General features: G+C 41.2%; 1 long non-coding RNA gene across 1 annotated transcript; it reads right to left on the bottom strand.

The window, feature by feature from the left end:
• Positions 1–49,258: 49,258 nt before the first annotated feature.
• Positions 49,259–56,401, bottom strand: LOC142475667 (uncharacterized). Its single transcript, XR_012791076.1, has 4 exons — positions 56,310–56,401; positions 54,631–54,741; positions 51,200–51,309; positions 49,259–49,466 (listed from the first exon to the last, which is right to left on the bottom strand). It is a non-coding gene; the product is annotated as an uncharacterized LOC142475667 (long non-coding RNA).
• Positions 56,402–72,089: the final 15,688 nt, after the last annotated feature.

Here is a 72,089-nt window from a genome sequence, read left to right as displayed (position 1 = left end):
CCCTAACCCTAACCCTAACCCTAACTTTCAACCCTAACTTTCAACCCTAACTTTCAACCCTAACTCTTCTCTGATTGGTTAGTACCCAAATGAGTCACATACCTAAATTTTCGTATTCCCCTATAACCCTGGGCCAAACAAAAATAGAAAAATTATCCTAACTTTCAACCCTAACTTTCAACCCTAACTTTCAACCCTAACTTTCAACCCTAACTTTCAACCCTAACTCTTCTCTGATTGGTTAGTACCCAAATGAGTCACATACCTAAATTTTCGTATTCCCCTATAACCCTGGGCCAAACAAAAATAGAAAAATAATCCTAACTTTCAACCCTAACTTTCAACCCTAACTTTCAACCCTAACTTTCAACCCTAACTTTCAACCCTAACTTTCAACCCTAACTTTCAACCCTAACTTTCAACCCTAACTCTTCTCTGATTGGTTAGTACCCAAATGAGTCACATACCTAAATTTTCGTATTCCCCTATAACCCTGGGCCAAACAAAAATAGAAAAATAATCCTAAGTGTCAACCCTAACTTTCAACCCTAACTTTCAACCCTAACTTTCAACCCTAACTTTCAACCCTAACTTTCAACCCTAACTCTTCTCTGATTGGTTAGTACCCAAATGAGTCACATACCTAAATTTTCGTATTCCCCTATAACCCTGGGCCAAACAAAAATAGAAAAATAATCCTAACTTTCAACCCTAACTTTCAACCCTAACTTTCAACCCTAACTTTCAACCCTAACTTTCAACCCTAACTCTTCTCTGATTGGTTAGTACCCAAATGAGTCACATACCTAAATTTTCGTATTCCCCTATAACCCTAACCCTAACCCTAACCCTAACCCTAACTTTCAACCCTAACTTTCAACCCTAACTCTTCTCTGATTGGTTAGTACCCAAATGAGTCACATACCTAAATTTTCGTATTCCCCTATAACCCTGGGCCAAACAAAAATAGAAAAATAATCCTAAGTGTCAACCCTAACTTTCAACCCTAACTTTCAACCCTAACTTTCAACCCTAACTTTCAACCCTAACTCTTCTCTGATTGGTTAGTACCCAAATGAGTCACATACCTAAATTTTCGTATTCCCCTATAACCCTGGGCCAAACAAAAATAGAAAAATAATCCTAACTTTCAACCCTAACTTTCAACCCTAACTTTCAACCCTAACTTTCAACCCTAACTTTCAACCCTAACTCTTCTCTGATTGGTTAGTACCCAAATGAGTCACATACCTAAATTTTCGTATTCCCCTATAACCCTGGGCCAAACAAAAATAGAAAAATAATCCTAAGTGTCAACCCTAACTTTCAACCCTAACTTTCAACCCTAACTCTTCTCTGATTGGTTAGTACCCAAATGAGTCACATACCTAAATTTTCGTATTCCCCTATAACCCTGGGCCAAACAAAAATAGAAAAATAATCCTAAGTGTCAACCCTAACTTTCAACCCTAACTTTCAACCCTAACTTTCAACCCTAACTCTTCTCTGATTGGTTAGTACCCAAATGAGTCACATACCTAAATTTTCGTATTCCCCTATAACCCTGGGCCAAACAAAAATAGAAAAATAATCCTAAGTGTCAACCCTAACTTTCAACCCTAACTTTCAACCCTAACTCTTCTCTGATTGGTTAGTACCCAAATGAGTCACATACCTAAATTTTCGTATTCCCCTATAACCCTGGGCCAAACAAAAATAGAAAAATAATCCTAACTTTCAACCCTAACTTTCAACCCTAACTTTCAACCCTAACTTTCAACCCTAACTTTCAACCCTAACTCTTCTCTGATTGGTTAGTACCCAAATGAGTCACATACCTAAATTTTCGTATTCCCCTATAACCCTGGGCCAAACAAAAATAGAAAAATAATCCTAAGTGTCAACCCTAACTTTCAACCCTAACTTTCAACCCTAACTTTCAACCCTAACTTTCAACCCTAACTTTCAACCCTAACTTTCAACCCTAACTTTCAACCCTAACTCTTCTCTGATTGGTTAGTACCCAAATGAGTCACATACCTAAATTTTCGTATTCCCCTATAACCCTGGGCCAAACAAAAATAGAAAAATAATTCTAAGTGTCAACCCTAACTTTCAACCCTAACTTTCAACCCTAACTTTCAACCCTAACTTTCAACCCTAACTTTCAACCCTAACTCTTCTCTGATTGGTTAGTACCCAAATGAGTCACATACCTAAATTTTCGTATTCCCCTATAACCCTGGGCCAAACAAAAATAGAAAAATAATCCTAAGTGTCAACCCTAACTTTCAACCCTAACTTTCAACCCTAACTTTCAACCCTAACTTTCAACCCTAACTTTCAACCCTAACTTTCAACCCTAACTCTTCTCTGATTGGTTAGTACCCAAATGAGTCACATACCTAAATTTTCGTATTCCCCTATAACCCTGGGCCAAACAAAAATAGAAAAATAATCCTAAGTGTCAACCCTAACTTTCAACCCTAACTTTCAACCCTAACTTTCAACCCTAACTTTCAACCCTAACTCTTCTCTGATTGGTTAGTACCCAAATGAGTCACATACCTAAATTTTCGTATTCCCCTATAACCCTGGGCCAAACAAAAATAGAAAAATAATCCTAAGTGTCAACCCTAACTTTCAACCCTAACTTTCAACCCTAACTTTCAACCCTAACTTTCAACCCTAACTTTCAACCCTAACTTTCAACCCTAACTCTTCTCTGATTGGTTAGTACCCAAATGAGTCACATACCTAAATTTTCGTATTCCCCTATAACCCTGGGCCAAACAAAAATAGAAAAATAATCCTAAGTGTCAACCCTAACTTTCAACCCTAACTTTCAACCCTAACTTTCAACCCTAACTTTCAACCCTAACTTTCAACCCTAACTTTCAACCCTAACTCTTCTCTGATTGGTTAGTACCCAAATGAGTCACATACCTAAATTTTCGTATTCCCCTATAACCCTGGGCCAAACAAAAATAGAAAAATAATCCTAAGTGTCAACCCTAACTTTCAACCCTAACTTTCAACCCTAACTTTCAACCCTAACTTTCAACCCTAACTTTCAACCCTAACTCTTCTCTGATTGGTTAGTACCCAAATGAGTCACATACCTAAATTTTCGTATTCCCCTATAACCCTGGGCCAAACAAAAATAGAAAAATAATCCTAAGTGTCAACCCTAACTTTCAACCCTAACTTTCAACCCTAACTTTCAACCCTAACTTTCAACCCTAACTTTCAACCCTAACTTTCAACCCTAACTCTTCTCTGATTGGTTAGTACCCAAATGAGTCACATACCTAAATTTTCGTATTCCCCTATAACCCTGGGCCAAACAAAAATAGAAAAATAATCCTAAGTGTCAACCCTAACTTTCAACCCTAACTTTCAACCCTAACTTTCAACCCTAACTTTCAACCCTAACTTTCAACCCTAACTCTTCTCTGATTGGTTAGTACCCAAATGAGTCACATACCTAAATTTTCGTATTCCCCTATAACCCTGGGCCAAACAAAAATAGAAAAATAATCCTAAGTGTCAACCCTAACTTTCAACCCTAACTTTCAACCCTAACTTTCAACCCTAACTTTCAACCCTAACTTTCAACCCTAACTTTCAACCCTAACTCTTCTCTGATTGGTTAGTACCCAAATGAGTCACATACCTAAATTTTCGTATTCCCCTATAACCCTGGGCCAAACAAAAATAGAAAAATAATCCTAAGTGTCAACCCTAACTTTCAACCCTAACTTTCAACCCTAACTTTCAACCCTAACTTTCAACCCTAACTTTCAACCCTAACTCTTCTCTGATTGGTTAGTACCCAAATGAGTCACATACCTAAATTTTCGTATTCCCCTATAACCCTGGGCCAAACAAAAATAGAAAAATAATCCTAAGTGTCAACCCTAACTTTCAACCCTAACTTTCAACCCTAACTTTCAACCCTAACTTTCAACCCTAACTCTTCTCTGATTGGTTAGTACCCAAATGAGTCACATACCTAAATTTTCGTATTCCCCTATAACCCTGGGCCAAACAAAAATAGAAAAATAATCCTAACTTTCAACCCTAACTTTCAACCCTAACTTTCAACCCTAACTTTCAACCCTAACTTTCAACCCTAACTCTTCTCTGATTGGTTAGTACCCAAATGAGTCACATACCTAAATTTTCGTATTCCCCTATAACCCTGGGCCAAACAAAAATAGAAAAATAATCCTAACTTTCAACCCTAACTTTCAACCCTAACTTTCAACCCTAACTTTCAACCCTAACTTTCAACCCTAACTCTTCTCTGATTGGTTAGTACCCAAATGAGTCACATACCTAAATTTTCGTATTCCCCTATAACCCTGGGCCAAACAAAAATAGAAAAATAATCCTAAGTGTCAACCCTAACTTTCAACCCTAACTTTCAACCCTAACTTTCAACCCTAACTTTCAACCCTAACTCTTCTCTGATTGGTTAGTACCCAAATGAGTCACATACCTAAATTTTCGTATTCCCCTATAACCCTGGGCCAAACAAAAATAGAAAAATTATCCTAACTTTCAACCCTAACTTTCAACCCTAACTTTCAACCCTAACTTTCAACCCTAACTTTCAACCCTAACTCTTCTCTGATTGGTTAGTACCCAAATGAGTCACATACCTAAATTTTCGTATTCCCCTATAACCCTGGGCCAAACAAAAATAGAAAAATAATCCTAACTTTCAACCCTAACTTTCAACCCTAACTTTCAACCCTAACTTTCAACCCTAACTTTCAACCCTAACTTTCAACCCTAACTCTTCTCTGATTGGTTAGTACCCAAATGAGTCACATACCTAAATTTTCGTATTCCCCTATAACCCTGGGCCAAACAAAAATAGAAAAATAATCCTAAGTGTCAACCCTAACTTTCAACCCTAACTTTCAACCCTAACTTTCAACCCTAACTTTCAACCCTAACTTTCAACCCTAACTCTTCTCTGATTGGTTAGTACCCAAATGAGTCACATACCTAAATTTTCGTATTCCCCTATAACCCTAACCCTAACCCTAACCCTAACCCTAACTTTCAACCCTAACTTTCAACCCTAACTCTTCTCTGATTGGTTAGTACCCAAATGAGTCACATACCTAAATTTTCGTATTCCCCTATAACCCTGGGCCCAATAAAAATAGAAAAATAATCCTAAGTGTCAACCCTAACTTTCAACCCTAACTTTCAACCCTAACTCTTCTCTGATTGGTTAGTACCCAAATGAGTCACATACCTAAATTTTCGTATTCCCCTATAACCCTGGGCCAAACAAAAATAGAAAAATAATCCTAAGTGTCAACCCTAACTTTCAACCCTAACTTTCAACCCTAACTTTCAACCCTAACTCTTCTCTGATTGGTTAGTACCCAAATGAGTCACATACCTAAATTTTCGTATTCCCCTATAACCCTAACCCTAACCCTAACCCTAACTTTCAACCCTAACTTTCAACCCTAACTCTTCTCTGATTGGTTAGTACCCAAATGAGTCACATACCTAAATTTTCGTATTCCCCTATAACCCTGGGCCAAACAAAAATAGAAAAATAATCCTAACTTTCAACCCTAACTTTCAACCCTAACTTTCAACCCTAACTTTCAACCCTAACTTTCAACCCTAACTCTTCTCTGATTGGTTAGTACCCAAATGAGTCACATACCTAAATTTTCGTATTCCCCTATAACCCTGGGCCAAACAAAAATAGAAAAATAATCCTAAGTGTCAACCCTAACTTTCAACCCTAACTTTCAACCCTAACTTTCAACCCTAACTTTCAACCCTAACTCTTCTCTGATTGGTTAGTACCCAAATGAGTCACATACCTAAATTTTCGTATTCCCCTATAACCCTAACCCTAACCCTAACCCTAACCCTAACCCTAACCCTAACCCTAATAATCCTAAGTGTCAACCCTAACTTTCAACCCTAACTTTCAACCCTAACTTTCAACCCTAACTTTCAACCCTAACTCTTCTCTGATTGGTTAGTACCCAAATGAGTCACATACCTAAATTTTCGTATTCCCCTATAACCCTGGGCCAAACAAAAATAGAAAAATAATCCTAAGTGTCAACCCTAACTTTCAACCCTAACTTTCAACCCTAACTTTCAACCCTAACTTTCAACCCTAACTCTTCTCTGATTGGTTAGTACCCAAATGAGTCACATACCTAAATTTTCGTATTCCCCTATAACCCTGGGCCAAACAAAAATAGAAAAATAATCCTAAGTGTCAACCCTAACTTTCAACCCTAACTTTCAACCCTAACTTTCAACCCTAACTTTCAACCCTAACTCTTCTCTGATTGGTTAGTACCCAAATGAGTCACATACCTAAATTTTCGTATTCCCCTATAACCCTGGGCCAAACAAAAATAGAAAAATAATCCTAAGTGTCAACCCTAACTTTCAACCCTAACTTTCAACCCTAACTTTCAACCCTAACTCTTCTCTGATTGGTTAGTACCCAAATGAGTCACATACCTAAATTTTCGTATTCCCCTATAACCCTGGGCCAAACAAAAATAGAAAAATAATCCTAAGTGTCAACCCTAACTTTCAACCCTAACTTTCAACCCTAACTTTCAACCCTAACTTTCAACCCTAACTTTCAACCCTAACTCTTCTCTGATTGGTTAGTACCCAAATGAGTCACATACCTAAATTTTCGTATTCCCCTATAACCCTGGGCCAAACAAAAATAGAAAAATAATCCTAAGTGTCAACCCTAACTTTCAACCCTAACTTTCAACCCTAACTTTCAACCCTAACTCTTCTCTGATTGGTTAGTACCCAAATGAGTCACATACCTAAATTTTCGTATTCCCCTATAACCCTGGGCCAAACAAAAATAGAAAAATAATCCTAAGTGTCAACCCTAACTTTCAACCCTAACTTTCAACCCTAACTTTCAACCCTAACTCTTCTCTGATTGGTTAGTACCCAAATGAGTCACATACCTAAATTTTCGTATTCCCCTATAACCCTGGGCCAAACAAAAATAGAAAAATAATCCTAAGTGTCAACCCTAACTTTCAACCCTAACTTTCAACCCTAACTTTCAACCCTAACTTTCAACCCTAACTTTCAACCCTAACTCTTCTCTGATTGGTTAGTACCCAAATGAGTCACATACCTAAATTTTCGTATTCCCCTATAACCCTGGGCCAAACAAAAATAGAAAAATAATCCTAAGTGTCAACCCTAACTTTCAACCCTAACTTTCAACCCTAACTTTCAACCCTAACTCTTCTCTGATTGGTTAGTACCCAAATGAGTCACATACCTAAATTTTCGTATTCCCCTATAACCCTGGGCCAAACAAAAATAGAAAAATAATCTTAAGTGTCAACCCTAACTTTCAACCCTAACTTTCAACCCTAACTTTCAACCCTAACTTTCAACCCTAACTTTCAACCCTAACTCTTCTCTGATTGGTTAGTACCCAAATGAGTCACATACCTAAATTTTCGTATTCCCCTATAACCCTGGGCCAAACAAAAATAGAAAAATAATCCTAAGTGTCAACCCTAACTTTCAACCCTAACTTTCAACCCTAACTTTCAACCCTAACTTTCAACCCTAACTTTCAACCCTAACTTTCAACCCTAACTCTTCTCTGATTGGTTAGTACCCAAATGAGTCACATACCTAAATTTTCGTATTCCCCTATAACCCTGGGCCAAACAAAAATAGAAAAATAATCCTAACTTTCAACCCTAACTTTCAACCCTAACTTTCAACCCTAACTTTCAACCCTAACTCTTCTCTGATTGGTTAGTACCCAAATGAGTCACATACCTAAATTTTCGTATTCCCCTATAACCCTGGGCCAAACAAAAATAGAAAAATAATCCTAAGTGTCAACCCTAACTTTCAACCCTAACTTTCAACCCTAACTTTCAACCCTAACTTTCAACCCTAACTTTCAACCCTAACTCTTCTTTGATTGGTTAGTACCCAAATGAGTCACATACCTAAATTTTCGTATTCCCCTATAACCCTGGGCCAAACAAAAATAGAAAAATAATCCTAAGTGTCAACCCTAACTTTCAACCCTAACTTTCAACCCTAACTTTCAACCCTAACTCTTCTCTGATTGGTTAGTACCCAAATGAGTCACATACCTAAATTTTCGTATTCCCCTATAACCCTGGGCCAAACAAAAATAGAAAAATAATCCTAAGTGTCAACCCTAACTTTCAACCCTAACTTTCAACCCTAACTTTCAACCCTAACTCTTCTCTGATTGGTTAGTACCCAAATGAGTCACATACCTAAATTTTCGTATTCCCCTATAACCCTGGGCCAAACAAAAATAGAAAAATAATCCTAAGTGTCAACCCTAACTTTCAACCCTAACTTTCAACCCTAACTTTCAACCCTAACTCTTCTCTGATTGGTTAGTACCCAAATGAGTCACATACCTAAATTTTCGTATTCCCCTATAACCCTGGGCCAAACAAAAATAGAAAAATAATCCTAAGTGTCAACCCTAACTTTCAACCCTAACTTTCAACCCTAACTCTTCTCTGATTGGTTAGTACCCAAATGAGTCACATACCTAAATTTTCGTATTCCCCTATAACCCTGGGCCAAACAAAAATAGAAAAATAATCCTAAGTGTCAACCCTAACTTTCAACCCTAACTTTCAACCCTAACTTTCAACCCTAACTTTCAACCCTAACTCTTCTCTGATTGGTTAGTACCCAAATGAGTCACATACCTAAATTTTCGTATTCCCCTATAACCCTGGGCCAAACAAAAATAGAAAAATAATCCTAACTTTCAACCCTAACTTTCAACCCTAACTTTCAACCCTAACTTTCAACCCTAACTCTTCTCTGATTGGTTAGTACCCAAATGAGTCACATACCTAAATTTTCGTATTCCCCTATAACCCTGGGCCAAACAAAAATAGAAAAATAATCCTAAGTGTCAACCCTAACTTTCAACCCTAACTTTCAACCCTAACTTTCAACCCTAACTTTCAACCCTAACTCTTCTTTGATTGGTTAGTACCCAAATGAGTCACATACCTAAATTTTCGTATTCCCCTATAACCCTGGGCCAAACAAAAATAGAAAAATAATCCTAAGTGTCAACCCTAACTTTCAACCCTAACTTTCAACCCTAACTTTCAACCCTAACTCTTCTCTGATTGGTTAGTATCAAATGAGTCACATACCTAAATTTTCGTATTCCCCTATAACCCTAACCCTAACCCTAACCCTAACCCTAACCCTAACCCTAACCCTAACCCTAACCCTAACCCTAACCCCAAAACCCCAAAACCCTAACCCTAACCCTAACCCTAACCCTAACCCTAACCCTAACCCTAACCCCAAAACCCTAACCCTAACCCTAACCCTAACCCTAACCCTAACCCTAACCCTAAATTTTCGTATTCCCCTATAACCCTAACCCTAACCCTAACCCTAACCCTAACCCTAACCCTAACCCTAACCCTAATGAGTCACATACCTAAATTTTCGTATTCCCCTATAACCCTGGGCCAAACAAAAATAGAAAAATAATCCTAAGTGTCAACCCTAACTTTCAACCCTAACTTTCAACCCTAACTTTAAACCCTAACTTTCAACCCTAACTCTTCTCTGATTGGTTAGTACCCAAATGAGTCACATACCTAAATTTTCGTATTCCCCTATAACCCTGGGCCAAACAAAAATAGAAAAATAATCCTAAGTGTCAACCCTAACTTTCAACCCTAACTTTCAACCCTAACTTTCAACCCTAACTTTCAACCCTAACTCTTCTCTGATTGGTTAGTACCCAAATGAGTCACATACCTAAATTTTCGTATTCCCCTATAACCCTGGGCCAAACAAAAATAGAAAAATAATCCTAAGTGTCAACCCTAACTTTCAACCCTAACTTTCAACCCTAACTTTCAACCCTAACTTTCAACCCTAACTCTTCTCTGATTGGTTAGTACCCAAATGAGTCACATACCTAAATTTTCGTATTCCCCTATAACCCTGGGCCAAACAAAAATAGAAAAATAATCCTAAGTGTCAACCCTAACTTTCAACCCTAACTTTCAACCCTAACTTTCAACCCTAACTTTCAACCCTAACTCTTCTCTGATTGGTTAGTACCCAAATGAGTCACATACCTAAATTTTCGTATTCCCCTATAACCCTAACCCTAACCCTAACCCTAACCCTAACCCTAACTCTTCTCTGATTGGTTAGTACCCAAATGAGTCACATACCTAAATTTTCGTATTCCCCTATAACCCTGGGCCAAACAAAAATAGAAAAATAATCCTAAGTGTCAACCCTAACTTTCAACCCTAACTTTCAACCCTAACTTTCAACCCTAACTCTTCTCTGATTGGTTAGTACCCAAATGAGTCACATACCTAAATTTTCGTATTCCCCTATAACCCTGGGCCAAACAAAAATAGAAAAATAATCCTAAGTGTCAACCCTAACTTTCAACCCTAACTTTCAACCCTAACTTTCAACCCTAACTTTCAACCCTAACTTTCAACCCTAACTCTTCTTTGATTGGTTAGTACCCAAATGAGTCACATACCTAAATTTTCGTATTCCCCTATAACCCTGGGCCAAACAAAAATAGAAAAATAATCCTAAGTGTCAACCCTAACTTTCAACCCTAACTTTCAACCCTAACTTTCAACCCTAACTCTTCTCTGATTGGTTAGTACCCAAATGAGTCACATACCTAAATTTTCGTATTCCCCTATAACCCTGGGCCAAACAAAAATAGAAAAATAATCCTAAGTGTCAACCCTAACTTTCAACCCTAACTTTCAACCCTAACTTTCAACCCTAACTCTTCTCTGATTGGTTAGTACCCAAATGAGTCACATACCTAAATTTTCGTATTCCCCTATAACCCTGGGCCAAACAAAAATAGAAAAATAATCCTAAGTGTCAACCCTAACTTTCAACCCTAACTTTCAACCCTAACTTTCAACCCTAACTCTTCTCTGATTGGTTAGTACCCAAATGAGTCACATACCTAAATTTTCGTATTCCCCTATAACCCTGGGCCAAACAAAAATAGAAAAATAATCCTAAGTGTCAACCCTAACTTTCAACCCTAACTTTCAACCCTAACTCTTCTCTGATTGGTTAGTACCCAAATGAGTCACATACCTAAATTTTCGTATTCCCCTATAACCCTAACCCTAACCCTAACCCTAACCCTAACCCTAACTTTCAACCCTAACTTTCAACCCTAACTCTTCTCTGAGTGGTTAGTACCCAAATGAGTCACATACCTAAATTTTCGTATTCCCCTATAACCCTGGGCCAAACAAAAATAGAAAAATAATCCTAACTTTCAACCCTAACTTTCAACCCTAACTTTCAACCCTAACTTTCAACCCTAACTTTCAACCCTAACTTTCAACCCTAACTCTTCTCTGATTGGTTAGTACCCAAATGAGTCACATACCTAAATTTTCGTATTCCCCTATAACCCTGGGCCAAACAAAAATAGAAAAATAATCCTAAGTGTCAACCCTAACTTTCAACCCTAACTTTCAACCCTAACTTTCAACCCTAACTTTCAACCCTAACTTTCAACCCTAACTTTCAACCCTAACTCTTCTTTGATTGGTTAGTACCCAAATGAGTCACATACCTAAATTTTCGTATTCCCCTATAACCCTGGGCCAAACAAAAATAGAAAAATAATCCTAAGTGTCAACCCTAACTTTCAACCCTAACTTTCAACCCTAACTTTCAACCCTAACTCTTCTCTGATTGGTTAGTACCCAAATGAGTCACATACCTAAATTTTCGTATTCCCCTATAACCCTGGGCCAAACAAAAATAGAAAAATAATCCTAAGTGTCAACCCTAACTTTCAACCCTAACTTTCAACCCTAACTTTCAACCCTAACTCTTCTCTGATTGGTTAGTACCCAAATGAGTCACATACCTAAATTTTCGTATTCCCCTATAACCCTGGGCCAAACAAAAATAGAAAAATAATCCTAAGTGTCAACCCTAACTTTCAACCCTAACTTTCAACCCTAACTTTCAACCCTAACTCTTCTCTGATTGGTTAGTACCCAAATGAGTCACATACCTAAATTTTCGTATTCCCCTATAACCCTGGGCCAAACAAAAATAGAAAAATAATCCTAAGTGTCAACCCTAACTTTCAACCCTAACTTTCAACCCTAACTTTCAACCCTAACTCTTCTCTGATTGGTTAGTACCCAAATGAGTCACATACCTAAATTTTCGTATTCCCCTATAACCCTGGGCCAAACAAAAATAGAAAAATAATCCTAAGTGTCAACCCTAACTTTCAACCCTAACTTTCAACCCTAACTTTCAACCCTAACTCTTCTCTGATTGGTTAGTACCCAAATGAGTCACATACCTAAATTTTCGTATTCCCCTATAACCCTGGGCCAAACAAAAATAGAAAAATAATCCTAAGTGTCAACCCTAACTTTCAACCCTAACTTTCAACCCTAACTTTCAACCCTAACTCTTCTCTGATTGGTTAGTACCCAAATGAGTCACATACCTAAATTTTCGTATTCCCCTATAACCCTGGGCCAAACAAAAATAGAAAAATAATCCTAAGTGTCAACCCTAACTTTCAACCCTAACTTTCAACCCTAACTTTCAACCCTAACTCTTCTCTGATTGGTTAGTACCCAAATGAGTCACATACCTAAATTTTCGTATTCCCCTATAACCCTAACCCTAACCCTAACCCTAACCCTAACCCTAACCCTAACCCTAACCCTAACCCTAACCCCAAAACCCCAAAACCCTAACCCTAACCCTAACCCTAACCCTAACCCTAACCCTAACCCTAACCCCAAAACCCTAACCCTAACCCTAACCCTAACCCTAACCCTAACCCTAACCCTAAATTTTCGTATTCCCCTATAACCCTAACCCTAACCCTAACCCTAACCCTAACCCTAACCCTAACCCTAACCCTAATGAGTCACATACCTAAATTTTCGTATTCCCCTATAACCCTGGGCCAAACAAAAATAGAAAAATAATCCTAAGTGTCAACCCTAACTTTCAACCCTAACTTTCAACCCTAACTTTAAACCCTAACTTTCAACCCTAACTCTTCTCTGATTGGTTAGTACCCAAATGAGTCACATACCTAAATTTTCGTATTCCCCTATAACCCTGGGCCAAACAAAAATAGAAAAATAATCCTAAGTGTCAACCCTAACTTTCAACCCTAACTTTCAACCCTAACTTTCAACCCTAACTTTCAACCCTAACTCTTCTCTGATTGGTTAGTACCCAAATGAGTCACATACCTAAATTTTCGTATTCCCCTATAACCCTGGGCCAAACAAAAATAGAAAAATAATCCTAAGTGTCAACCCTAACTTTCAACCCTAACTTTCAACCCTAACTTTCAACCCTAACTTTCAACCCTAACTCTTCTCTGATTGGTTAGTACCCAAATGAGTCACATACCTAAATTTTCGTATTCCCCTATAACCCTGGGCCAAACAAAAATAGAAAAATAATCCTAAGTGTCAACCCTAACTTTCAACCCTAACTTTCAACCCTAACTTTCAACCCTAACTTTCAACCCTAACTCTTCTCTGATTGGTTAGTACCCAAATGAGTCACATACCTAAATTTTCGTATTCCCCTATAACCCTAACCCTAACCCTAACCCTAACCCTAACCCTAACTCTTCTCTGATTGGTTAGTACCCAAATGAGTCACATACCTAAATTTTCGTATTCCCCTATAACCCTGGGCCAAACAAAAATAGAAAAATAATCCTAAGTGTCAACCCTAACTTTCAACCCTAACTTTCAACCCTAACTTTCAACCCTAACTCTTCTCTGATTGGTTAGTACCCAAATGAGTCACATACCTAAATTTTCGTATTCCCCTATAACCCTGGGCCAAACAAAAATAGAAAAATAATCCTAAGTGTCAACCCTAACTTTCAACCCTAACTTTCAACCCTAACTTTCAACCCTAACTCTTCTCTGATTGGTTAGTACCCAAATGAGTCACATACCTAAATTTTCGTATTCCCCTATAACCCTAACCCTAACCCTAACCCTAACCCTAACCGTCAACCCTAACTTTCAACCCTAACTTTCAACCCTAACTTTCAACCCTAACTCTTCTCTGATTGGTTAGTACCCAAATGAGTCACATACCTAAATTTTCGTATTCCCCTATAACCCTGGGCCAAACAAAAATAGAAAAATAATCCTAAGTGTCAACCCTAACTTTCAACCCTAACTTTCAACCCTAACTTTCAACCCTAACTTTCAACCCTAACTTTCAACCCTAACTCTTCTCTGATTGGTTAGTACCCAAATGAGTCACATACCTAAATTTTCGTATTCCCCTATAACCCTAACCCTAACCCTAACCCTAACCCTAACCCTAACTTTCAACCCTAACTTTCAACCCTAACTCTTCTCTGAGTGGTTAGTACCCAAATGAGTCACATACCTAAATTTTCGTATTCCCCTATAACCCTGGGCCAAACAAAAATAGAAAAATAATCCTAACTTTCAACCCTAACTTTCAACCCTAACTTTCAACCCTAACTTTCAACCCTAACTTTCAACCCTAACTTTCAACCCTAACTCTTCTCTGATTGGTTAGTACCCAAATGAGTCACATACCTAAATTTTCGTATTCCCCTATAACCCTGGGCCAAACAAAAATAGAAAAATAATCCTAAGTGTCAACCCTAACTTTCAACCCTAACTTTCAACCCTAACTTTCAACCCTAACTTTCAACCCTAACTTTCAACCCTAACTTTCAACCCTAACTCTTCTCTGATTGGTTAGTACCCAAATGAGTCACATACCTAAATTTTCGTATTCCCCTATAACCCTGGGCCAAACAAAAATAGAAAAATAATCCTAACTTTCAACCCTAACTTTCAACCCTAACTTTCAACCCTAACTTTCAACCCTAACTCTTCTCTGATTGGTTAGTACCCAAATGAGTCACATACCTAAATTTTCGTATTCCCCTATAACCCTGGGCCAAACAAAAATAGAAAAATAATCCTAAGTGTCAACCCTAACTTTCAACCCTAACTTTCAACCCTAACTTTCAACCCTAACTTTCAACCCTAACTTTCAACCCTAACTCTTCTTTGATTGGTTAGTACCCAAATGAGTCACATACCTAAATTTTCGTATTCCCCTATAACCCTGGGCCAAACAAAAATAGAAAAATAATCCTAAGTGTCAACCCTAACTTTCAACCCTAACTTTCAACCCTAACTTTCAACCCTAACTCTTCTCTGATTGGTTAGTACCCAAATGAGTCACATACCTAAATTTTCGTATTCCCCTATAACCCTGGGCCAAACAAAAATAGAAAAATAATCCTAAGTGTCAACCCTAACTTTCAACCCTAACTTTCAACCCTAACTTTCAACCCTAACTCTTCTCTGATTGGTTAGTACCCAAATGAGTCACATACCTAAATTTTCGTATTCCCCTATAACCCTGGGCCAAACAAAAATAGAAAAATAATCCTAAGTGTCAACCCTAACTTTCAACCCTAACTTTCAACCCTAACTTTCAACCCTAACTCTTCTCTGATTGGTTAGTACCCAAATGAGTCACATACCTAAATTTTCGTATTCCCCTATAACCCTGGGCCAAACAAAAATAGAAAAATAATCCTAAGTGTCAACCCTAACTTTCAACCCTAACTTTCAACCCTAACTCTTCTCTGATTGGTTAGTACCCAAATGAGTCACATACCTAAATTTTCGTATTCCCCTATAACCCTAACCCTAACCCTAACCCTAACCCTAACCCTAACTTTCAACCCTAACTTTCAACCCTAACTCTTCTCTGAGTGGTTAGTACCCAAATGAGTCACATACCTAAATTTTCGTATTCCCCTATAACCCTGGGCCAAACAAAAATAGAAAAATAATCCTAACTTTCAACCCTAACTTTCAACCCTAACTTTCAACCCTAACTTTCAACCCTAACTTTCAACCCTAACTTTCAACCCTAACTCTTCTCTGATTGGTTAGTACCCAAATGAGTCACATACCTAAATTTTCGTATTCCCCTATAACCCTGGGCCAAACAAAAATAGAAAAATAATCCTAAGTGTCAACCCTAACTTTCAACCCTAACTTTCAACCCTAACTTTCAACCCTAACTTTCAACCCTAACTTTCAACCCTAACTTTCAACCCTAACTCTTCTTTGATTGGTTAGTACCCAAATGAGTCACATACCTAAATTTTCGTATTCCCCTATAACCCTGGGCCAAACAAAAATAGAAAAATAATCCTAAGTGTCAACCCTAACTTTCAACCCTAACTTTCAACCCTAACTTTCAACCCTAACTCTTCTCTGATTGGTTAGTACCCAAATGAGTCACATACCTAAATTTTCGTATTCCCCTATAACCCTGGGCCAAACAAAAATAGAAAAATAATCCTAAGTGTCAACCCTAACTTTCAACCCTAACTTTCAACCCTAACTTTCAACCCTAACTCTTCTCTGATTGGTTAGTACCCAAATGAGTCACATACCTAAATTTTCGTATTCCCCTATAACCCTGGGCCAAACAAAAATAGAAAAATAATCCTAAGTGTCAACCCTAACTTTCAACCCTAACTTTCAACCCTAACTTTCAACCCTAACTCTTCTCTGATTGGTTAGTACCCAAATGAGTCACATACCTAAATTTTCGTATTCCCCTATAACCCTGGGCCAAACAAAAATAGAAAAATAATCCTAAGTGTCAACCCTAACTTTCAACCCTAACTTTCAACCCTAACTTTCAACCCTAACTCTTCTCTGATTGGTTAGTACCCAAATGAGTCACATACCTAAATTTTCGTATTCCCCTATAACCCTGGGCCAAACAAAAATAGAAAAATAATCCTAAGTGTCAACCCTAACTTTCAACCCTAACTTTCAACCCTAACTTTCAACCCTAACTCTTCTCTGATTGGTTAGTACCCAAATGAGTCACATACCTAAATTTTCGTATTCCCCTATAACCCTGGGCCAAACAAAAATAGAAAAATAATCCTAAGTGTCAACCCTAACTTTCAACCCTAACTTTCAACCCTAACTTTCAACCCTAACTCTTCTCTGATTGGTTAGTACCCAAATGAGTCACATACCTAAATTTTCGTATTCCCCTATAACCCTGGGCCAAACAAAAATAGAAAAATAATCCTAAGTGTCAACCCTAACTTTCAACCCTAACTTTCAACCCTAACTTTCAACCCTAACTCTTCTCTGATTGGTTAGTACCCAAATGAGTCACATACCTAAATTTTCGTATTCCCCTATAACCCTAACCCTAACCCTAACCCTAACCCTAACCCTAACCCTAACCCTAACCCTAACCCTAACCCCAAAACCCCAAAACCCTAACCCTAACCCTAACCCTAACCCTAACCCTAACCCTAACCCTAACCCTAACCCCAAAACCCTAACCCTAACCCTAACCCTAACCCTAACCCTAACCCTAACCCTAAATTTTCGTATTCCCCTATAACCCTAACCCTAACCCTAACCCTAACCCTAACCCTAACCCTAACCCTAATGAGTCACATACCTAAATTTTCGTATTCCCCTATAACCCTGGGCCAAACAAAAATAGAAAAATAATCCTAAGTGTCAACCCTAACTTTCAACCCTAACTTTCAACCCTAACTTTAAACCCTAACTTTCAACCCTAACTCTTCTCTGATTGGTTAGTACCCAAATGAGTCACATACCTAAATTTTCGTATTCCCCTATAACCCTGGGCCAAACAAAAATAGAAAAATAATCCTAAGTGTCAACCCTAACTTTCAACCCTAACTTTCAACCCTAACTTTCAACCCTAACTTTCAACCCTAACTCTTCTCTGATTGGTTAGTACCCAAATGAGTCACATACCTAAATTTTCGTATTCCCCTATAACCCTGGGCCAAACAAAAATAGAAAAATAATCCTAAGTGTCAACCCTAACTTTCAACCCTAACTTTCAACCCTAACTTTCAACCCTAACTTTCAACCCTAACTCTTCTCTGATTGGTTAGTACCCAAATGAGTCACATACCTAAATTTTCGTATTCCCCTATAACCCTGGGCCAAACAAAAATAGAAAAATAATCCTAAGTGTCAACCCTAACTTTCAACCCTAACTTTCAACCCTAACTTTCAACCCTAACTTTCAACCCTAACTCTTCTCTGATTGGTTAGTACCCAAATGAGTCACATACCTAAATTTTCGTATTCCCCTATAACCCTAACCCTAACCCTAACCCTAACCCTAACCCTAACTCTTCTCTGATTGGTTAGTACCCAAATGAGTCACATACCTAAATTTTCGTATTCCCCTATAACCCTGGGCCAAACAAAAATAGAAAAATAATCCTAAGTGTCAACCCTAACTTTCAACCCTAACTTTCAACCCTAACTTTCAACCCTAACTCTTCTCTGATTGGTTAGTACCCAAATGAGTCACATACCTAAATTTTCGTATTCCCCTATAACCCTGGGCCAAACAAAAATAGAAAAATAATCCTAAGTGTCAACCCTAACTTTCAACCCTAACTTTCAACCCTAACTTTCAACCCTAACTCTTCTCTGATTGGTTAGTACCCAAATGAGTCACATACCTAAATTTTCGTATTCCCCTATAACCCTAACCCTAACCCTAACCCTAACCCTAACCGTCAACCCTAACTTTCAACCCTAACTTTCAACCCTAACTTTCAACCCTAACTCTTCTCTGATTGGTTAGTACCCAAATGAGTCACATACCTAAATTTTCGTATTCCCCTATAACCCTGGGCCAAACAAAAATAGAAAAATAATCCTAAGTGTCAACCCTAACTTTCAACCCTAACTTTCAACCCTAACTTTCAACCCTAACTTTCAACCCTAACTTTCAACCCTAACTCTTCTCTGATTGGTTAGTACCCAAATGAGTCACATACCTAAATTTTCGTATTCCCCTATAACCCTAACCCTAACCCTAACCCTAACCCTAACCCTAACTTTCAACCCTAACTTTCAACCCTAACTCTTCTCTGAGTGGTTAGTACCCAAATGAGTCACATACCTAAATTTTCGTATTCCCCTATAACCCTGGGCCAAACAAAAATAGAAAAATAATCCTAACTTTCAACCCTAACTTTCAACCCTAACTTTCAACCCTAACTTTCAACCCTAACTTTCAACCCTAACTTTCAACCCTAACTCTTCTCTGATTGGTTAGTACCCAAATGAGTCACATACCTAAATTTTCGTATTCCCCTATAACCCTGGGCCAAACAAAAATAGAAAAATAATCCTAAGTGTCAACCCTAACTTTCAACCCTAACTTTCAACCCTAACTTTCAACCCTAACTTTCAACCCTAACTTTCAACCCTAACTTTCAACCCTAACTCTTCTCTGATTGGTTAGTACCCAAATGAGTCACATACCTAAATTTTCGTATTCCCCTATAACCCTGGGCCAAACAAAAATAGAAAAATAATCCTAACTTTCAACCCTAACTTTCAACCCTAACTTTCAACCCTAACTTTCAACCCTAACTCTTCTCTGATTGGTTAGTACCCAAATGAGTCACATACCTAAATTTTCGTATTCCCCTATAACCCTGGGCCAAACAAAAATAGAAAAATAATCCTAAGTGTCAACCCTAACTTTCAACCCTAACTTTCAACCCTAACTTTCAACCCTAACTTTCAACCCTAACTTTCAACCCTAACTCTTCTTTGATTGGTTAGTACCCAAATGAGTCACATACCTAAATTTTCGTATTCCCCTATAACCCTGGGCCAAACAAAAATAGAAAAATAATCCTAAGTGTCAACCCTAACTTTCAACCCTAACTTTCAACCCTAACTTTCAACCCTAACTCTTCTCTGATTGGTTAGTACCCAAATGAGTCACATACCTAAATTTTCGTATTCCCCTATAACCCTGGGCCAAACAAAAATAGAAAAATAATCCTAAGTGTCAACCCTAACTTTCAACCCTAACTTTCAACCCTAACTTTCAACCCTAACTCTTCTCTGATTGGTTAGTACCCAAATGAGTCACATACCTAAATTTTCGTATTCCCCTATAACCCTGGGCCAAACAAAAATAGAAAAATAATCCTAAGTGTCAACCCTAACTTTCAACCCTAACTTTCAACCCTAACTTTCAACCCTAACTCTTCTCTGATTGGTTAGTACCCAAATGAGTCACATACCTAAATTTTCGTATTCCCCTATAACCCTGGGCCAAACAAAAATAGAAAAATAATCCTAAGTGTCAACCCTAACTTTCAACCCTAACTTTCAACCCTAACTTTCAACCCTAACTCTTCTCTGATTGGTTAGTACCCAAATGAGTCACATACCTAAATTTTCGTATTCCCCTATAACCCTGGGCCAAACAAAAATAGAAAAATAATCCTAAGTGTCAACCCTAACTTTCAACCCTAACTTTCAACCCTAACTCTTCTCTGATTGGTTAGTACCCAAATGAGTCACATACCTAAATTTTCGTATTCCCCTATAACCCTGGGCCAAACAAAAATAGAAAAATAATCCTAAGTGTCAACCCTAACTTTCAACCCTAACTTTCAACCCTAACTTTCAACCCTAACTTTCAACCCTAACTCTTCTCTGATTGGTTAGTACCCAAATGAGTCACATACCTAAATTTTCGTATTCCCCTATAACCCTGGGCCAAACAAAAATAGAAAAATAATCCTAACTTTCAACCCTAACTTTCAACCCTAACTTTCAACCCTAACTTTCAACCCTAACTCTTCTCTGATTGGTTAGTACCCAAATGAGTCACATACCTAAATTTTCGTATTCCCCTATAACCCTGGGCCAAACAAAAATAGAAAAATAATCCTAAGTGTCAACCCTAACTTTCAACCCTAACTTTCAACCCTAACTTTCAACCCTAACTTTCAACCCTAACTCTTCTTTGATTGGTTAGTACCCAAATGAGTCACATACCTAAATTTTCGTATTCCCCTATAACCCTGGGCCAAACAAAAATAGAAAAATAATCCTAAGTGTCAACCCTAACTTTCAACCCTAACTTTCAACCCTAACTTTCAACCCTAACTCTTCTCTGATTGGTTAGTACCCAAATGAGTCACATACCTAAATTTTCGTATTCCCCTATAACCCTAACCCTAACCCTAACCCTAACCCTAACCCTAACCCTAACCCTAACCCTAACCCTAACCCTAACCCCAAAACCCCAAAACCCTAACCCTAACCCTAACCCTAACCCTAACCCTAACCCTAACCCTAACCCTAACCCCAAAACCCTAACCCTAACCCTAACCCTAACCCTAACCCTAACCCTAACCCTAAATTTTCGTATTCCCCTATAACCCTAACCCTAACCCTAACCCTAACCCTAACCCTAACCCTAACCCTAACCCTAATGAGTCACATACCTAAATTTTCGTATTCCCCTATAACCCTGGGCCAAACAAAAATAGAAAAATAATCCTAAGTGTCAACCCTAACTTTCAACCCTAACTTTCAACCCTAACTTTAAACCCTAACTTTCAACCCTAACTCTTCTCTGATTGGTTAGTACCCAAATGAGTCACATACCTAAATTTTCGTATTCCCCTATAACCCTGGGCCAAACAAAAATAGAAAAATAATCCTAAGTGTCAACCCTAACTTTCAACCCTAACTTTCAACCCTAACTTTCAACCCTAACTTTCAACCCTAACTCTTCTCTGATTGGTTAGTACCCAAATGAGTCACATACCTAAATTTTCGTATTCCCCTATAACCCTGGGCCAAACAAAAATAGAAAAATAATCCTAAGTGTCAACCCTAACTTTCAACCCTAACTTTCAACCCTAACTTTCAACCCTAACTTTCAACCCTAACTCTTCTCTGATTGGTTAGTACCCAAATGAGTCACATACCTAAATTTTCGTATTCCCCTATAACCCTGGGCCAAACAAAAATAGAAAAATAATCCTAAGTGTCAACCCTAACTTTCAACCCTAACTTTCAACCCTAACTTTCAACCCTAACTTTCAACCCTAACTCTTCTCTGATTGGTTAGTACCCAAATGAGTCACATACCTAAATTTTCGTATTCCCCTATAACCCTAACCCTAACCCTAACCCTAACCCTAACCCTAACTCTTCTCTGATTGGTTAGTACCCAAATGAGTCACATACCTAAATTTTCGTATTCCCCTATAACCCTGGGCCAAACAAAAATAGAAAAATAATCCTAAGTGTCAACCCTAACTTTCAACCCTAACTTTCAACCCTAACTTTCAACCCTAACTCTTCTCTGATTGGTTAGTACCCAAATGAGTCACATACCTAAATTTTCGTATTCCCCTATAACCCTGGGCCAAACAAAAATAGAAAAATAATCCTAAGTGTCAACCCTAACTTTCAACCCTAACTTTCAACCCTAACTTTCAACCCTAACTCTTCTCTGATTGGTTAGTACCCAAATGAGTCACATACCTAAATTTTCGTATTCCCCTATAACCCTAACCCTAACCCTAACCCTAACCCTAACCGTCAACCCTAACTTTCAACCCTAACTTTCAACCCTAACTTTCAACCCTAACTCTTCTCTGATTGGTTAGTACCCAAATGAGTCACATACCTAAATTTTCGTATTCCCCTATAACCCTGGGCCAAACAAAAATAGAAAAATAATCCTAAGTGTCAACCCTAACTTTCAACCCTAACTTTCAACCCTAACTTTCAACCCTAACTTTCAACCCTAACTTTCAACCCTAACTCTTCTCTGATTGGTTAGTACCCAAATGAGTCACATACCTAAATTTTCGTATTCCCCTATAACCCTAACCCTAACCCTAACCCTAACCCTAACTTTCAACCCTAACTTTCAACCCTAACTCTTCTCTGAGTGGTTAGTACCCAAATGAGTCACATACCTAAATTTTCGTATTCCCCTATAACCCTGGGCCAAACAAAAATAGAAAAATAATCCTAACTTTCAACCCTAACTTTCAACCCTAACTTTCAACCCTAACTTTCAACCCTAACTTTCAACCCTAACTTTCAACCCTAACTCTTCTCTGATTGGTTAGTACCCAAATGAGTCACATACCTAAATTTTCGTATTCCCCTATAACCCTGGGCCAAACAAAAATAGAAAAATAATCCTAAGTGTCAACCCTAACTTTCAACCCTAACTTTCAACCCTAACTTTCAACCCTAACTTTCAACCCTAACTTTCAACCCTAACTTTCAACCCTAACTCTTCTCTGATTGGTTAGTACCCAAATGAGTCACATACCTAAATTTTCGTATTCCCCTATAACCCTGGGCCAAACAAAAATAGAAAAATAATCCTAACTTTCAACCCTAACTTTCAACCCTAACTTTCAACCCTAACTTTCAACCCTAACTCTTCTCTGATTGGTTAGTACCCAAATGAGTCACATACCTAAATTTTCGTATTCCCCTATAACCCTGGGCCAAACAAAAATAGAAAAATAATCCTAAGTGTCAACCCTAACTTTCAACCCTAACTTTCAACCCTAACTTTCAACCCTAACTTTCAACCCTAACTTTCAACCCTAACTCTTCTTTGATTGGTTAGTACCCAAATGAGTCACATACCTAAATTTTCGTATTCCCCTATAACCCTGGGCCAAACAAAAATAGAAAAATAATCCTAAGTGTCAACCCTAACTTTCAACCCTAACTTTCAACCCTAACTTTCAACCCTAACTCTTCTCTGATTGGTTAGTACCCAAATGAGTCACATACCTAAATTTTCGTATTCCCCTATAACCCTGGGCCAAACAAAAATAGAAAAATAATCCTAAGTGTCAACCCTAACTTTCAACCCTAACTTTCAACCCTAACTTTCAACCCTAACTCTTCTCTGATTGGTTAGTACCCAAATGAGTCACATACCTAAATTTTCGTATTCCCCTATAACCCTGGGCCAAACAAAAATAGAAAAATAATCCTAAGTGTCAACCCTAACTTTCAACCCTAACTTTCAACCCTAACTTTCAACCCTAACTCTTCTCTGATTGGTTAGTACCCAAATGAGTCACATACCTAAATTTTCGTATTCCCCTATAACCCTGGGCCAAACAAAAATAGAAAAATAATCCTAAGTGTCAACCCTAACTTTCAACCCTAACTTTCAACCCTAACTCTTCTCTGATTGGTTAGTACCCAAATGAGTCACATACCTAAATTTTCGTATTCCCCTATAACCCTGGGCCAAACAAAAATAGAAAAATAATCCTAAGTGTCAACCCTAACTTTCAACCCTAACTTTCAACCCTAACTTTCAACCCTAACTTTCAACCCTAACTCTTCTCTGATTGGTTAGTACCCAAATGAGTCACATACCTAAATTTTCGTATTCCCCTATAACCCTGGGCCAAACAAAAATAGAAAAATAATCCTAACTTTCAACCCTAACTTTCAACCCTAACTTTCAACCCTAACTTTCAACCCTAACTCTTCTCTGATTGGTTAGTACCCAAATGAGTCACATACCTAAATTTTCGTATTCCCCTATAACCCTGGGCCAAACAAAAATAGAAAAATAATCCTAAGTGTCAACCCTAACTTTCAACCCTAACTTTCAACCCTAACTTTCAACCCTAACTTTCAACCCTAACTCTTCTTTGATTGGTTAGTACCCAAATGAGTCACATACCTAAATTTTCGTATTCCCCTATAACCCTGGGCCAAACAAAAATAGAAAAATAATCCTAAGTGTCAACCCTAACTTTCAACCCTAACTTTCAACCCTAACTTTCAACCCTAACTCTTCTCTGATTGGTTAGTACCCAAATGAGTCACATACCTAAATTTTCGTATTCCCCTATAACCCTAACCCTAACCCTAACCCTAACCCTAACCCTAACCCTAACCCTAACCCTAACCCTAACCCTAACCCTAACCCCAAAACCCCAAAACCCTAACCCTAACCCTAACCCTAACCCTAACCCTAACCCTAACCCCAAAACCCTAACCCTAACCCTAACCCTAACCCTAACCCTAACCCTAACCCTAAATTTTCGTATTCCCCTATAACCCTAACCCTAACCCTAACCCTAACCCTAACCCTAACCCTAACCCTAACCCTAATGAGTCACATACCTAAATTTTCGTATTCCCCTATAACCCTGGGCCAAACAAAAATAGAAAAATAATCCTAAGTGTCAACCCTAACTTTCAACCCTAACTTTCAACCCTAACTTTAAACCCTAACTTTCAACCCTAACTCTTCTCTGATTGGTTAGTACCCAAATGAGTCACATACCTAAATTTTCGTATTCCCCTATAACCCTGGGCCAAACAAAAATAGAAAAATAATCCTAAGTGTCAACCCTAACTTTCAACCCTAACTTTCAACCCTAACTTTCAACCCTAACTTTCAACCCTAACTCTTCTCTGATTGGTTAGTACCCAAATGAGTCACATACCTAAATTTTCGTATTCCCCTATAACCCTGGGCCAAACAAAAATAGAAAAATAATCCTAAGTGTCAACCCTAACTTTCAACCCTAACTTTCAACCCTAACTTTCAACCCTAACTTTCAACCCTAACTCTTCTCTGATTGGTTAGTACCCAAATGAGTCACATACCTAAATTTTCGTATTCCCCTATAACCCTGGGCCAAACAAAAATAGAAAAATAATCCTAAGTGTCAACCCTAACTTTCAACCCTAACTTTCAACCCTAACTTTCAACCCTAACTTTCAACCCTAACTCTTCTCTGATTGGTTAGTACCCAAATGAGTCACATACCTAAATTTTCGTATTCCCCTATAACCCTAACCCTAACCCTAACCCTAACCCTAACCCTAACCCTAACTCTTCTCTGATTGGTTAGTACCCAAATGAGTCACATACCTAAATTTTCGTATTCCCCTATAACCCTGGGCCAAACAAAAATAGAAAAATAATCCTAAGTGTCAACCCTAACTTTCAACCCTAACTTTCAACCCTAACTTTCAACCCTAACTCTTCTCTGATTGGTTAGTACCCAAATGAGTCACATACCTAAATTTTCGTATTCCCCTATAACCCTGGGCCAAACAAAAATAGAAAAATAATCCTAAGTGTCAACCCTAACTTTCAACCCTAACTTTCAACCCTAACTTTCAACCCTAACTCTTCTCTGATTGGTTAGTACCCAAATGAGTCACATACCTAAATTTTCGTATTCCCCTATAACCCTGGGCCAAACAAAAATAGAAAAATAATCCTAAGTGTCAACCCTAACTTTCAACCCTAACTTTCAACCCTAACTTTCAACCCTAACTTTCAACCCTAACTCTTCTCTGATTGGTTAGTACCCAAATGAGTCACATACCTAAATTTTCGTATTCCCCTATAACCCTGGGCCAAACAAAAATAGAAAAATAATCCTAAGTGTCAACCCTAACTTTCAACCCTAACTTTCAACCCTAACTTTCAACCCTAACTTTCAACCCTAACTCTTCTCTGATTGGTTAGTACCCAAATGAGTCACATACCTAAATTTTCGTATTCCCCTATAACCCTAACCCTAACCCTAACCCTAACCCTAACCCTAACCCTAACTCTTCTCTGATTGGTTAGTACCCAAATGAGTCACATACCTAAATTTTCGTATTCCCCTATAACCCTGGGCCAAACAAAAATAGAAAAATAATCCTAAGTGTCAACCCTAACTTTCAACCCTAACTTTCAACCCTAACTTTCAACCCTAACTCTTCTCTGATTGGTTAGTACCCAAATGAGTCACATACCTAAATTTTCGTATTCCCCTATAACCCTGGGCCAAACAAAAATAGAAAAATAATCCTAAGTGTCAACCCTAACTTTCAACCCTAACTTTCAACCCTAACTTTCAACCCTAACTCTTCTCTGATTGGTTAGTACCCAAATGAGTCACATACCTAAATTTTCGTATTCCCCTATAACCCTAACCCTAACCCTAACCCTAACCCTAACCGTCAACCCTAACTTTCAACCCTAACTTTCAACCCTAACTTTCAACCCTAACTTTCAACCCTAACTCTTCTCTGATTGGTTAGTACCCAAATGAGTCACATACCTAAATTTTCGTATTCCCCTATAACCCTGGGCCAAACAAAAATAGAAAAATAATCCTAAGTGTCAACCCTAACTTTCAACCCTAACTTTCAACCCTAACTTTCAACCCTAACTTTCAACCCTAACTTTCAACCCTAACTCTTCTCTGATTGGTTAGTACCCAAATGAGTCACATACCTAAATTTTCGTATTCCCCTATAACCCTAACCCTAACCCTAACCCTAACCCTAACCCTAACTTTCAACCCTAACTTTCAACCCTAACTCTTCTCTGAGTGGTTAGTACCCAAATGAGTCACATACCTAAATTTTCGTATTCCCCTATAACCCTGGGCCAAACAAAAATAGAAAAATAATCCTAACTTTCAACCCTAACTTTCAACCCTAACTTTCAACCCTAACTTTCAACCCTAACTTTCAACCCTAACTTTCAACCCTAACTCTTCTCTGATTGGTTAGTACCCAAATGAGTCACATACCTAAATTTTCGTATTCCCCTATAACCCTGGGCCAAACAAAAATAGAAAAATAATCCTAAGTGTCAACCCTAACTTTCAACCCTAACTTTCAACCCTAACTCTTCTCTGATTGGTTAGTACCCAAATGAGTCACATACCTAAATTTTCGTATTCCCCTATAACCCTGGGCCAAACAAAAATAGAAAAATAATCCTAAGTGTCAACCCTAACTTTCAACCCTAACTTTCAACCCTAACTTTCAACCCTAACTTTCAACCCTAACTCTTCTCTGATTGGTTAGTACCCAAATGAGTCACATACCTAAATTTTCGTATTCCCCTATAACCCTGGGCCAAACAAAAATAGAAAAATAATCCTAACTTTCAACCCTAACTTTCAACCCTAACTTTCAACCCTAACTTTCAACCCTAACTCTTCTCTGATTGGTTAGTACCCAAATGAGTCACATACCTAAATTTTCGTATTCCCCTATAACCCTGGGCCAAACAAAAATAGAAAAATAATCCTAAGTGTCAACCCTAACTTTCAACCCTAACTTTCAACCCTAACTTTCAACCCTAACTTTCAACCCTAACTCTTCTTTGATTGGTTAGTACCCAAATGAGTCACATACCTAAATTTTCGTATTCCCCTATAACCCTGGGCCAAACAAAAATAGAAAAATAATCCTAAGTGTCAACCCTAACTTTCAACCCTAACTTTCAACCCTAACTTTCAACCCTAACTTTCAACCCTAACTCTTCTCTGATTGGTTAGTACCCAAATGAGTCACATACCTAAATTTTCGTATTCCCCTATAACCCTGGGCCAAACAAAAATAGAAAAATAATCCTAACTTTCAACCCTAACTTTCAACCCTAACTTTCAACCCTAACTTTCAACCCTAACTCTTCTCTGATTGGTTAGTACCCAAATGAGTCACATACCTAAATTTTCGTATTCCCCTATAACCCTGGGCCAAACAAAAATAGAAAAATAATCCTAAGTGTCAACCCTAACTTTCAACCCTAACTTTCAACCCTAACTTTCAACCCTAACTTTCAACCCTAACTCTTCTTTGATTGGTTAGTACCCAAATGAGTCACATACCTAAATTTTCGTATTCCCCTATAACCCTGGGCCAAACAAAAATAGAAAAATAATCCTAAGTGTCAACCCTAACTTTCAACCCTAACTTTCAACCCTAACTTTCAACCCTAACTCTTCTCTGATTGGTTAGTACCCAAATGAGTCACATACCTAAATTTTCGTATTCCCCTATAACCCTAACCCTAACCCTAACCCTAACCCTAACCCTAACCCTAACCCTAACCCTAACCCCAAAACCCCAAAACCCTAACCCTAACCCTAACCCTAACCCTAACCCTAACCCTAACCCTAACCCTAACCCTAACCCCAAAACCCTAACCCTAACCCTAACCCTAACCCTAACCCTAACCCTAACCCTAACCCTAAATTTTCGTATTCCCCTATAACCCTAACCCTAACCCTAACCCTAACCCTAACCCTAACCCTAACCCTAACCCTAATGAGTCACATACCTAAATTTTCGTATTCCCCTATAACCCTGGGCCAAACAAAAATAGAAAAATAATCCTAAGTGTCAACCCTAACTTTCAACCCTAACTTTCAACCCTAACTTTAAACCCTAACTTTCAACCCTAACTCTTCTCTGATTGGTTAGTACCCAAATGAGTCACATACCTAAATTTTCGTATTCCCCTATAACCCTGGGCCAAACAAAAATAGAAAAATAATCCTAAGTGTCAACCCTAACTTTCAACCCTAACTTTCAACCCTAACTTTCAACCCTAACTTTCAACCCTAACTCTTCTCTGATTGGTTAGTACCCAAATGAGTCACATACCTAAATTTTCGTATTCCCCTATAACCCTGGGCCAAACAAAAATAGAAAAATAATCCTAAGTGTCAACCCTAACTTTCAACCCTAACTTTCAACCCTAACTTTCAACCCTAACTTTCAACCCTAACTCTTCTCTGATTGGTTAGTACCCAAATGAGTCACATACCTAAATTTTCGTATTCCCCTATAACCCTGGGCCAAACAAAAATAGAAAAATAATCCTAAGTGTCAACCCTAACTTTCAACCCTAACTTTCAACCCTAACTTTCAACCCTAACTTTCAACCCTAACTCTTCTCTGATTGGTTAGTACCCAAATGAGTCACATACCTAAATTTTCGTATTCCCCTATAACCCTAACCCTAACCCTAACCCTAACCCTAACCCTAACTCTTCTCTGATTGGTTAGTACCCAAATGAGTCACATACCTAAATTTTCGTATTCCCCTATAACCCTGGGCCAAACAAAAATAGAAAAATAATCCTAAGTGTCAACCCTAACTTTCAACCCTAACTTTCAACCCTAACTTTCAACCCTAACTCTTCTCTGATTGGTTAGTACCCAAATGAGTCACATACCTAAATTTTCGTATTCCCCTATAACCCTGGGCCAAACAAAAATAGAAAAATAATCCTAAGTGTCAACCCTAACTTTCAACCCTAACTTTCAACCCTAACTTTCAACCCTAACTCTTCTCTGATTGGTTAGTACCCAAATGAGTCACATACCTAAATTTTCGTATTCCCCTATAACCCTAACCCTAACCCTAACCCTAACCCTAACCGTCAACCCTAACTTTCAACCCTAACTTTCAACCCTAACTTTCAACCCTAACTTTCAACCCTAACTCTTCTCTGATTGGTTAGTACCCAAATGAGTCACATACCTAAATTTTCGTATTCCCCTATAACCCTGGGCCAAACAAAAATAGAAAAATAATCCTAAGTGTCAACCCTAACTTTCAACCCTAACTTTCAACCCTAACTTTCAACCCTAACTTTCAACCCTAACTTTCAACCCTAACTCTTCTCTGATTGGTTAGTACCCAAATGAGTCACATACCTAAATTTTCGTATTCCCCTATAACCCTAACCCTAACCCTAACCCTAACCCTAACCCTAACTTTCAACCCTAACTTTCAACCCTAACTCTTCTCTGAGTGGTTAGTACCCAAATGAGTCACATACCTAAATTTTCGTATTCCCCTATAACCCTGGGCCAAACAAAAATAGAAAAATAATCCTAACTTTCAACCCTAACTTTCAACCCTAACTTTCAACCCTAACTTTCAACCCTAACTTTCAACCCTAACTTTCAACCCTAACTCTTCTCTGATTGGTTAGTACCCAAATGAGTCACATACCTAAATTTTCGTATTCCCCTATAACCCTAACCCTAACCCTAACCCTAACCCTAACACTAACCCCCTAACCCTAACCCCCTAAGCCTAACCCTAACCCTAACCCTAATGAGTCACATACCTAAATTTTCGTATTCCCCTATAACCCTGGGCCAAACAAAAATAGAAAAATAATCCTAAGTGTCAACCCTAACTTTCAACCCTAACTTTCAACCCTAACTTTCAACCCTAACTTTCAACCCTAACTCTTCTCTGATTGGTTAGTACCCAAATGAGTCACATACCTAAATTTTCGTATTCCCCTATAACCCTGGGCCAAACAAAAATAGAAAAATAATCCTAAGTGTCAACCCTAACTTTCAACCCTAACTTTCAACCCTAACTTTCAACCCTAACTTTCAACCCTAACTCTTCTCTGATTGGTTAGTACCCAAATGAGTCACATACCTAAATTTTCGTATTCCCCTATAACCCTGGGCCAAACAAAAATAGAAAAATAATCCTAAGTGTCAACCCTAACTTTCAACCCTAACTTTCAACCCTAACTTTCAACCCTAACTTTCAACCCTAACTCTTCTCTGATTGGTTAGTACCCAAATGAGTCACATACCTAAATTTTCGTATTCCCCTATAACCCTGGGCCAAACAAAAATAGAAAAATAATCCTAAGTGTCAACCCTAACTTTCAACCCTAACTTTCAACCCTAACTTTCAACCCTAACTCTTCTCTGATTGGTTAGTACCCAAATGAGTCACATACCTAAATTTTCGTATTCCCCTATAACCCTGGGCCAAACAAAAATAGAAAAATAATCCTAAGTGTCAACCCTAACTTTCAACCCTAACTTTCAACCCTAACTTTCAACCCTAACTTTCAACCCTAACTTTCAACCCTAACTCTTCTCTGATTGGTTAGTACCCAAATGAGTCACATACCTAAATTTTCGTATTCCCCTATAACCCTGGGCCAAACAAAAATAGAAAAATAATCCTAAGTGTCAACCCTAACTTTCAACCCTAACTTTCAACCCTAACTTTCAACCCTAACTTTCAACCCTAACTCTTCTCTGATTGGTTAGTACCCAAATGAGTCACATACCTAAATTTTCGTATTCCCCTATAACCCTGGGCCAAACAAAAATAGAAAAATAATCCTAAGTGTCAACCCTAACTTTCAACCCTAACTTTCAACCCTAACTTTCAACCCTAACTTTCAACCCTAACTCTTCTCTGATTGGTTAGTACCCAAATGAGTCACATACCTAAATTTTCGTATTCCCCTATAACCCTGGGCCAAACAAAAATAGAAAAATAATCCTAAGTGTCAACCCTAACTTTCAACCCTAACTTTCAACCCTAACTTTCAACCCTAACTCTTCTCTGATTGGTTAGTACCCAAATGAGTCACATACCTAAATTTTCGTATTCCCCTATAACCCTGGGCCAAACAAAAATAGAAAAATAATCCTAAGTGTCAACCCTAACTTTCAACCCTAACTTTCAACCCTAACTTTCAACCCTAACTTTCAACCCTAACTTTCAACCCTAACTCTTCTCTGATTGGTTAGTACCCAAATGAGTCACATACCTAAATTTTCGTATTCCCCTATAACCCTGGGCCAAACAAAAATAGAAAAATAATCCTAAGTGTCAACCCTAACTTTCAACCCTAACTTTCAACCCTAACTTTCAACCCTAACTTTCAACCCTAACTCTTCTCTGATTGGTTAGTACCCAAATGAGTCACATACCTAAATTTTCGTATTCCCCTATAACCCTGGGCCAAACAAAAATAGAAAAATAATCCTAAGTGTCAACCCTAACTTTCAACCCTAACTTTCAACCCTAACTTTCAACCCTAACTCTTCTCTGATTGGTTAGTACCCAAATGAGTCACATACCTAAATTTTCGTATTCCCCTATAACCCTGGGCCAAACAAAAATAGAAAAATAATCCTAAGTGTCAACCCTAACTTTCAACCCTAACTTTCAACCCTAACTTTCAACCCTAACTCTTCTCTGATTGGTTAGTACCCAAATGAGTCACATACCTAAATTTTCGTATTCCCCTATAACCCTGGGCCAAACAAAAATAGAAAAATAATCCTAACTGTCAACCCTAACTGTCAACCCTAACTTTCAACCCTAACTTTCAACCCTAACTTTCAACCCTAACTTTCAACCCTAACTCTTCTCTGATTGGTTAGTACCCAAATGAGTCACATACCTAAATTTTCGTATTCCCCTATAACCCTGGGCCAAACAAAAATAGAAAAATAATCCTAAGTGTCAACCCTAACTTTCAACCCTAACTTTCAACCCTAACTTTCAACCCTAACTTTCAACCCTAACTCTTCTCTGATTGGTTAGTACCCAAATGAGTCACATACCTAAATTTTCGTATTCCCCTATAACCCTGGGCCAAACAAAAATAGAAAAATAATCCTAAGTGTCAACCCTAACTTTCAACCCTAACTTTCAACCCTAACTTTCAACCCTAACTTTCAACCCTAACTCTTCTCTGATTGGTTAGTACCCAAATGAGTCACATACCTAAATTTTCGTATTCCCCTATAACCCTGGGCCAAACAAAAATAGAAAAATAATCCTAAGTGTCAACCCTAACTTTCAACCCTAACTTTCAACCCTAACTTTCAACCCTAACTCTTCTCTGATTGGTTAGTACCCAAATGAGTCACATACCTAAATTTTCGTATTCCCCTATAACCCTGGGCCAAACAAAAATAGAAAAATAATCCTAAGTGTCAACCCTAACTTTCAACCCTAACTTTCAACCCTAACTTTCAACCCTAACTTTCAACCCTAACTTTCAACCCTAACTCTTCTCTGATTGGTTAGTACCCAAATGAGTCACATACCTAAATTTTCGTATTCCCCTATAACCCTGGGCCAAACAAAAATAGAAAAATAATCCTAAGTGTCAACCCTAACTTTCAACCCTAACTTTCAACCCTAACTTTCAACCCTAACTCTTCTCTGATTGGTTAGTACCCAAATGAGTCACATACCTAAATTTTCGTATTCCCCTATAACCCTGGGCCAAACAAAAATAGAAAAATAATCCTAAGTGTCAACCCTAACTTTCAACCCTAACTTTCAACCCTAACTTTCAACCCTAACTCTTCTCTGATTGGTTAGTACCCAAATGAGTCACATACCTAAATTTTCGTATTCCCCTATAACCCTGGGCCAAACAAAAATAGAAAAATAATCCTAAGTGTCAACCCTAACTTTCAACCCTAACTTTCAACCCTAACTTTCAACCCTAACTTTCAACCCTAACTTTCAACCCTAACTCTTCTCTGATTGGTTAGTACCCAAATGAGTCACATACCTAAATTTTCGTATTCCCCTATAACCCTGGGCCAAACAAAAATAGAAAAATAATCCTAAGTGTCAACCCTAACTTTCAACCCTAACTTTCAACCCTAACTTTCAACCCTAACTCTTCTCTGATTGGTTAGTACCCAAATGAGTCACATACCTAAATTTTCGTATTCCCCTATAACCCTGGGCCAAACAAAAATAGAAAAATAATCTTAAGTGTCAACCCTAACTTTCAACCCTAACTTTCAACCCTAACTTTCAACCCTAACTTTCAACCCTAACTTTCAACCCTAACTCTTCTCTGATTGGTTAGTACCCAAATGAGTCACATACCTAAATTTTCGTATTCCCCTATAACCCTGGGCCAAACAAAAATAGAAAAATAATCCTAAGTGTCAACCCTAACTTTCAACCCTAACTTTCAACCCTAACTTTCAACCCTAACTTTCAACCCTAACTTTCAACCCTAACTTTCAACCCTAACTCTTCTCTGATTGGTTAGTACCCAAATGAGTCACATACCTAAATTTTCGTATTCCCCTATAACCCTGGGCCAAACAAAAATAGAAAAATAATCCTAACTTTCAACCCTAACTTTCAACCCTAACTTTCAACCCTAACTTTCAACCCTAACTCTTCTCTGATTGGTTAGTACCCAAATGAGTCACATACCTAAATTTTCGTATTCCCCTATAACCCTGGGCCAAACAAAAATAGAAAAATAATCCTAAGTGTCAACCCTAACTTTCAACCCTAACTTTCAACCCTAACTTTCAACCCTAACTTTCAACCCTAACTTTCAACCCTAACTCTTCTTTGATTGGTTAGTACCCAAATGAGTCACATACCTAAATTTTCGTATTCCCCTATAACCCTGGGCCAAACAAAAATAGAAAAATAATCCTAAGTGTCAACCCTAACTTTCAACCCTAACTTTCAACCCTAACTTTCAACCCTAACTCTTCTCTGATTGGTTAGTACCCAAATGAGTCACATACCTAAATTTTCGTATTCCCCTATAACCCTGGGCCAAACAAAAATAGAAAAATAATCCTAAGTGTCAACCCTAACTTTCAACCCTAACTTTCAACCCTAACTTTCAACCCTAACTCTTCTCTGATTGGTTAGTACCCAAATGAGTCACATACCTAAATTTTCGTATTCCCCTATAACCCTGGGCCAAACAAAAATAGAAAAATAATCCTAAGTGTCAACCCTAACTTTCAACCCTAACTTTCAACCCTAACTTTCAACCCTAACTCTTCTCTGATTGGTTAGTACCCAAATGAGTCACATACCTAAATTTTCGTATTCCCCTATAACCCTGGGCCAAACAAAAATAGAAAAATAATCCTAAGTGTCAACCCTAACTTTCAACCCTAACTTTCAACCCTAACTCTTCTCTGATTGGTTAGTACCCAAATGAGTCACATACCTAAATTTTCGTATTCCCCTATAACCCTGGGCCAAACAAAAATAGAAAAATAATCCTAAGTGTCAACCCTAACTTTCAACCCTAACTTTCAACCCTAACTTTCAACCCTAACTTTCAACCCTAACTCTTCTCTGATTGGTTAGTACCCAAATGAGTCACATACCTAAATTTTCGTATTCCCCTATAACCCTGGGCCAAACAAAAATAGAAAAATAATCCTAACTTTCAACCCTAACTTTCAACCCTAACTTTCAACCCTAACTTTCAACCCTAACTCTTCTCTGATTGGTTAGTACCCAAATGAGTCACATACCTAAATTTTCGTATTCCCCTATAACCCTGGGCCAAACAAAAATAGAAAAATAATCCTAAGTGTCAACCCTAACTTTCAACCCTAACTTTCAACCCTAACTTTCAACCCTAACTTTCAACCCTAACTTTCAACCCTAACTCTTCTTTGATTGGTTAGTACCCAAATGAGTCACATACCTAAATTTTCGTATTCCCCTATAACCCTGGGCCAAACAAAAATAGAAAAATAATCCTAAGTGTCAACCCTAACTTTCAACCCTAACTTTCAACCCTAACTTTCAACCCTAACTCTTCTCTGATTGGTTAGTACCCAAATGAGTCACATACCTAAATTTTCGTATTCCCCTATAACCCTAACCCTAACCCTAACCCTAACCCTAACCCTAACCCTAACCCTAACCCTAACCCCAAAACCCCAAAACCCTAACCCTAACCCTAACCCTAACCCTAACCCTAACCCTAACCCTAACCCTAACCCTAACCCCAAAACCCTAACCCTAACCCTAACCCTAACCCTAACCCTAACCCTAACCCTAACCCTAACCCTAACCCTAAATTTTCGTATTCCCCTATAACCCTAACCCTAACCCTAACCCTAACCCTAACCCTAACCCTAATGAGTCACATACCTAAATTTTCGTATTCCCCTATAACCCTGGGCCAAACAAAAATAGAAAAATAATCCTAAGTGTCAACCCTAACTTTCAACCCTAACTTTCAACCCTAACTTTAAACCCTAACTTTCAACCCTAACTCTTCTCTGATTGGTTAGTACCCAAATGAGTCACATACCTAAATTTTCGTATTCCCCTATAACCCTGGGCCAAACAAAAATAGAAAAATAATCCTAAGTGTCAACCCTAACTTTCAACCCTAACTTTCAACCCTAACTTTCAACCCTAACTTTCAACCCTAACTCTTCTCTGATTGGTTAGTACCCAAATGAGTCACATACCTAAATTTTCGTATTCCCCTATAACCCTGGGCCAAACAAAAATAGAAAAATAATCCTAAGTGTCAACCCTAACTTTCAACCCTAACTTTCAACCCTAACTTTCAACCCTAACTTTCAACCCTAACTCTTCTCTGATTGGTTAGTACCCAAATGAGTCACATACCTAAATTTTCGTATTCCCCTATAACCCTGGGCCAAACAAAAATAGAAAAATAATCCTAAGTGTCAACCCTAACTTTCAACCCTAACTTTCAACCCTAACTTTCAACCCTAACTTTCAACCCTAACTTTCAACCCTAACTCTTCTCTGATTGGTTAGTACCCAAATGAGTCACATACCTAAATTTTCGTATTCCCCTATAACCCTAACCCTAACCCTAACCCTAACCCTAACCCTAACCCTAACTCTTCTCTGATTGGTTAGTACCCAAATGAGTCACATACCTAAATTTTCGTATTCCCCTATAACCCTGGGCCAAACAAAAATAGAAAAATAATCCTAAGTGTCAACCCTAACTTTCAACCCTAACTTTCAACCCTAACTTTCAACCCTAACTCTTCTCTGATTGGTTAGTACCCAAATGAGTCACATACCTAAATTTTCGTATTCCCCTATAACCCTGGGCCAAACAAAAATAGAAAAATAATCCTAAGTGTCAACCCTAACTTTCAACCCTAACTTTCAACCCTAACTTTCAACCCTAACTCTTCTCTGATTGGTTAGTACCCAAATGAGTCACATACCTAAATTTTCGTATTCCCCTATAACCCTAACCCTAACCCTAACCCTAACCCTAACCGTCAACCCTAACTTTCAACCCTAACTTTCAACCCTAACTTTCAACCCTAACTTTCAACCCTAACTCTTCTCTGATTGGTTAGTACCCAAATGAGTCACATACCTAAATTTTCGTATTCCCCTATAACCCTGGGCCAAACAAAAATAGAAAAATAATCCTAAGTGTCAACCCTAACTTTCAACCCTAACTTTCAACCCTAACTTTCAACCCTAACTTTCAACCCTAACTTTCAACCCTAACTCTTCTCTGATTGGTTAGTACCCAAATGAGTCACATACCTAAATTTTCGTATTCCCCTATAACCCTAACCCTAACCCTAACCCTAACCCTAACCCTAACTTTCAACCCTAACTTTCAACCCTAACTCTTCTCTGAGTGGTTAGTACCCAAATGAGTCACATACCTAAATTTTCGTATTCCCCTATAACCCTGGGCCAAACAAAAATAGAAAAATAATCCTAACTTTCAACCCTAACTTTCAACCCTAACTTTCAACCCTAACTTTCAACCCTAACTTTCAACCCTAACTTTCAACCCTAACTTTCAACCCTAACTCTTCTCTGATTGGTTAGTACCCAAATGAGTCACATACCTAAATTTTCGTATTCCCCTATAACCCTAACCCTAACCCTAACCCTAACCCTAACACTAACCCCCTAACCCTAACCCCCTAAGCCTAACCCTAACCCTAACCCTAATGAGTCACATACCTAAATTTTCGTATTCCCCTATAACCCTGGGCCAAACAAAAATAGAAAAATAATCCTAAGTGTCAACCCTAACTTTCAACCCTAACTTTCAACCCTAACTTTCAACCCTAACTTTCAACCCTAACTCTTCTCTGATTGGTTAGTACCCAAATGAGTCACATACCTAAATTTTCGTATTCCCCTATAACCCTGGGCCAAACAAAAATAGAAAAATAATCCTAAGTGTCAACCCTAACTTTCAACCCTAACTTTCAACCCTAACTTTCAACCCTAACTTTCAACCCTAACTCTTCTCTGATTGGTTAGTACCCAAATGAGTCACATACCTAAATTTTCGTATTCCCCTATAACCCTGGGCCAAACAAAAATAGAAAAATAATCCTAAGTGTCAACCCTAACTTTCAACCCTAACTTTCAACCCTAACTTTCAACCCTAACTTTCAACCCTAACTCTTCTCTGATTGGTTAGTACCCAAATGAGTCACATACCTAAATTTTCGTATTCCCCTATAACCCTGGGCCAAACAAAAATAGAAAAATAATCCTAAGTGTCAACCCTAACTTTCAACCCTAACTTTCAACCCTAACTTTCAACCCTAACTCTTCTCTGATTGGTTAGTACCCAAATGAGTCACATACCTAAATTTTCGTATTCCCCTATAACCCTGGGCCAAAAAAAATAGAAAGATAATCCTACGTGTCAACCCTAACTTTCAACCCTAACTTTCAACCCTAACTTTCAACCCTAACTTTCAACCCTAACTTTCAACCCTAACTCTTCTCTGATTGGTTAGTACCCAAATGAGTCACATACCTAAATTTTCGTATTCCCCTATAACCCTGGGCCAAACAAAAATAGAAAAATAATCCTAAGTGTCAACCCTAACTTTCAACCCTAACTTTCAACCCTAACTTTCAACCCTAACTTTCAACCCTAACTCTTCTCTGATTGGTTAGTACCCAAATGAGTCACATACCTAAATTTTCGTATTCCCCTATAACCCTGGGCCAAACAAAAATAGAAAAATAATCCTAAGTGTCAACCCTAACTTTCAACCCTAACTTTCAACCCTAACTTTCAACCCTAACTCTTCTCTGATTGGTTAGTACCCAAATGAGTCACATACCTAAATTTTCGTATTCCCCTATAACCCTGGGCCAAACAAAAATAGAAAAATAATCCTAAGTGTCAACCCTAACTTTCAACCCTAACTTTCAACCCTAACTTTCAACCCTAACTCTTCTCTGATTGGTTAGTACCCAAATGAGTCACATACCTAAATTTTCGTATTCCCCTATAACCCTGGGCCAAACAAAAATAGAAAAATAATCCTAACTGTCAACCCTAACTGTCAACCCTAACTTTCAACCCTAACTTTCAACCCTAACTTTCAACCCTAACTCTTCTCTGATTGGTTAGTACCCAAATGAGTCACATACCTAAATTTTCGTATTCCCCTATAACCCTGGGCCAAACAAAAATAGAAAAATAATCCTAAGTGTCAACCCTAACTTTCAACCCTAACTTTCAACCCTAACTTTCAACCCTAACTTTCAACCCTAACTCTTCTCTGATTGGTTAGTACCCAAATGAGTCACATACCTAAATTTTCGTATTCCCCTATAACCCTGGGCCAAACAAAAATAGAAAAATAATCCTAAGTGTCAACCCTAACTTTCAACCCTAACTTTCAACCCTAACTTTCAACCCTAACTTTCAACCCTAACTCTTCTCTGATTGGTTAGTACCCAAATGAGTCACATACCTAAATTTTCGTATTCCCCTATAACCCTGGGCCAAACAAAAATAGAAAAATAATCCTAAGTGTCAACCCTAACTTTCAACCCTAACTTTCAACCCTAACTTTCAACCCTAACTCTTCTCTGATTGGTTAGTACCCAAATGAGTCACATACCTAAATTTTCGTATTCCCCTATAACCCTGGGCCAAACAAAAATAGAAAAATAATCCTAAGTGTCAACCCTAACTTTCAACCCTAACTTTCAACCCTAACTTTCAACCCTAACTTTCAACCCTAACTCTTCTCTGATTGGTTAGTACCCAAATGAGTCACATACCTAAATTTTCGTATTCCCCTATAACCCTGGGCCAAACAAAAATAGAAAAATAATCCTAAGTGTCAACCCTAACTTTCAACCCTAACTTTCAACCCTAACTTTCAACCCTAACTCTTCTCTGATTGGTTAGTACCCAAATGAGTCACATACCTAAATTTTCGTATTCCCCTATAACCCTGGGCCAAACAAAAATAGAAAAATAATCCTAAGTGTCAACCCTAACTTTCAACCCTAACTTTCAACCCTAACTTTCAACCCTAACTTTCAACCCTAACTCTTCTCTGATTGGTTAGTACCCAAATGAGTCACATACCTAAATTTTCGTATTCCCCTATAACCCTGGGCCAAACAGAAATAGAAAAATAATCCTAAGTGTCAACCCTAACTTTCAACCCTAACTTTCAACCCTAACTTTCAACCCTAACTCTTCTCTGATTGGTTAGTACCCAAATGAGTCACATACCTACATTTTCGTATTCCCCTATAACCCTGGGCCAAACAAAAATAGAAAAATAATCCTAAATGTCAACCCTAACTTTCAACCCTAACTTTCAACCCTAACTTTCAACCCTAACTCTTCTCTGATTGGTTAGTACCCAAATGAGTCACATACCTAAATTTTCGTATTCCCCTTTAACCCTGGGCCAAACAAAAATAGAAAAATAATCCTAACTTTCAACCCTAATTTTCAACCCTAACTTTCAACCCTAACTTTCAACCCTAACTCTTCTCTGATTGGTTAGTACCCAAATGAGTCACATACCTAAATTTTCGTATTCCCCTATAACCCTGGGCCAAACAAAAATAGAAAAATAATCCTAAGTGTCAACCCTAACTTTCAACCCTAACTTTCAACCCTAACTTTCAACCCTAACTTTCAACCCTAACTTTCAACCCTAACTCTTCTGTGATTGGTTAGTACCCAAATGAGTCACATACCTAAATTTTCGTATTCCCCTATAACCCTAACCCTAACCCTAACCCTAACTTTCAACCCTAACTCTTCTCTGATTGGTTAGTACCCAAATGAGTCACATACCTAAATTTTCGTATTCCCCTATAACCCTGGGCCAAACAAAAATAGAAAAATAATCCTAAGTGTCAACCCTAACTTTCAACCCTAACTTTCAACCCTAACTCTTCTCTGATTGGTTAGTACCCAAATGAGTCACATACCTAAATTTTCGTATTCCCCTATAACCCTAACCCTAACCCTAACCCTAACGTTTATCTCTATGGCAATGAACAGACCCGCTTATTGCCCCCTGGTCCGACCCCCCAGAGATGGACTCCAACTGGACAAGCACAGTCTCACTAAGTATGTGGAGGGCACTGATCGGATTGACATGTTTCTAAGGAACTTTGAAACGCAGTGCCGGCGGTACGGGGTGCTTCCCCAGCATAGGGTTGCACGCCTGGACCCGCTACTCTCCAGCTTGGCTAAACAGACTTTGATGGCGCTTACAGAGGAGTTTGCTGATGACTATGACCACCTGAAAGAACTTTTGCTGTTTCAGCATGGTTTTACCCCTGAAGCTTACCGGGGTAAGTTCCGGCTGGAGGAGAGGCACCCTCAGGAGACCTATGTCACTTATGTGACCCGCATGGCTTTGTATGGGTTACACTGGGTGGAGGGCTCTGAGGCCAAGACTTACCAACGCCTGCTGGACCTCATCTTTCAGGAGCAGCTCATGCAGCAGTGCCCGCCGGCGGTGAGGGCTTTTGTGTATGATAAAAAGCCCAAGACCTACACCGAGGCGGCGAGGATGGCAGATGACTATGTGGTCAGCCGGTCCCAGATGACCGCCAAGGTACCAGCCAAAGCGGTAACCCCACCGGCGCCGGCCAAGAAAGCTGTGAGTACCCCCCAGTGGACCCAAAAGCCGCCTGCGGGCAGCGGGTCACAGAAGGCGGGAGAGCTCCGGCATGAGCGCCGGTGCTACAATTGCAACAGCACTGGTCACATCAGACCAGATTGCCCGGAACCCCTGCGTTCCAACGGACCCTATCGAGGGCAACGCACCCCAGCTGCAAAGCCGGTAGCCCGCGTGCGGGTGGCTTCCACCAAAGAACCAGGACCGGTCATGGAAACAACTCCCAGCGAGACGTCCCATGTCACCCCTACCCCGGTTTCTTCAGTGCCTACAGCCAGGAGCGGAGGACATCACAGCGCAGACCTGCAGCAGACGGACGGCAGGAGCAAGCATCTCACCCCGGTCACAGTCGGTGACCGGCAAGCAGTTGGCTTACTTGATTCAGGAGCTGCAGTGACCCTGGTCCGACCTGATATGGTCCGGCCAGAGGAATTGATCCCAGGCCCTGGGATACAGATCACTGTGGCTGACGGAGAGCCACGTTTCCTGCAGGTGGCCCGCATTTTTTTGTATTGGGGGGTGGGCAAGGGTGTGCGGGAGGTGGGGGTTTTACCAGGTTTGGATGCTGAAATTCTTTTGGGCAATGACCTGGGACCGATGACCTGCACCTACAACCGTGTGCCCCAGCCCGCTGCAGTGGCGGCGGTTACCCGGAGCCAGACCGCGGCAATGTCGGCGGTGGCCACCCCAGTCCCCCAGCCTTTGGGACCAATGTTAGCGGAGGGCACAGAGGAGCCCAGGGAGGTAAGCCAGGATCAGTTGCAACCACAGGCTGACTTACTGTTCCCCCTTACCGTGTCCCCTTCGCCTGACAATGACATGACTGGGGGGGGGGCAGATTTAGGAGCCCAGTTTAGGGAGGCAGTGAAGGCAGACCCTACCCTGGCCGGCGTGAGACTTCGGGCGTCCGAATCTCAGGCAGGGGAGGGCACTGAGCGCTGCCTATGGCATAAGGGACTCCTATACAGAGAAGAAGGGAACCCGAGAATAGAGAAGGGATTGACCGGTAAGCGACAGCTAGTAGTACCCCAGGGGTACCGACAGCAATTGTTACGGGTAGCTCACTCTATTCCGTTAGCGGGACATCAGGGGGTCACCAGAACGCGAGCCCGGTTATTGCAGCGTTATTTCTGGCCGGGGGCATCCAGGGATGTGGCTGATTTCTGCTGCTCCTGTGATGCCTGCCAGCGAGTAGGTAAGGCGGGCGACCGTGTGAAGGCACCCCTGAGACCCCTACCGATAATAGGGGAACCCTTCCAGAAGGTAGCGGTGGACCTGATAGGACCCCTCATGATTCCAAGCAGGTCAGGGAAGTGCTACATCCTCACGGTGGTGGATTTTGCCACCCGGTACCCTGAGGCGGTAGCGCTGGGCACCATAAGTGCCAAGACAGTGGCAGCAGCTTTGCTGAACATTTTTGCTAGGGTAGGTTTCCCTAGTGAGATCCTAACTGATCAGGGGTCGCAGTTCATGAGTGAACTGTTACATTGTCTCTGGGATGCCTGCGGTGTACAGCACCAGCGCACTACCCCTTACCATCCCCAAACAAACGGATTATGTGAGAGGTTTAATGGTACCCTGAAGCAGATGCTTCGGACCTTTATAGAGGCGGAGGGGAAAGACTGGGAGATTCACCTGCAGCACTTGCTGTTTGCATACCGAGAGGTACCGCAAGAATCTACAGGCTTCTCCCCCTTCGAGCTACTATATGGCCGCAGGGTACGTGGACCTCTGGACCTCTTCCGTGAGGGATGGGAGGGGGAGACTACTGCTACTGATGCTTCAGTGATCCAGTATGTAGTAGATCTCAGAGACCGGTTAGAGATGCTTATGGGGGTGGCCCAGGACCACCTCAGGGCTGCTCAGACCAAGCAGAAGCAATGGTATGACCAGCAGGCCCGTAGCAGAGAATTCATCCCAGGACAGCAGGTGCTTGTTCTCAAACCCACTCGGGAGAACAAGCTGATGGCTGCCTGGTCGGGACCGTACCCGGTTATCCGAAAGGTGAATGAGTGCAACTATGTTGTACAGGTAGCGCCTGAGAGGCACAAGACATATCACATTAATATGTTAAAGGAATACAGAGCACCGAGTATGGGAGCAGTAATGGCCATTTGTAGCCCACTGCTGGAGGATCCGGCGAGCAATGCTCTGCCTGATCTCCTAGGGGAGGCAAAGCAAGGAAACACTGTTGAGCAGGTAGAGATCGGGGCACAGTTGAGTGCTAGGCAGAAGGGAGAAGCCAGGGACATGCTAGCTCAGTATAGCGCCCTCTTCACTGACATGCCAGGGACCACACATCTCACCAAACACCCAGTACACACAGGGGACCTGCAGCCTCTGCATAAGCACGCTTATAGAGTGTCAGCAGAGGTCAAGACAAGTATGGAGAGAGATTGAGGAGATGCTGACCCTAGGGGTAATTACTCCGTCCCAGAGCCCTTGGGCAAGTCCAGTAGTCCTAGTGCCTAAGAAGGACAAAACCACCCGGTTTTGTGTGGACTACCGGTTGCTCAACGCTGGGACGGTGTCAGATGCTTACCCCATGCCCCGCATGGATGAGTTACTAGATGAACTCGCGGGGGCAAAGTATCTGACCACCATGGATCTGAGCAAAGGCTACTGGCAGATTCCCCTGACCCTGGAGGCTAGGGAGAAGTCAGCATTCATCACTCCAAGTGGCCTCTATGAGTTTTTGGTGATGCCATTTGGGATGAAGAATGCCCCGGCTACCTTCCAACGCCTGGTCAATAGGTTACTGGAAGGGATGCAGAGCTATGCCAGGGCTTACTTAGATGACATTGCTGTCTTTAGTAATTCCTGGGAATCCCACATAGGACATGTAGCTGCGGTGCTGGATAGAATCAGGGAGGCTGGGCTTACCTTAAAACCCACTAAGTGTATGGTAGGTATGGCAGAAGTCCTGTACTTAGGGCACAGGGTGGGTGGAGGGCATTTCAAGCCAGAGCCAGCCAAGGTAGAAGCCATAGTTCAGTGGCCTGTTCCAAAAACCAAGAAACAGGTCATGGCCTTTTTGGGCACCGCAGGGTACTACAGGAAATTTGTCCCACAGTACAGCGCCGTGGCCAAACCCCTGACTGATCTGACTAAGAAGCAACTGCCTGTGCTTATTACCTGGTCTCCTGCCTGTGAAACTGCTTTCCAGGCACTGAAATCTGCGCTTGCTGAGGCCCCCATCCTGGCTGCCCCAGATTATACCAAGCATTTTCTTATTCAGACTGATGCCTCAGACTTTGGTGTGGGGGCTGTGTTGAGCCAGGTGGGGGACGACGGCAAAGAGCACCCTGTGGTGTATCTCAGTCGCAAACTGCTCCCCAGGGAGGTGGCATATGCCACCATTGAAAAGGAGTGCTTGGCCATTGTGTGGGCACTCAAAAAGCTCCAGCCCTATGTCTATGGGAGGGCTTTCACGGTCATTACCGACCACAATCCCCTGAGCTGGCTACAGAGGGTATCAGGGGAAAATGCCAAACTGCTGAGATGGAGCTTGGCTTTGCAAGAATTTGAATTCACCATTCAGCACAAAAAGGGTAGTGAAAACAGCAATGCTGATGGACTTTCACGCCAGGACTATCCCTCTGAGACTGAATTCATTAATGGTGCCAGCAGTGCCCCACTCCCCGTCAGGGCCAGTGGGCCACAGGACACGCATTAAGAAGGGGAGGTGTAGAGGGAGAGAGGGGGTGGCCCGGTATTAAAGGGGTTGCACCCCATTTGGCCACCCCTGACCGCACCAGGGAGACAAGGGGTTAACTGGGCTGAGGTCCAGAAATGTGATGTAACCCTTGTTATGACATGTAAATGTATTTTCCCCTGTTCCATTGTAATGTCTGGTTACTCAGTGTTTGCATCACACACACACTAGAATCCATCCGGGAGCACAAGGGTTAATAATTCTTTAATGATTATAGCTCTTTGTGTAAGTTTCCCGCCTTTTCGGGCACCATTTTGCAGGTCCCCATTGGCCGCCATTAGGGCTCAATGCATTTCAATAGGAATTTGTGCTGTTTTCGTCCTGTTTCCTGTAGTGACCAGCAGGTGGCGTCCGAGAGGGAGAGCGGCGGTTTCCCATTGAAAGTCAATGGGCTCATTGACTTCAATGGAGATGCCTCGAGGTAACCTAGTTGGCTGCCGTCCAGACCGCAAACCGCAAAGCGGATACAATGTCCTTCAAAAGAGCTAAAATCACTGGGTCAAGTTCAACGTCAATTAGCGGGGAAATAAACTGTTTTAGGGCACCTAGGGATAAAATTCTTTTTGCCCCTAGTTCCTAAGCGTCCCCCCACTCGACCACCACCGGGTCCCCGAATCCTGGACCCCCGATAAGGGTCGAACCAGATAGAGCGGGTCGCGCCATAGGCTTTGCCGGCGGCGGCAGAAACGGCTCAGAAAAATGACTAAGTGAGAAATGCTGAATTTTAGGAATCCATATCTCCGGTTCCGGAGGGTTCAGCGGATCAGGGTTTGGGGTATCTGTAGCCACTGCTCCGGCATCGCTGCAGAACCATCCTTGACCCGCTTGGACCAACCCGACGGAGTATGGACCCCCTTGAAGTTCGGGACTTTTCCCATAAACTTCAATGGCAGAAAACCCCCATTGACTTCAATGGCGGCGATTTACCATTGAAAGTCTATGGCGGAGCTGCCCGTTGTTTTCAATGGGGATTTAGTGAAAAGCTGAGATTTCTTTTTCAATGGAGATTTTTGTATTAAAATGATTTAATGTGCATTGGTGTAACTCCGGTTTCTTAGGTCGTAGCAAGTCGCTTTTTGGACCATATGGTGTCCCAGTTCTGGCAATGCGAACTGGGAAGTTTGGACCTGCTAAACCTAACGGAACCGGATATTTTAATACGTTTATGTTTTATGCTTAATAGTGTATCTTAAGGTATGGACAAAGACCCAGAAGAGATTCTTTTGGGCCATAAGGTAGCAGATGGCCCTGGGGACGCCGCTATGTCTAGGATTTAAGTGCTGTTCAAAGAGTTTTATCACCCTCACTGTTTATCCGAAGCCCAAACCAGGGCAGGTCTTAAGTGTTCCAGTTAACACCTTTCAACAAAGGTTTTCCTGCCAGAACTCCAAATGGTAGACTGTCTGGCATTCCTGACGTAAATGTGGGGCTTCAGAAATGAGACCCCCAGAGTTCTACTGCGCATGTGCCAACTAGCAGGGGGGCATGGGTCAGAATGCTTTCCCACGTTAGTGAGTGGCTGGAGGTAATTGGAAACCAATCCCCTGTGCTTAAGGTTAAGAATAGAAGGAGAATGGTTTATAAACTGCTGTCCACCCATATATCCTTTGTCTTCGTTTGCTGATATGGTTACCTGATATCACCTGAATGATTTCCTCACTGCTGAAAGAAATGCTACATCATACTTCTCATTCCCCAACCCTTAAGTAAGTGTACTTCTTGTTCGTTACTGTATTATCTGTTGTGTTCACCTATATTCTAAGGAATAAATACAATTTATTATATCTTAAGCCTCGTTCAGTTCAAACCCAATTATTTTTGTGTAATATTAATAAGCCTGTGGAAGCTATCGTCACAAGGAGGTATTATAGTGTGTATTGTGGGGAGAATTAGTGTGTGTGTTGTTTGGGAGTGATATTCGGGAGGATTGTGTGTGCAGAAGGAAGAATGAGTGAGGGGGGAGTAAGGGAGCAGGATTGAATGAGAGGGGGTCATTGAGTGATAGCGGGGAGGGGAGGGAAGAGTGAGGAGAGTGGGTGTAGGAGGGAGCAGTGCAAGAGACCGTCGGGGGCAGAATACATGGTGAGAAGGGAGGCTGCCTAGAAGCATAAAAATCTACTTCACCACTGTTCTGTACTCTCTTCAATACTCTGTGTTACAGATCTCTCTGGCAAGAAATGGGGTCCAATGGCAAAGACTGCTCTAAATAAGATAGTATAAATGAACACAGAGAGAAATTCCAAAGAGTAACCCAAGAAAATACAAGTGAAATCTAATCGTAAGGTAATTAGTCCCATTAAGTGAAATACATAAAGGAATAGTCCATAAAAAAGCACAAAGGAAAAAAATAGGAGTACTTTATTGTGATGTTACATTTCAGAGAATATAAAATTATAGGAAAACAATTCCACTTTATTCAGAAAACCAGAAAGTCTTGGTCCCAGGTGGACTGAATTTTTATTGCAAATAAGTTCCTTAATACACAAGTAAAGAATATAGTTACTTATTCTATTCTCTACTGTAAGACGTGCCACATTGCCCAATATTTGGGTACAGTGCCCAGATTGTGACCATGCACTACAGAGGTGAGATTCCCCCAACTCCAATTTGCTACACACTCCAAGAGAGATTATTGTGATCAGAGGTGGAATGAGAGGGGTGAGAAGGGTCGCTGCCCAGGGAGTAGCCTGACAGGGGGTACAGAAATCTCTTTTGGTGCATATATTGCGGAGCTGCATTGATTGACTTGTCAATCAGCTCTGCTGCCTATCCCATTGACATCATGATCCGGCACTGTGATCAGCTGCAGCGCTGACCCAGGTGTGTTAGTGCAGCACTTTACAGGGAGGGAACAGAGGTTGTGGATGACAGATGCTGGGGATAGGCCATGAGTACGGGCCAGAGTAAGGTGGAGACTTTCTGTACTCTGCATACAGGACACTGCATGCATGACAGTGTCTGTGTGTGTGTGTGTGTGTGTGTATTCCAAGTGTCAGTGTGCATAAGTAAGTGTGCTCTGTAAGTATGCCTGTGTGGCAGGTATAGGGGGGTGGTTCAGCTGGAGGAACTTATCCAGGCACAAAAGCACATAGATGCCCCAGATTATACCACCCCAAATGCTGATAATATCCTGCTGCACTTTACAGAAGATGATGCAGATGTCAGTGGGTGGTGGGTTCATTAAATCCATCCATCATATCATAGCCACACTGTGCATATGATGTACTGAATCAATCACAGGAAGACATCTCCATGGTAGGGGTAGAAGTTAACAGAATATGTCCAGCACTGTGGTGTGTAGCCCATAAATAATAATTGTGCACATTACAGAACATACTTGCAACTGCAAGATCATTTTGCTGCTTGTAGTGTTTGCTCTTGTCCTGTGCAGTGTTGTCGTAGATCCGTCTCTTCAGTGTTCACTGCAATAAAAGTAAGACATTGCATTAATATTACAGAAGTTTGGGAGCTGAAATCCCACTATGCTGCAGACATTTTCCCTTTGCATAAGATTCTTGTGATTATATCTCAATGATGATCAATAACAACTACATCATAACACAGCCGCTCAATACAAAATATGTATTTGCTATCAATGGTCATGGAGGCCAAACGTCACACAATGTACAGATACACTACCGACACACTTTATTGAAGTGTGGTCGGTACCGCAAGCCGGGAAATCTCCCGGCTTGCTAGTGGCCGCCCCTCGGCGTGCCGTGCATCATAGACGCGCGGTCACGCGTCATCGGGAGCGTGCGCCCCCTGCACGCGTGTCCAGGGGCTCCCCGAGGGAGCCCTGGTGTCCCGCGATCGCGGGACAGCGGCAGGGGGTTCCGGGGGACCCGGCGGACCCGGCAGCGGTAGGGAGAGCGCCCCGATCGGAGGGCGCTCTTCCGCTGCTTCGGCGCGCGCCCGTCACACTCGGGCACGCGCCAGGCTACTGCTGCGGCACAGAACGGGCAAATGCTCGAATAAACTGTGCCGCAGCAGTATACTGCTGCGGCCGAGTTTATTCGAGCATTTGCCCGTTCTTGGCCGCAGCAGTAACCTGGCGCGCGCCGGAGGGTGCCGGGCGCACGCCGAAGCAGCGGAGGAGCGCCCTCCGATCGGGGCTTTCTCCCTTCCGGTGCCGGGTCCGTCGGGTCCCCCGGAACCCCCTGCCGCTGTCCCCCACATCGCGGGACACCAGTGCTCCCTCGGGGAGCCCTGGACGCGCGTGCAGGGGGCGCAGGCACCCGATGACGCGTGACCGTGCATCGGTGATGCGCGGCACGCTGAGGGAGTGCGGCTAGCACGCCGGGGCATCCCCCGGCTTGCGGTGCTAGCCGTGCTTCAATAAAACGTGTCGGTAGTGTAGCAAGGATTATTTCTTCCTCTGGTGCATTATGATGGGATGTGTTGTAAGATTCTGCATTATTAGCATCACTGAATCTTTTGGAAACTGAGTAATATTCTATGTTTTAATGCAATATTATGGATGATCAGCCGGTAAAATAAAGCTTACTGTATCTGTAGCCATGCTCTACCCATGATGTGCTGAATCAATGACTGCAGAGTGATTCAGAGTGGTAAACATGACTGGAACACATCTCTGAATAGAGGACAGAACAGCAGTGCAGAGTAGGAGGTGAATGTATCTCAAATGGAAGACTTAGTAGCTGTGTGGGGAGTAGACAGTACAGACTGATCAAATAAATAGTTAAAGGAGTATCTTCAACATTACTTGGCTTTGTTATCAACATTGAAGTTTCTCTTGTTTTTTCTGTTCTTTAAATCACTACTACTGATGCCATGTGTAACCTGTACTGAGAGATATACTCTACTGGCCTAGATGAAACCATATGATGCAAACAGGATTCATCCCACTCCAGATTCATATGATTGCACCACTTCAACCTTTAATAAAACACATAGAACTACAGCAGTGCGCTACTGCACATGTTCTTGTTATGAATGGTAGTAGATGTGGTCCTTGGGTCAATACTTCATACAGCAGCCACACTCTACTCATGATGTATTGAATCAACAAAAACCTGCATGGTACAGATCACAGGAAGGGTAGAGTAGAGGGGAATATGTCCAATGCGAAACCCTTAGCAGCTGGATTGTGTGGAGTCAACAAAACGACAAATACTAAATGAGAAATATACACATTGCTTATCTGTCTCTGTGTAGTCATTTTCCTCCTCTTCAACTGTCTTTCAAAATTTCTCTTCTGACACAAAAGAAACACATGGCTTCAATATTCACTGTTCTTCCCTCCTGAAATAAAAGTTAAGCATTGCATGGTTATGATCATACATACAATGAACCTTGCGCCAAACCATGTGATCCAAAGTAAATCCACCTCCCTCCCATAGCTGTGTTCCTTCTAGAGCTTCTACCACACAAGTCATTAATGTTCGTGACACTGTACTGCAGTCACAGTCTGCACACAAAGTACTGAATCAATTACATCACACTGAAAAGGCAGTCTACATGATGCAATAGTTAACCATAATAACTCTGTCATGCAAATGACAGGAAAACCTATATGTATATCATTAGGGGGGAGGGGAAAAATAATTAAAAAATAAGTGCGACAAATAAAAACAGATTATAGGAAAGTAAATCCTTGCCCTGGGAACTTTACAATCTAATAGAAATGTTAGAAGACTTAAAGAGAGGCAGCAGTTGGGGGAAGAAGTGCAGTAGATGACAATGCTTGTCCTTAATGGTGGGTACAATTAGTAGAAAGCACATCTTGGGAACAATAGTTGTTAGCAGTGACTGTGGGTGTGGGACAGTAGCCACGAGTCAAAGTTTTTGAAATGCTTGATTTAAGTCGTGAATTTTAAGATTGGTCTTACATGTGGGTGGAAGAGGTTATGTTGGCATATACTGAGTGTGAGGAAGTTTCACATGTACGGTGCAGTGATGGAAAATGGTTTCAGGCAAGTGAGAGAACAGTAGAGGTGAAAGAAGTTTACAGGAGACAGTTATGGTTATAGTGCAAGAGACAAGCAAGGGCATAACGAGAGATCAAAGATGATATGCAAGAAGGAGCAGATTAATGGAGAGCCTTAACAAAAAGGTAAGGAGGAGAACTTTGTAGGTGATACAAAAACTTGATGGGATGCCAGGACAGGGATTTAAGGAGATGAGCAGAGACTGTTGTGGGAGAAAGTGAGATAATTCAAGCAGCAGAGTTTTGCATAGGAGAAAGTTGTGAAGCATGGAGGCCTGTTAGTAGTATGTTAAAATAACCTATAGGATAACAGTATACATTGGAGTTTTAGCAGTAGGTTGAGAGGGGAAAGGGAAGATCTTGGCAATATTACAGAGAAAGAGGCAACACATTTTACCCATAGCCGTGCATGTGAATGGAGATGGAATTGAAGAGCCAAATGTTACTCCTATGCAACATGTTTGATGACAAGATAGATGGTAGTACTGTTTACTGTGATGGAGAAAGGGGATAATATGAGCCCAGTGTTAGACATTAAGTTTAAGGCAGTGGAGTGCCATCCATGAGCATATAGCCAGGAGACAACCCAAGAGTAGGGACTGGATTGCAGGAGTGAGAACAGGGGTGGATAGATTTGTGTGTGTATCATCCGCATAGAGATTATATCTAAGGCCAAAAGCATTGATGAAGTCACCAAATGATAGTATGTAGAGAGAAAGAGAGATCTCAGAACAGACCCCTGATGTATACCCACAGACAGATCAATAGAAGACGAAGACATGTTAGCAACAGAGATGGAGAATGTGTGACAGGAAAGTTATGATGAAAACCAGGATAGAACTTTGTTACTGATACCAAGAGAGAGTTTAGAATATGAAGGAGGAGAGTGATTGAGAGCATCAAACGCAGCCGATAGATCAAGTAGGATTAGTAGGGAAAAACCTTGGGAATTAGCTTTAAGCACAGTCTGTAGAACGTGCTGTACGAAAGGCAGGTTGTAAAGGATCCAGGAGGGCATGTGATTTAAGAATGTTGACACTAGCAATTAGAAGGCAAACAGCATGAGGGATACAGAGCGGTAGTTAGTAAGGCACATAGGGTGTAGTTTGTTTCTGACAAAAGGGTGACCGCTACAGGCTTAAAGTAAGAGGGCAAAAATCCAGAGAATAGGGAGAAATTGAAGATGTGGGTGAGAGTGGGGACTAAGAGATGCAGTAAGGTGTGAGGGGATACGATCTAGAGGGCATGTGGTAGAGGGAGAATAGAAGATGATTAGCTTCCAGCTCTGTAAGAGAAGAAAAGGAGTCAAGTGCAGAAGGAGATTTGGGTAGAAGGAGAGAAGGGGGAAGGGACAGAAGGAATCTCCTTTTGGGTGGCATCCACCTTGCCTCTGAAGTAGTCAAATGCTTGAGGAGAAGTGAAGGAAGGATGGCAAGTGGGAGGAGAAGGTCAGTGGAGGGAGTCAAATACAGAGAAAAAAAACAGCGTAAATTAAATTTGAGTGTTGATGAGTGTGGAAAAAAGTAGTGTATTTAGCCCTAGAGAGCAGCTTTATACAGGACAGGAGACATTTTTACTGTAGAAAAATCAAACAAAGTGTGAGATTTCCTCCGTAGGTATTAAGAACAGCGAGTGGAAGTGTGATGAGTGTGTTTGGGAATTTAGCCAAAGGTGTGGGTTAGAGGGATGAGTGTGTCAGAGCCTATAGGGGGCATATAGATAGGAGGATAGCATTGTAAGAGTTAATAAGATTGTTAGTTTAAGCAGAAAGAAAGAGAGAGAAGAGAGAAGAGAGAAGAGAGGTTAGAGTAGATGTCAGAGGAGAGTTTAATTAAGCAGAGGCAAATCAGTGGGACAGGTAAGATGCGGTGAGGGGAATGACTGATTGTGACTGATGAGAGCAGAAGAGGTTATGTACAACTAGAGCCTTGTTAGTAAGAGTGGACATTCCAGAGGGCACAGGAGAAGGGAAGAGAAAAGTAAGGAAAGGAATGTGGATTACATTAGATAGGTTAACACTCTTAGTAGGGAGGCCTGATGTGTATATGAGCCGGTCCAAGATTATAAGAGATATCCCCCAACATCAGCGAGCATAGAAGGAGACACAGAGATAGGTGTAGAGAGAGACAGAGATAGGGATATGTAGAGAGAGAGAGAGGCGTCAAGAGAATGAGACAGATAGGCGTAGAGAGAGGAGACATAGAGAGAGGGGGCTTTGAGAGGGGGGCGTAGAGAATGAGGGAAGGTGGAAGAGAATAGGATGTGCAGGAGTGCATTTCATTGAGCAGTGCAGAAATAGCTGCAATAGAGGTCTGTACAAATGGTGCTTTGTGTAGACACATGCAAAGGTAGGGGAAGGAAAGTGTATAGAACATGTGGATAAAAGCAGGAGTGTGGAAGTTAGAGAAATTAGAAAAGTTTTACAGAGGAGTGAGGAAACAGTAAACAGAAAGAACAAGAGAGAGGTTACATTGGGATGACGTGCTGTGGTAGAGAGAAATGCTAGGAGAGAGCCTCCAGATATTAGAGGACATGAATTGAGAGAGCAAATGTATAAATCAAAACCGGAGGGGGAGGTATAGCACGAAAGCTTGCACAGCAGTTGATGAAGATTATAGTCTTAAAGTTGCGTGTACCTGTCAGGGCACTCAAGAAGGTCAATGCTCACAAGTGCAGAGTTCATGAAGAAATGCTGAATCCAGTTCCCCTCCAATTTAATTTTAATATAACTTTTTCATTCTTCATTACTGCAAAAAGCAAACAAAACAAAACCACATTGCATTACTATTTTTAAAATGGATTGAATGACATATTCAACAGTAACTGTGTGATGCCAATATTCCCTTCTCACTCGTAGGCCAGTACGGTCAGGTACCCAGTACTGATAAAACAATAAGTGCCCGTACTAAGTACCAATATGAATTATAAGGAAATGTAAAATCTCCAGGTCTCTCTCCATCTCTGCAACAGATATATGGATAAGCCCATATTAAGGCATCACGTGACCGGAGCCGTCACTGACTGGGTATACGCAAAGATGCAGGGAGATGCAAAGAAAGGGAGGGAGAGAGACAGGGAGAAGATGGGAAACGGAGGGAGGCACGGATGGCAGGCCTCTCTCTTTCACTGTTGCATGCAAGGAGCTGGTCCCAACATCCACAAAGTGTGTGTGTATTATTGGTTGTGTTTTATGGCGGTAGGAGGATAGTGTGTATATTGTGTGTGTGTGTGGGAGTATTATATTGTGTGTAGGGTATTATAGTGTGTATATTATGTTGAGGTGCAGAGGAGAGTGTTAGATTGGGTATCTTGTGTTAGGGGGTATTGTGTATATTGTGTTTAAGACTATAATATTATTGGGGAGATTATTATTGAGGAGGTATTAAAGTGTGTATTGTGGGGAGTATTAGTGTATGTATTATTTGTGGGTGACAGATGCTGTGGGTAGGCCAAGAGTACGGGCCAGACTAAGGTGGAGACTTTCTGTACTCTGCATACAGGACTCTACATGCACTGCAGAGGTGAAATTCCCCCAACTCCAATTTGCTACACTCTCCAAGAGAGAATATTGTGATCAGAGGTGGAAGATGAGCAGGGTCACTGCCCAGGGAGTAGCCTGTCAGGGGGCATGGAAATCTCTTTTGGTGCGTATGTTGCCACGTGGCATTGATTGACCGGTCAATTAGCACTGCTTCCTATCACAGTGACATGATCCGGTGCTGTGATCGGTTGCAGCGCTGACCAAGGTGTGTTAGTGCAGCAATTTACAGGGAGGGAACAGAGGTTGTGGGTGACAGATGCTGGGGGTAGGCCAAGAGTACGGGCCAGAGCAAGGTGGAGATATTCTGTACTCTGCATGCCCATCCTGCATGCCCAGGACTCTGCATGCATGCCAGTGGCTGTGGGGTGTGTGTGTGTAGGTATGCCAAGTGTCAGTGTGCATAAGTAAGTGTGCTGTGTGTGTAAGTAAGTTTGCCTGTGTGGCAGGAGGTGTAGGGGGGTGGGGGGCGGGGGGCGGTTCAGCTGGAGGACTTTACCCAGCACAAAAGCACATAGATGCCTCTGATTATATCACCCCAAATGCTGATAATATCCTGCTGTAGATGCACTTTACAGAAGATGATACAGATGTCATCAGTGTTTGGTGGGTTCATTAAATCAATCCATCATATAATAGCCACACTGTGCATATGATGTACTGAATCAGTAACACCAATCACAGGAAGACATCTCCATGGTAGGGGTAGTGTTGAAGTTAACAAAATATGTCCAGCACTGTGGTGTGGAGCCCATACATAATAATTGTGCACATTACCAGAACAACATATTGTCAACTGCATGATCATTTTGCTGCTTGTAGTGTATACTCTTGTCCTGTGCAGTGTTGTAGTAGATCCGTCTCTTCGGTGTTCACTGCAATAAAAGTAAGACATTGCATTAATATTACAGAAGTTTGGGGGCTGAAATCCCACTATGCTAATGACAGTTTCCCTTTGCATAAGATTCTTGTGATTATATCTCAATGATGATCAATAACAACTACATCATAACACAGCTGCTCTATACAGAATATGTATTTGCCATCAATGGTCATGGAGGCAATATGTCACACAATGTACATATATAGCAAGGATTATTTCTTCCTCTGGTGTATTATGATGGGAGGGTGAGATTCTGCATTATCAGCATCAGTAAATCTGTAGGAAACTGAGTGATATTCTATTTTTTAATGCAATATTAGGGTAAAATAAAGCTTGCTGTATCTATAGCCATGCTCTACCCATGATGTGCTGAATCAATGACTGCAGAGCGATTTAGAGTGGTAAACATGACTTGAACTCATCTCTGAATAGAGGGTAGCACAGTAGTGCAGAGTAGAAGGTGAATGTATCTCAAATGGAAACCCTTAGCAGCTGTGTGGGGAGTAGACAGTACAGACTGACCAAGTAAATAGTAAAAAGTAGTAACTTCAACATTACTTGGTTTTGTTCTCCACTCCTGTTTTTCTGTTCTTTAAATCACTAATACTGATGCCATATGTAACCTGTACTGAGAGTTATATACTCTACTGGCCTAGATCAAATTAAATGATGCAAACAGGATCCCTCCCACTCAAGATTCATATGATTGCACCACCTCAACCTTTCATAGCAATAACATAGAACTGCAGCAGTGCGCTACTGCACATGTTCTTGTTATGAATGGTAGTAGATGTGGTCCTTGGGTCAGTACTTCATACTGTAGCCACACTCTATTCATGATGTATTGAATCAACAAAAATCTGCATGGTACAGATCACAGGAAGGGGTGGAGTAGAGGTGAATATGTCCAATGCGAAACCCTTAGCAGCCGGATTTTTTGGAGTCAATAAAACGACAAATACTAAATGAGAAATATACACATTGCTTATCTGTCTCTGTGTAGTCATTTTCCTCCTCTTCAACTGTCCTTCAATTTTCTATTTTGCAAGAAAATGAACACATGGCTTCAATATTCACTTCTGTTCTGCAGTCTTTCCTCTTGAAATAAAAAAGTTAAGCATTGCATTATTATTATTATAATTATTATTGACGATACATACAATGAACCTTGCTCCAAACCATGTGATACAAAGCAAATCCACCTCCCTCCCACAGCTGTGCTCCTTCTAGAGCTTCTACCACACAAGTTATTCATGTCAGTGAAACTGTACTGCAGTCCCGGTCTGCACACAATCTACTGAATCAATGACATCACACTGTGTCACACAATGTCATGCTAACGACAGGAAACAATCTTTGTATATATCTATGTATATATAATAATAATAATAATAATAATAATAAAAAAAATAAGACAGGACAGACACTCCTACATTGCAATCAATAGAAAATAACTGGGACAGGCACTTCAAGGATGCATACGGTCCCGGATAAACTGTAGCTACCTATACACGTGTGCCTTGTCTCTAGACTCTGCATATATCTCTATTTATATACCACCCATTGTGTACTCAGCGCTTTACAAGAGAGACCAAAAAGTACAGGAAATTATTATACAATAAGTTCAACAAACAAAAACAGACAATAGGAAAGTAAATCCCTGTCCTGGGTAGTTTACAATCTAAGAGAAATGTAAGGAGACTTACAGAGAGACAACAGGTGGGGGAACAAGTGCAGTAGATGACAATGCTTGTCCTTAATGGTGGGTACTTGTAGTATAAAGCACTTCTTGGGAACAATAGTTAGTGACTGAATGAGTGACAGTAGCAACGAGTAAAAGCTATTGAAATGCTTCATTTAAGTTGTGAATTTTAAGGTTGATCTTAAATGTGGGTGGAAGAGGGTATGTTGGCATATACTGAGTGTGTGTGAGTTTCACAGGTAAATTGATGGGAAAGGGTTTCAGGCAAGAGAGCGAGTGCGCAGTAGAGGTGTAAGAAGTATAATGGAGACAGTTATTAGTAGAGCTTAGGAGACGAGGAAGGGCATAACGAGACCAAAGATGATATGTAGGAAGGAGCAGATGAATAGAGAATAGTGTTGGACTGGGTCCTCAACTATAAAAAAATGGGTAACGGGTACCCGGCCAAAATGAAAGGTTCTACCCGGTCGGGTACACGGTTTGGCACTTACCTTCCGGGTGGCGGTGACATCTAGGATCAGCAGCAGTCCTGTGACGGTGGCAGCATCTGTGGTGTCTTCAGCCGGCGGGGGAGCTGCAGGCTCACAGACACAGCTTACCTGCTTCGGTGCTGTGGAAGTGATTCCTGCAGCTCCCCCCGCCAGGTGAAGACACCTCTGATGCTGCCAACATCAGAGGACTGCTGCTGCTGATCCTAGATGTCTTAGGAAAGGTAAGTATAAAAGATTATTTCCAGCTGCCCTGACATTACCCGACGCCGGGTATTACCCGGCCAAGTCCACTTCTCAGTGGCCGGTTTCGAGTAATGTCCGGGTAGCTGGAAATGTGTCGGGTAACGCCGGGTACTCGGTACACCACTAATAGAGAACCTTAACAAAAAGGTAAGGAGGAGAACTTTGTAGGTGATCTGAAACTTGATGGGAAGCAAGGAGAGGGATTTAAGGAGGAGGAGGAGATGAGCAGATACTGTTGTGGGAGAAAGGGAAATTATTCAAGCAGCAGAGTTTTGGATAGATTGCAAATGAGAAAGTTGTGAAGCAGGGAGCCCTGTTAGCAGTATGTTAACCCATACGATAAGGGCATGCATTGGCGTTTTAGCAGTAGATTGACAGAGAAAAGGGCAAATCTTGGAAATATTACAGAGAAAGAATCGACAAACTTTAGCCAGTGTCGTGAATGAAGATGGAAAGGGAAGAGTCAAATGTTACTCCTAGGCAATGTGCTTTCATGACAGGATGATGGTAGTACTGTTTACTGCGATGGAGAAAGGTGATATTAGGCCAGATTTAGGGGGAAATATGAGGAGCTCAGTTTTAGACATTAGGTTTAAGGCAGAAGAGTGTCATCCATGGAGGATATAGCCAGGAGGCGACCCGAAACTAGGAACTAAATTGCAGGAGTGACGGTAGGGTGGATAGGTGTGTGTATCATCTGCATAGAGATGATATCAAGGGACAAAATAGTTGATAAGGTCAACTAGTGATAGTATGTAGTGAGAGAGGTCCCAGAACAGAGTCCTGAGGTATACCAACAGACAAAACAACAGGAGACAAAGACACGTTAGCAACAGAGATGGAGAATGTGTGATGGAGAAGTATGATGAAAACCAGGATATAAGTTTGCTGCGGATACGAAGAAAGAGTTTAGAATATGAATGAGAAGAGTGATTGACAGTATCAAAAGCAGAAGAGAGATCAAGCAGGATTAGTAAGTAAAATGGACCTTGGGAATTTTCTTTATGTACATAATTGGTTACATTGGGAAAGGCAGATTGTGAAGGGCCCAGAGGAGCATGTGATTTAAGAATGTTGATCAAACGGGAGATCACAAGACGTTCTAGCAATTAGGAGGCAAATGGTAGGACGGATACAGGGCGATAGTTAGAAATTCACACAAGGTCAAGGTTATTTTTGAGAATAGGGGTGACCACTGCATGCTTAAAAGGAAGAGTTGAAAGAGCCAAAGGATATGGAGGAATTGAAGATGTGGGTGAGAGTGAGAATATAGGATTGAGAGGGCATGTGGTAGAGGGAGAAGAGAAGATCAGGTTCCAGCTTTGTGACAGGAGAAAAGGAGTCAAGAGTGCAATGAGATCTAGATAGAAAAAGAGAGAGGGGGAAGGGAGAGAACGAATCTACTTGTGGATGGCATCCACCTTGCCTCAAGTGAGCAAAGGCTTGAGGAGAAATAAAGGATGGTTGTTAAGTGGGAGGAGAAAGTCAGTGGTGGGACTCAAATACATAGAAGACAGTGTGAATGAAATTGGAGTGTTGATGAGTGAGGAAAAAGTAGTGTTTGACCTTAAAAAAAGGAGCAGAGTTTTACAGAACAGGACAAAGGTTTAGTGTAGAAAATCAGACTGTGAGATTTCCTCCATAGGTGTTAAGAGCAGCAGTGTGATGTGATGAAGTGTGATGAGAGCGTGCTTGTGAATTAAACCAATGCATGGGTTAGGCTGCGTCTATAGTAAGCACGCAACAGAAGGCAAAGTTAGCGCATGCCTGTCGCTCCAGCAATCCCTGCACTGAGGTCCGAGGCGACGGGGAGGCCCTGCATCGCTCGCACGCACTGTGGACGACCAAGCGTGTGCCCATGATAATCACGGCCTTAGAGGGATGAGTGTGTCAGAGCCTAGAAGGGGCATATAGATGATGGAGGAGGAGGGAGGAGGAGATGATAGCATTGTAAGAGTTAACAAGATAGTTAGTTTAAGCAGAAAGTGAGGAGAGGTTAGAGATAAGGGTAGATGTCAGAGGAGAGAGTTCAATTAAGCTGAGGTATCGAGTAGGACAGGGGTGAGGGGAATGAGAGGTGGTGGATGATGAGAGCAGAAGAGGTCATGTACAAATAGACCTTGTTAGTCAGAGAGCAGTCATTCCAGAGGGCACGTGAGAAGTGAAGAGTAAAGTGAGACATGGAATGTGGATTACATTAGATGGGTTAATACGCTTAGCAGGGAGGTGGAGAGAGAGAGGCAAGAGGCAGAGAGTGGTGCAGGGGTTGAGGAAGAGATGTTGCATGTACCTTATCAGAACATTAAAGAACATCAATTCACACTGGTGCAGAGTTGATGATGAATCCAGTTCACCTCCAATTCAATTTTAACAGAAATGTTTCATTCTTCATTACTGAAAAAAAAGAAAAGTAAAAAACATTTCATTACTATTTTCAAAATGGATTGAATTCCCCCAACAATGACTATGTGTTACCAATATATCCCTCTCAGTCCCACTGCAGCATATACTGTACCAGTGTGAAAGTAGGAAGGTACACAGTACCGGTAAAACAATACGTGCCGGTACTATGCACCATATGAATTATAAGGGGATGTAAATCTCCCAGTCTCTCTCCATATCCGCAACAGAGCGGGCTCCGGTCAGTGGCATGGATGCCCATATATGGGTATGCTCATATTTGGGCATCCCATGTCACTGACCGGAGCCGGCTCTGAGTATAGGGATATATGCGGAGACGCAGAGGTGCAAGGAAATGGGAGGAGGCACGGTGAGAAACAGGGAGAGACCACAGGAAGATAGAGGGCAACAACTTCCACAAGGTACTTGTATGGGTAGAATTGTTTGTATTTTGTGCAGAGGGGGTAATTTCAGATAAAATACAATTCTCCACCCTCTACGAAACAATTCCACTTTGTTCAGTAAGCCAGAAAGTCTTGGTCCCATGTGGACTGAATTTAATGCAAATAAGGTCCTTAATACACAAGTAAAGAATAAAGTTACTTATTCTCTACTGTAAGAAGTGCCACATTGCCCACTATTTGGGTCCTGTGCCCAGATTGTGACCATGCATGGCAGAGGTGAGATTCCCCCAACTCCAATTTGCTACACTCTCCAAGAGAGATAATTGTGATCAGAGGTGGAACTAGGGGAGGGTGTGAGCAGGGTCACTGCCCAGGGAGTAACCTGACTGGGGGCACGGAAATCTCATTTAGTGCATATGTTGCGGCACTGCATTGATTGACCGGTCAATCTGCACTGCTGCCTGTCACAGTGACATCCTGATCGGGCACTGTGATCAGCTATAGCACTGACCCAGGTGAGATAGTTCAGCACTTTACAAGGAGGGAACAGATGTTGTGGGTGACAGATGCTGGAGGTAGGCCAAGACTGTTGGCCAGAGTAACGTGGAGACTTACTGCACTCTGCATGCCCATCCTCTCCCTGACATCAGGGGAAGGAAGTGGCCCTGGGGTGTGTGTAGGTATGCCAGATGTCAGTGTATGCATAAGTAAGTATGCCTGTGTAGTGGGAGGTGTAGGGGCGTTAAGCTGGAGGACTTAAAACAGGCACAAAAGCACATAGATACCTCTGATTATACCGCACCAAATGCTGATAATATCATGCTGTAGCTGCACTTTACAGAAGATGATGCAGATGTCATCATTGGTTGGTGGGTTCATTAAATCAATCCATCATATCATAACCACACTGTGCATATGATGTACTGAATCAGTAACACCAGGAAGACATCTCCATGTTAGGAGTAGAGTTGAAGTTAACAGAATATGTCCAGCACTGTGGTGTGTAGCCCATAAATAATAATTGTGCACATTACCAGAACAACATACTGTCAACTGCAAGATCATTTTGCTGCTTGTAGCGTATGCTCATCCTGTACAGTGTTGTAGTAGATCCGTCTCTTCAGTGTTCACTGCAACAAAAGTAAGACATTGCATTAATATTACAGACGTTTGGGGGCTGAAATCTCACTTCGCTGCGGACAATTTCCCTTTGCATAAGATTCTTGTGATTATGTCAATGATGATCAATAACTGCATCATAACACAGCCGCTCTATACAGAAGATGTACTTGCTCTCATTGTCATTGAGGTAATACGTCACACAATGTACAGATATAGCAAGGATTATTTCTCCCACTTGTGCATTATGGCATTATGATGGGAAATGTTGTGAGATTCTGCATTATCAGCATCACTGAATCTTTTGGAAATTAAGTGATATTCTATGTTTTAATGCAATATTATGGGTGATCAGCCGGTAAAATAATAATAGCTTGCTGTATCTGTAGCCATGCTCTACCCATGATGTGCTGAACCAATGACTGCAGAGAGATTCAGAGTGCTAAACATGACTGGAACGCATCTCTGAATAATGGGCAGCAAAGCAGTGCAGAATAGGAGGTGAAAGTATTTAAAATGGAAGATCCTTAGCAGCTGTGTGGAGAGTAGACAGTACAGACTGACCAAGTAAATGGTAAAAGGAGTAACTTCAACATTACTTGGCTTTGTTCTCCACATTGAAGCTTTCCTCCTCTTTAAATCACTAATACTGATGCCATGTGTAACCTGTACTGAGAGTTATATAATCTACTGGCCTAGATGAAACCATATGATGCAAACAGGATCCATCCCACTCCAGATTCATAGAATTGAACCACCTCAACCTTTCATAACAATCACATAGAACTGCAGCTGTGCGCTACTGCACATGTTCTTGTTATGAATGGTAGTAGATGTGGTCCTTGGGTCTTTACTTCATACTGTAGCCACCCTCTACTCATGATGTATTGAATCAACGAAAACTTGCATGGTTCAGATCACAGGAAGGGGTAGAGTAGAGATGAAAATATTCAATGTGAAACCCGTAGCAGCCGGATTGTGTGGAGTCAATAAAACGACAAATACTAAATGGTAAATGAGAAATATACACATTGCTTATCTGTCTCTGTGTAGTAATTTTCCTTCTCTTCAACTGTCCTTCAAATTTTCTCTTTTGCAAGAAAAGGAACACATGGCTTCAATATTCACTTCTGTTCTGCAGTCATCCCTCCTGAAATAAAAGTTAAGCATTGCATTGTTATTATGATAATACATACAATAAACCTTGCTCCAAACCATTTGATGCAAAGCAAATCCACCTCCCACCCACAGCTGTGCTCCTTCTAGAGCATGCATGTCAAACTCCAGTCCTCGAGGGTCCCAAACAGGCCAGGTTTTCAGTAGGGATATCCTGAAAACCTGGCCTGTTTGCTGCCCTCGAGGACTGGAGTTTGACATCCTTGTTCTTGAGCTTCTACCACGCAAGTCATCCATGTGAGTGACACTGTACTGCAGTCCTGGTCTGCACACAATCTACTGAATCAATGACATCACACTGTAAAGGCAATCTACAAGATGTATTAGTTGTCCACACTTCCGAAATGTTACTTTTATGTCCAAATCACTTATTCCCATGACCTGATATTTGTATTTGTTATTTATAGGATTGTCACAAAGAGTTGATGAGGTCACCAAATGATAGTATGTAGAGAGAAAGAGAGATCTCAGAACAGAGCCCTGATGTATACCCACAAACAGATCAATAGAAGACGAAGACATGTTAGCAACAGAGATGGAGAATGTGTGACAGGAAAGTTATGATGAAAACCAGGATAGAACTGTGTTACGGATACCAAGAGAGAGTTTAGAATATGAAGGAGGAGAGTGATTGAGAGCATCAAACGCAGCAGATAGATCAAGTAGGATTAGTAGGGAAAAGTGACCTTGGGAATTTGCTTTAAGCACAGTCTGTAGAACGAGCTGTACGAAAGGCAGGTTGTAAAGGATCCAGGAGGGCATGTGATTTAAGAATGTTGACATTCTAGCAATTAGGAGACAAACAGCAGGAGGGATACAGGGCGGTAGTTAGTAAGGCACATAGGGTGTAGGTTGTTTCTGAGAAAAGGGTGACCACTACAGGCTTAAAGTAAGAGGGTAAAGAGCCAGAGAATAGGGAGGAATTGAAGATGTGGGTGAGAGTGGGGACTAAGAGATGCAGTAAGGTGTGAGGGGATACGATCTAGAGGGCATGTGGTAGAGGGAGAAGAGAAGATGATTAGCTTCCAGCTCTGTAAGAGAAGAAAAGGAGTCAAATGCAGAAGGAGAATTAGGTAGAAGGAGAGAAGGGGGAAGGGACAGAAGGAATCTCCTTGTGGGTGGCATCCACCTTGCCTCTGAAGTAGTCAAATGCTTGAGGAGAAGTGAAGGAAGGATGGCAAGTGTGAGGAGAAGGTTAGTGGAGGGAGTCAAATACAGGGAAAAAAAGACAGCGTAAATTAAATTTGAGTGTTGATGAATGTGAAAAAAAAGTAGTGTGGTTTGGCCCCAGAGAGCAGCTTTATACAGGACTGGAGACATTTTTACTGTAGAAAAATCAAATATCAATTGTGTGATTTCCTTCATAGGCATTAAGAACAGCGAGTGGAAGTGTGATGAACATGTTTGGGAATTTAGCCAAGGGTGTGGGCTAGAGGGACAAGTGTGTCAGAGCCTAGAGGGGGCATATAGATAGGAGGATAGCATTGTAAGAGTTAATAAGATTGTTAGTTTAAGCGGAAAGAGAGAGAGAGCAGAGAGGTTAGAGTAGATGTCAGAGGAGAGTTTAATTAAGCAGAGGCAAATCAGTGGGACAGGTAAGATGGGGTGAGGGGAATGACTGATTGTGAATGATGAGAGCAGAAGAGGTCATGTACAACTAGAGCCTTGTTAGTCAGAGAACGGACATTCCAGATGGCATAGGAGAAGGGAAGAGAAAAGTAAGGAAAGGAATGTGGATTACATTAGATAGGTTAACACTCTTAGCAGGGAGGCAGAGGCAGGGAGGCCCGATGTGTATATGAGCAGGTTCAAGATTATAAGAGATATCCCACACATCAGCAAACATAGAAGGAGACACAGAGATAGGTGTAGAGAGAGACAGAGATAGCTCTATGTAGAGAGAGAGGGACGTAGAGAGAATGAGACAGATAGGCGCAGAGAGAGGGGGCGCAGAGAGAGGAGGCGCCAAAAGAGGGGGCGCAGAGAGAGGGGGCACAGAGAATAGGATATTAAAGAGTGCTTTTCATTGAGCAGTGCAGAAATAGCTGCAATAGAGGTCTGTACAAATGGTGCAGTGTGTAGACACATGCAAAGGTAGGGGAAGGAAAGAGGAGAACATGTGGATAAAAGCAGGAGTGTGGAAGTTAGAGAAATTAGAAAAGTTTAACAGAGGAGTGAGGAAACAGCAAGCAGAAAGAACAAGAGAGAGGTTACATTGGGATGACGTTCTGTGGTAAAGAGAAAATGCTAGGAGAGAGCTTTCAAATATTAGAGGACATGAATTGAGGGAGCAAATGTATAAATCAAAACCTGAGGGGGAGGTATAGCACGAAAGCTTGCACAGCAGATTATAGTCTTAATGTTGCGTGTACCTGTCAGGGTATTCAAGAAGTTAAATTCTCACAAGTGCAGAGTTCATGATGAAATGCTGAATCTAGTCCCCCTCCAATTTAATTTTAATATAACTTTTCCATTCTTCATTACTGCAAAAAGCAAACAAAACAAAACCACATTGCATTACTATTTTCAAAATGGATTGAATGGCATATTCAACAGTGACTGTGTGATGCCAATATTCCCCACTCACTCGTAGTGAAGCACATATTGTACTAGTGTTGAAAGTAGGCCGGTAGAGTCAGGTACGCAGTACTGATAAAACAATAAGTGCCCGTCGTAAGTACCAGCTCCGCAACAGTGCGGGCATCACATTAGTGACGTGGATGAACATATATGGATAAGCCCATATTAAGGCATCACGTGACCAGAGCCGTCACTGACTGGGTATACGTAAAGACGCAGGGAGATGCAAGGAAAGGGAGGGAGAGAGACAGGGAGAAGATGTGAAACGGAGGAAGGCACGGATGGAGGGAGTTCTTCCGAGCTTCTGCGGGCCTCTCTCTTTCACTGGTGCATGCCGGGAGCTGGTCCCAACATCCACAAAGTGTGTGTGTATTATTGGTTGTATTTTATGGGGGTAGGAGGGTAGTGTGTATATTGTGTGTGTGGGAGTATTATATTGTGTGTAGAGGTGCAGAGGAGAGTACTAGATTGTGTATCTTGTGTAAGGGTGTTGTGTATATTGTGTTTGGAGCTATAATATTATTGGGGAGATTAGTATTGAGGAGGTATTATAGTGTGTATTGTGGGGAGTATTAGTGTGTGTATTGTTTGTGGGTGACAGATGCTGGGGGTATGCAGCAATCCCTGCACTGAGGTCCGAGGCGGCTCTGCATCGCTCGCACGCACTGTGGACGACCAAGCATGTGCCCATGATAATCATGGCCTTAGAGGGATGAGTGTGTCAGAGCCTAGAAGGGGTATATATATAATGGAGGAGGGTGGAGGAAGTAGGAGGAGGGAGGAGGAGATGATAGCATTGTAAAAGTTAACAAGATAGTTAGTTTAAGCAGAAAGTGAGGAGAGGTTAGAGATAAGGGTATATGTCAGAGGAGAGAGTTCAATTAAGCTGAGGTATCGAGTAGGACAGGGGTGAGGGGAATGAGAGGTGGTGGATGAGAGCAGAAGAGGTCATGTACAAATAGACCTTGTTAGTCAGAGAGCAGTCATTCCAGAGGGCACGTGAGAAGTGAAGAGTAAAGTGAGACATGGAATGTGGATTACATTAGATGGGTTAATACGCTTAGCAGGGAGGTGGAGAGAGAGAGGCAAGAGGCAGAGAGTGGTGCAGGGGTTGAGGAAGAGATGTTGCATGTACCTTATCAGAACATTAAAGAACATCAATTCACACTGGTGCAGAGTTGATGATGAATCCAGTTCACCTCCAATTCAATTTTAACAGAAATGTTTCATTCTTCATTACTGAAAAAAAAGAAAAGTAAAAAACATTTCATTACTATTTTCAAAATGGATTGAATTCCCCCAACAATGACTATGTGTTACCAATATATCCCTCTCAGTCCCACTGCAGCATATACTGTACCAGTGTGAAAGTAGGAAGGTACACAGTACCGGTAAAACAATACGTGCCGGTACTATGCACCATATGAATTATAAGGGGATGTAAATCTCCCAGTCTCTCTCCATATCCGCAACAGAGCGGGCTCCGGTCAGTGGCATGGATGCCCATATATGGGTATGCTCATATTTGGGCATCCCATGTCACTGACCGGAGCCGGCTCTGAGTATAGGGATATATGCGGAGACGCAGAGGTGCAAGGAAATGGGAGGAGGCACGGTGAGAAACAGGGAGAGACCACAGGAAGATAGAGGGCAACAACTTCCACAAGGTACTTGTATGGGTAGAATTGTTTGTATTTTGTGCAGAGGGGGTAATTTCAGATAAAATACAATTCTCCACCCTCTACGAAACAATTCCACTTTGTTCAGTAAGCCAGAAAGTCTTGGTCCCATGTGGACTGAATTTAATGCAAATAAGGTCCTTAATACACAAGTAAAGAATAAAGTTACTTATTCTCTACTGTAAGAAGTGCCACATTGCCCACTATTTGGGTCCTGTGCCCAGATTGTGACCATGCATGGCAGAGGTGAGATTCCCCCAACTCCAATTTGCTACACTCTCCAAGAGAGATAATTGTGATCAGAGGTGGAACTAGGGGAGGGTGTGAGCAGGGTCACTGCCCAGGGAGTAACCTGACTGGGGGCACGGAAATCTCATTTAGTGCATATGTTGCGGCACTGCATTGATTGACCGGTCAATCTGCACTGCTGCCTGTCACAGTGACATCCTGATCGGGCACTGTGATCAGCTATAGCACTGACCCAGGTGAGATAGTTCAGCACTTTACAAGGAGGGAACAGATGTTGTGGGTGACAGATGCTGGAGGTAGGCCAAGACTGTTGGCCAGAGTAACGTGGAGACTTACTGCACTCTGCATGCCCATCCTCTCCCTGACATCAGGGGAAGGAAGTGGCCCTGGGGTGTGTGTAGGTATGCCAGATGTCAGTGTATGCATAAGTAAGTATGCCTGTGTAGTGGGAGGTGTAGGGGCGTTAAGCTGGAGGACTTAAAACAGGCACAAAAGCACATAGATACCTCTGATTATACCGCACCAAATGCTGATAATATCATGCTGTAGCTGCACTTTACAGAAGATGATGCAGATGTCATCATTGGTTGGTGGGTTCATTAAATCAATCCATCATATCATAACCACACTGTGCATATGATGTACTGAATCAGTAACACCAGGAAGACATCTCCATGTTAGGAGTAGAGTTGAAGTTAACAGAATATGTCCAGCACTGTGGTGTGTAGCCCATAAATAATAATTGTGCACATTACCAGAACAACATACTGTCAACTGCAAGATCATTTTGCTGCTTGTAGCGTATGCTCATCCTGTACAGTGTTGTAGTAGATCCGTCTCTTCAGTGTTCACTGCAACAAAAGTAAGACATTGCATTAATATTACAGACGTTTGGGGGCTGAAATCTCACTTCGCTGCGGACAATTTCCCTTTGCATAAGATTCTTGTGATTATGTCAATGATGATCAATAACTGCATCATAACACAGCCGCTCTATACAGAAGATGTACTTGCTCTCAATGGTCATGGAGGTAATACGTCACACAATGTACAGATATAGCAAGGATTATTTCTCCCACTGGTGCATTATGGCATTATGATGGGAAATGTTGTGAGATTCTGCATTATCAGCATCACTGAATCTTTTGGAAATTAAGTGATATTCTATGTTTTAATGCAATATTATGGATGATCAGCCGGTAAAATAATAATAGCTTGCTGTATCTGTAGCCATGCTCTACCCATGATGTGCTGAACCAATGACTGCAGAGAGATTCAGAGTGGTAAACATGACTGGAACGCATCTCTGAATAATGGGCAGCAAAGCAGTGCAGAATAGGAGGTGAAAGTATTTAAAATGGAAGATCCTTAGCAGCTGTGTGGGGAGTAGACAGTACAGACTGACCAAGTAAATGGTAAAAGGAGTAACTTCAACATTACTTGGCTTTGTTCTCCACATTGAAGCTTTCCTCCTCTTTAAATCACTAATACTGATGCCATGTGTAACCTGTACTGAGAGTTATATAATCTACTGGCCTAGATGAAACCATATGATGCAAACAGGATCCATCCCACTCCAGATTCATAGAATTGAACCACCTCAACCTTTCATAACAATCACATAGAACTGCAGCTGTGCGCTACTGCACATATTCTTGTTATGAATGGTAGTAGATGTGGTCCTTGGGTCTTTACTTCATACTGTAGCCACCCTCTACTCATGATGTATTGAATCAACGAAAACTTGCATGGTTCAGATCACAGGAAGGGGTAGAGTAGAGATGAAAATATTCAATGTGAAACCCGTAGCAGCCGGATTGTGTGGAGTCAATAAAACGACAAATACTAAATGGTAAATGAGAAATATACACATTGCTTATCTGTCTCTGTGTAGTAATTTTCCTTCTCTTCAACTGTCCTTCAAATTTTCTCTTTTGCAAGAAAAGGAACACATGGCTTCAATATTCACTTCTGTTCTGCAGTCATCCCTCCTGAAATAAAAGTTAAGCATTGCATTGTTATTATGATAATACATACAATAAACCTTGCTCCAAACCATTTGATGCAAAGCAAATCCACCTCCCACCCAAAGCTGTGCTCCTTCTAGAGCATGCATGTCAAACTCCAGTCCTCGAGGGTCCCAAACAGGCCAGGTTTTCAGTAGGGATATCCTGAAAACCTGGCCTGTTTGCTGCCCTCGAGGACTGGAGTTTGACATCCTTGTTCTTGAGCTTCTACCACGCAAGTCATCCATGTGAGTGACACTGTACTGCAGTCCTGGTCTGCACACAATCTACTGAATCAATGACATCACACTGTAAAGGCAATCTACAAGATGTATTAGTTGTCCACACTTCCGAAATGTTACTTTTATGTCCAAATCACTTATTCCCATGACCTGATATTTGTATTTGTTATTTATAGGATTGTCACAAAGAGTTGATGAGGTCACCAAATGATAGTATGTAGAGAGAAAGAGAGATCTCAGAACAGAGCCCTGATGTATACCCACAGACAGATCAATAGAAGACGAAGACATGTTAGCAACAGAGATGGAGAATGTGTGACAGGAAAGTTATGATGAAAACCAGGATAGAACTGTGTTACGGATACCAAGAGAGAGTTTAGAATATGAAGGAGGAGAGTGATTGAGAGCATCAAACGCAGCAGATAGATCAAGTAGGATTAGTAGGGAAAAGTGACCTTGGGAATTTGCTTTAAGCACAGTCTGTAGAACGAGCTGTACGAAAGGCAGGTTGTAAAGGATCCAGGAGGGAATGTGATTTAAGAATGTTGACATTCTAGCAATTAGGAGACAAACAGCAGGAGGGATACAGGGCGGTAGTTAGTAAGGCACATAGGGTGTAGGTTGTTTCTGAGAAAAGGGTGACCACTACAGGCTTAAAGTAAGAGGGTAAAGAGCCAGAGAATAGGGAGGAATTGAAGATGTGGGTGAGAGTGGGGACTAAGAGATGCAGTAAGGTGTGAGGGGATACGATCTAGAGGGCATGTGGTAGAGGGAGAAGAGAAGATGATTAGCTTCCAGCTCTGTAAGAGAAGAAAAGGAGTCAAATGCAGAAGGAGAATTAGGTAGAAGGAGAGAAGGGGGAAGGGACAGAAGGAATCTCCTTGTGGGTGGCATCCACCTTGCCTCTGAAGTAGTCAAATGCTTGAGGAGAAGTGAAGGAAGGATGGCAAGTGTGAGGAGAAGGTTAGTGGAGGGAGTCAAATACAGGGAAAAAAAGACAGCGTAAATTAAATTTGAGTGTTGATGAATGTGAAAAAAAAGTAGTGTGGTTTGGCCCCAGAGAGCAGCTTTATACAGGACTGGAGACATTTTTACTGTAGAAAAATCAAATATCAATTGTGTGATTTCCTTCATAGGCATTAAGAACAGCGAGTGGAAGTGTGATGAACATGTTTGGGAATTTAGCCAAGGGTGTGGGCTAGAGGGACAAGTGTGTCAGAGCCTAGAGGGGGCATATAGATAGGAGGATAGCATTGTAAGAGTTAATAAGATTGTTAGTTTAAGCGGAAAGAGAGAGAGAGCAGAGAGGTTAGAGTAGATGTCAGAGGAGAGTTTAATTAAGCAGAGGCAAATCAGTGGGACAGGTAAGATGGGGTGAGGGGA

Source organism: Ascaphus truei, unplaced genomic scaffold (genome assembly GCF_040206685.1).
Source record: "Ascaphus truei isolate aAscTru1 unplaced genomic scaffold, aAscTru1.hap1 HAP1_SCAFFOLD_1318, whole genome shotgun sequence".
In the NCBI taxonomy this organism is placed as follows: domain Eukaryota; kingdom Metazoa; phylum Chordata; class Amphibia; order Anura; family Ascaphidae; genus Ascaphus; species Ascaphus truei.
The sequence above is the reverse complement of the archived record's forward strand: the minus strand, read 5'-3'. Positions and strand labels throughout refer to the sequence as shown.